We start from the raw sequence: 62,883 nt of genomic DNA, 5'->3' as shown, positions 1-62,883 counted from the left end.
GGAATGCACTCAGCTGAAGGAAAATATAGAGGACCTTATCAGAAGGGGTCATCTGGCTCAATATCGAGCTCAGGCAGGGCCAAGCCGGCAGCAAGCCCCGCAACCCAGACAGAGCGAATACCGAAGACAGGGTGAGTCGTCCGTGCAAGACGACACCTACCGGCGAAACAACAACGGAGAATACCGGCAAGGGAACAATGCGCCAGGACACAAGATCACCATAGAGGTTATTACCGGTGGTCCGGTTCATGGGGGATCAGTTAGCGGGGCGAAAAAGAGTTTGTCTGAACACCGACATACCGTAAATGCACTAGGTATAGATGAACGACCAAGGCCCGCGTCCATGCCGGCGGTGTCCTTTTCAGAGGCAGATGCCAAGGGTTTGGTTTTTCCTCACGATGATCCGTTGGTTCTAATTCTGACGGTCAATGGAGCCAACATCAAGCGCGTGTTGGTCGACGGAGGAAGCTCTGCTAACATCCTGTTCACGGAAGCGTTTGATGCAATGAGAATAGGCCGGAAGTACCTTACTCCGGTATCATACCCAGTTATCGGTTTCAACGGCTCTACGGTCAGGCCAGAAGGAAGTATAGCACTGCAAGTCAGAATCGGCGAAGGCGGGGCGGCCAGGGATGTTATGACGGAATTCCTAGTAATTGATGTGCCATCAGCATACAACGCCATTGTCGGTAGACCCTTGATCCATGATGTGCAGGGGGTAGTTTCTACATATCATTTAACAATGGTATATGTTTCAAATTTGGGGAAGACGGAGCGCGTTAGGGGAGGACAGACAATGGCCAGAGAGTGCTATGCAACAGCTCTGAAGCAGCCTAACCGACAGCCCCACATCAACCAGGAAACGCAGAAAAGGGGACGAGCTGTATCTACACATGATTTGGCGATGGAGAATTTTGATACTCGCCCGGCAGCAGTTCCCCGTCCTTCGCCGGGAGGGGAGACGGTAGAAATTGAGTTGCAGCCCGGGGTATCGGGAAGAACTGTGCGAGTAGGGTCAGACATGGATGTGGATACCCGTTGCCATCTGGTGGAACTTTTGCGGGAAAACGCTGACGTATTTGCTTTCTCGGCAGATGAAATGCCAGGGATTCACCCAGACGTCATAGTACACAAGCTGAATGTGGATAGAAATGCCAGGCCGGTTATGCAGAAAAAACAAAACTTCTCGACAGAAAAGATAGAAGCAATACAAGCGGAGGTAAACAAACTGCTAGCGGCGGGGTTTATCGAGCCTTGCACATACCCTGAATGGTTAGCAAATGTGGTCATGGTGAGAAAACCGTCAGAAAAATGGAGAATGTGTGTGGACTTTACTGACCTGAATAAAGCTCGCCCAAAGGATTGCTATCCACTGCCTCGAATAGATAGGTTGGTAGATTCCACTTCCGGCCACGCCCTGCTCAGCTTCATGGATGCATTCTCGGGATATCATCAGGTTAGCTTATATGCACCAGATAGAACGAAAGCGGCGTTTATCACTGATGCCGGAGTATTTTGTTACAAGGCAATGCCGTTTGGGTTACGAAACGCCGGGGCAACATATCAAAAACTGGTAGACAAAGTCTTTGCAAATCAGAAAGGAAGAAACGTGGAAGTATATGTTGATGACTCCATTGTAAAAAGCCGATTAGCCACTGATCAAGTCGCGGATTTGAGAGAGACATTTGAAACTTTACGCCAGTACCGGATGAAGCTCAATCCGGAAAAATGTGTCTTTGGAGTCCGCTCAGGCAAGTTTTTAGGGTTTATGGTTAGCGAAAGAGGGATAGATGCAAATCCCGACAAAGTGGAAGCTATACTCAACCTACCGCAACCTAAGTCAATAAAAGACATACAGAAGCTTACGGGGCGCATGGCAGCGCTAACAAGGTTTATTAGCAAATCAGCTGATAAAGCCTTACCGTTCTTTGTAGTGCTTCGACAAAATAAAACGTTCACTTGGGGAGAAGAGCAAGCAAAGGCGTTAGAGGTGGTCAAAAACCATCTAAGGTCTCTCCCGACCATAGCACGGCCGGAACAGGGAGAAAGCCTGCAGTTGTATGTGTCGGCATCTCCGAAAACGGTTGCAGCAGTGCTGATAGTAGACCGAAAAAGGGTGCAATTGCCAATTTATTTTGTGAGCCACGTCTTGAACGCGGCCGAGAGAAGGTATCCTCTTATAGAAAAGATTGCATATGCAGTGGTAATAGCAGAAAGGAAACTTAGACCATATTTCGATGCGCATACCATTGATGTGTTAACAAACCAGCCGTTAGAGAAGTCCCTACAGAAGATGGAGACGTCAGGAAGGTTGCTTAAATGGGCGGTGGAGTTGTCGGAATATGCTATAATTTACAAGCCACGAGTATCGATAAAGGCTCAGTCTTTGTCTGATTTCATTGTGGAAGCATCCTACATAGAAGAAGAAGAAACCAGCGGAGTGTGGAAGGTTTCCGTTGACGGCTCCTCAGCATCAACAGGCTCTGGAGCCGGTATAGTCATGACATCACCGCAAGGTGACATATTCGAATATGCCATCAAATTCAAGTTCAAAGCCTCTAACAATGAAGCTGAATACGAGGCAGCGCTTGCGGGGGTGCAATTATGTGTGGCGGCTGAAGCAAGGCGGGTAGAGCACACGACCGACTCACAATTGGTGGCAAGTCAATTTGACGGTACCTATGAAGCCAAGGAACAAACAATGATGGCTTACCTGGCAAAATTTAAAGCAATAACGGCTGATTTGGAGTCATTCGAGATACATTTGGTGCCGAGAGCGCAAAACACACAGGCAGACGCCTTGGCGAAACTGGCAAGTTCAAGTTTCAATGATCTAGAGCGTACTGTGATGGTGGAACTCCTAGAGCGTAAAAGCATTGACCCCGACAACAAACAAAAAGAAGTGAATTGCGTGGTTAACGACAAAGAATGGTATGATGATATATTGGCCTACAAGGTGCATGATGTCCTACCAGCAGACAAAATAGAAGCCTAGAAAATAAAGAAGCATAGTATCTGGTTTGTCATGTTCAAAGGAATGTTGTACAATAGGGGGTTCTCGTTGCCACTGCGAAGATGTATATCGGCCTATGAGTCAGCTAGGCTGATAGAAGAAATCCATGAAGGAGATTGCGGGAATCATGCTGGAGGCCAGTCAATGTCCTTAGAAGCTATGAAAAGGGGATACTATTGGCCAACAATGAATGCCGATACCTCAGCATACGCAAAAAGGTGCGACAAATGCCAAAAATTTGGCCCGGCAATAAATCAGCCGCCAAACGATCTGACACCAATTCTCAATCCAATACCATTTGCACAATGGGGAATGGACATTATCGGACCTTTTACGTCAGCAACGGGGAACAGGAAATTCCTGATAGTGGGGATTGACTACTTCACTAAGTGGATAGAAGCAGAACCGGTAGCAAAGATAACAGCCGGTGAAGTTAGGAAGTTCATATGGAAGAATATATTCACCCGATTCGGGCTACCGGTCGCCATGGTATTTGATCATGGCTCCCAATTTGATTGCAATCCGGTTAAGAATTTCCTTAGCATATACAAGGTAAAATTTGCATACGCGGCTGTCTGCCATCCTCAGTCAAATGGTCAAGCGGAAGCCGCAAATAAGCAGATATTAACGGCGTTGAAAAAGAAAGTAGAAGATTCCAAAGGCTTGTGGGCAGATCTGGTCCCGGAAATATTATGGGCAAATAGAACGACAACACGGGAAACCACCGGAGAATCGCCGTTCAACCTTGCTTTCGGCTCCGAAGCCGTCGTTCCGGCTGAAGTAGGACTCCCCACGTTTCGTATCCAGCATTTCTGTGAGGATCAAAACGACTTGCTCCTACGACAGCAATTAGACTTCTTACCTGAGATTCAGCTTACGGCTGCAATCAAGTCAGCGGCTTATAAGAGTCGTATGAGTCAAGCGTACAACAAGAGAGTCAACTACCGGCCCCTGGAAGAGGGTGACTTGGTCCTTCGTCGAACGGCAGCAACGGGTAGGGGGAATTCCGATGGCAAGCTCACTGCGAACTGGGAAGGACCCTATCAAGTGTACGAGAAAGTTCGCCAAGGATCGTATCGGCTTATGACTCTAGAAGGCGTACCGTTAAAAAATGTCTGGAATACGGGTGTCCTCAAAAAATACTATGTCTAGAATGTACTTTAGTCCATGTTTGTTAGCGGCATGACATGTAGTCATGGTTTGGCTTGTTCTGTGTTCGTTTTGTATTTTTAGGCAAGTTTCACGACTGTATTTTCTTTACGTACGATTGGCTAAGGCCATTAATAAGAAAAGTATGTATTATAACACATGGACCATCCCCTACTTTCGATATGATCTGATAAACAGCCTAGCTAGCTGTCTCTTTCATTCAAGTAAAGAGGAAGGTTAGATAACTATTGCGCCTCAAGGCAAGTTGAAATTGACGGTCTGATATACTGTCAAATACTTGGTCTGATAAAGGTTGCAGATACACAAAAGTACCGGCAATAACAAATATGATAAGGAATTCCAAAATCAATTTCTAAGGAAATTGATTACGGAATTCGGGGGCATGTGCCTAAGAGTCTAAACATAATAAAAACGGCATTATAAGGGTTTTTGTGTTTAACAGGTATTAACGGTATTAAAACGAATACAGTAAAGAAACATGCATGTGTCTTTGAAAACAAATTTAGCGGTAAAACTCATCCAATAGGGAAATAAACAAAGTACGTCAGTTTTCTACGATAAACTCGTTAAATAAAAACCGATAATAAAGAGAAGAAAGAAATTGTTATCAGGACTACAGACAAAGGAAACAGAAATTGTTACAGCTTATACATTCAACATCGACAGCCATCACCCAAAAAAGACAAGGGTCAAATCGGCTAAAACGCAAGTTTTAAAAAAAAAAAAAAAAAAAAAACACAGAATAAATTGTTGTTTTCTTCAAACAGACACAAACACAAGCTGCTCAACAATAAGCCTTAAAAATTACAGACAGCGAGGACCCACAAGACTCCGGTGATGACTGCCCGCCCCATTAATCTTTCTTTGTTCCAGAATCCTTCTCGGGGGCAGGTTCAGAGGTGCCGGCAGCAACATTCTTGTTGACAGGGCTAGCAATGAGAGCATCGGCAAACTCCTCTTCCGGCAAATCACGTGGGTCCAGATTCTTCAGCACTTCGATTGGAGGGGGGTTGTCAAAATAATCCCCTTCATAGCTGGTAGGAGAGAGATGCATGTCTTCACTATAGGCATTTTCAGCTGCCTGCCATTTTTCTGCATCCCAGTTTTCGGCTTTGCAGACGCAGCGGTGAGCGGCCACCCACCCACCAGTGTACCGGTCCACCAGCAAGTTCCGGTAGTTGTCGGACTGCAGAAACCGGTTGACTGCTCGGCGCCTGATGCCGGGCTTCTCCTCTTCAGCTTTTTTCAAAGCTCCCTCCAACCTAGCCTTAGCCTCTTTCTCGGCTTTCAGCTCCAGCTCCAGGCTGATAATCCTTCTCTGCATAGACTCCTGATTGGTCAGCTTTGTGTTTAGGACAACCATTTGGTTCTCCATGGTTTTGACGGCAATCTTGAGTTTCTCCTGCTCATTAACAGCAGCTTGTCGGGCGTCGTCGCATTTTTTGAATTTCGCTTCCGCTTGATCATGACAACGCTGGTAGTAGCGGTACATATGTACCACCTCGACAGCTGAGTTAACCGTCTGAAAAAAAAAATTAAAAAAAAAAAAAACGGTAATAAATAAAATTTATGATAAACAAAATAATGATATATAAATAAAAACGTAAGTAATAAAAGAGGTTCGTAACGGCAGTTTTGCCTTACCCTGAGCATATCATTCATCATCTGGCCGCAAGGGGCTATCAGCTTGTCCACCGGCCTGTCTGCCGGGGTGGCCAGATCCTTCAACACCCTCCAGCCCATGCTCCCATCGGTATTGGGGTCGTCGCAAATGACAGACTCCCCCCTGTTCACGTTGATTCGGGGATGCCACGGCTCACCAGCATTGCCGCTAGGGACCAAGAATTCCTCAGCAACCTCGGTAGGGACCTTGACATGCGGAACCTCGATGTAGTCCCCAGCCGTCACGGGAATGAAGGCGTTCTTGCTGCTAGTAGACCTGGCCGACAATCTGGTTTGTCTTAGAGAAGACTCCTCGGCCGCTACCGACTTTTCAGCCGTTATCACTTTCTCAGGCGTAGTAACAGTCGCCTCGGTAGGCCTGCGCAAGGTGATATTAAGTCTCCTGACGCCGATAGGAGCGTCGTCCTCTAAATTCACAATATTCAGATCCTTGAAGGGATCTGTCGGCTTTTGCTGAGCGGTAGCGGCCTCTTCTTGTTTCCGTTTCTTGTTCTGGTCACGGTCAGAGAGGTCGCTAGACCTTTTTTGAGTATTTGCCCCGCCGCGTCTGACCGGAAGGGTTCGAGGGACTCTGGTTTTACGCTGCTCGTTGGAAGTCATGTCTTGCGGCCTTCTCTTCTTCCCTTTGTGAGCGCGTGTGCATTAAACGGGCAAGGTATCATAACTGTGCCTTGGATTTGGAGGGCACTGATATTTTACCCTGCCGTAAGGATGTAAACCCAAGGTGGCAAAGTCTAACTTGTTAATACCTGCACCACAACAAGCACACGAAGAATGAATACAAATACGAGATATGAAGCTCAGATACACTAAAATTCAAGATACCGACAGGGCAGTCAGTTATTTTGAAATAACTGGTTTTAGGCATCAAGGTACTCCAATAAAAGCGTATAAGTGAAATATGACGACAATGAATACTAAAATAATAAATAATAAAAACTTATAACAATAAATAAAGCAAAACTGTTAATATGAGAAGAGCCATACCAAATGCGTCAGTCCAGCAGAGACCGACATGAGACAAAGGGGCGTTACCCAAGATATAATTACAGTTGGGTAGCCACACCCCCGGTACAGCTTTATTCTTACTACCGGCCCTTACATATGTACAGTCAAAAAATTTACAAGCATACTTCTCTATCTCACCTAATCCCCTACGCCTAATAGTATCGAACATGCTATGAGCAGGGTAGAAACGCCTGCGAACTCTGTATTCTTCAGGAACACTTAAAAAATAGAAATTCTCCATCCAGCCTTTACAACTGGTCAGTTTCGGCCAGACTGTGCATTTGCCCGGGGCCGTGAACAATGACCAAAACCCTGGTGATTGACTATCTCTCTTTAGCCAGTTAAGGGTGCGAAATAAATTCAAAGTAAGAGGGAAGTCCATAAATATCATTACCCATACCAATGCGATCAGATTACGGATAGCAATGGGTGTCAGCTGTGCCACGCATACATTCCAAGCCCTGAAAATTTTCTCGATAAAAGGATGCAGCGGGAACCGTAAGCCATACTCAAGGTGTTTTGCATATACGACTATATGACCGTCAGGACAGTCAAGAGCAGTTTGACCCTCTTTGGGTAATTTCAAATCATAGCCGTCAGGGAGATTGAAGAAATGAGCACCGATACGACAATATTCTTTCTCGGTAGCCTTTGCAAGCCAGTCTGGGTCATCTTTCGTTGACGCGACCTTATACTCAGCCTTTATCTCAAGAGGTTGTCGGTATTTTGGATCGTCATTCTCAGAATCATACCCCTCATCTACACTCTCTTCTTTCATGACGGCATCGCTTCTTTCAGCGGCCTCACCCTCCCTCACTCTCACTCTTTGCTCACTCTCACCCTCGGTATCCTGGCTGCCATCCCCACTACTGGATTCTTCATCTCCACTCTCACCTACACCTTCATCTCCACTGTTACCCACACTCTCCTCACCCATCTCCTCTAAAGATCTCTCTACAGACTGTATGTGTTCATCACCGATATCAGAACCTTCCTCAACCACGGGTTCTTTACCTTCACGGTGCTCAGAGGTTTCACCTTCCTCAGGCTCATAACTAGTTCTTTTGGTTCTCGGCATTGCTGTTGTCTTACGACCTATCTTGCCTAAGTTTGACCCGTATTGAATTATCTCGAAAGTAGAGTGCAATTGAGGGCAAATACTTATCGGGGAGACTAAGATGATCTCAACGTCTTCTAAAATATTAGACCAGGTAGGCTGACAAGAATTTTCAACTTCGTTCACTGGAGGTGAGGACAAGGGTGCAAACGGGTCAGCCTCGCCGGCCTTACCCGAAGTCGAGTTTTGAACAAATTCAGGCATAAACTTAACAAATATAACCGCAGACGCAACACTAAGGTAAAACAGGCAATTGACGCTCTAAATTACCAAATTAAATGAAGGGTTAGGGCTTTTTACCTCGTAGAGTCAGATGAACTTCGCAGGAAAGAACTGACAAAAACACCAAGGTCGGAAAGTTGAGAAACTTGGATCTTTGAGCAAGCAACTGGAATTTTTCCCCTTTTGTTGATGCAAATCGATCGACGAAACCCTAAGTGTGTTCGCAGAAAATGCTTTGGAGAAAATTTTTGGAAATAAAGTGTAAATGAGGAAAATTTCTGATTTTCGAGGTTTAAATACCCCCATGAACAGTGGCAGTTGAAGTGACAGTTTGTGCATGCGATCCAACGGCTGGGGAAAAACGCCTTTTCGCAATCTAGAACGCAGGATGAATGACACGTGCCCCACTAACTTTAAAGTTATCCCGCCCACAAGATTTTGAAATTTTTAAATTTTTAAATTTCCCATTACTATGATAATGCCTACTACCGGTACATTGCTCACTAAGGGGAGGAATCGAAGATTTTACTAAATCTACATCAGTTTTAGAGTGACTAAAGTACTATCGGTATTTTGGTCACTTCAGGGGCAATTTAGAGATTTTTTGTAAAATCTCGCTAAGTTTTTTAGTGACCAAAGTACTATCGGTATTTTGATTACTTTAGGGGCAATTTAGAGATTTTTTGTAAAATCGCCCATCGTATTGTCGGTACTTTACTCAGTTAAGGGGCGAAACTTACATTTCAAATTCCAAAGAACTCTCGATACCTCAATCGGATTTAATACTTATCACAGTTACAAGTGAGCCTGCCGGTTCCACCGACGCCCTCACTTGGGGGGCTAGTTGTACGGGATAATACCGGTAATAATACCTAATTAGCCGATAAGAGACAATCATAACACAGGAACAACTGATTAATAAGATTAATAAGAAAGTTCAAGTACCCATAACGGCCTTCCTAAACGGCCACGTGGAGAGCTACTTGAGGCCACGTAGGCACCTGTTGCTTATGAGGTCGGTTTGCCACCTATCGTTATATATAGGTGGCACCAGCTTGGTTATTCTTCTATATATACCCAAGCAAATATTCACCCAAAGGTACAATCTTTTTCTCTCTCTCTCTACATACTTAAACACTTTCTCTCTCTTCATTCTTTCTTCTTACCGGATTGCTGACTTTAGCATCGGAGAGGTTATTCCCGGATAACCCCCGGGTTAGCTTATCTGTGTTGACTGTGCAGGTGCGCAATTGGACGGTAAACCTTTACCAACCCACGAAGATTATCTGTGCCGGAGCTACCCGGAACAGTCTCTATATAGATAATATACTACAAGTCTACAAGATGGTTCTATATGGGATTCACAAGTAACTGTTTAACAAACGATAATAAATACTTCCTCCGTTTCTTATTAGTTGACACGTTTCTTTAGTCACGTTTGCCAATGCACAAATTCAACCATTAATAACTTTAATTACCGATTTCCAAAAATTAAAAAGTTGATATTATGAAAATATACATCGTGACGAATCTAACAAGACCTCACATGACTATATTTTTCATTACTAATAAATCACAAAATACAGTCAAAGGAAGGTGTGTGAATAGTGGTAAAGTCAAAACGTGTCAGCTAAAAAAGAACGGAGGTAGTAAATGACAATAATTAATTTATACGTATGTAATACAAGTATATAGTTAGCTGAGAAAAACATTGTACATAAGCATTATTTTTACATCATCACTTGACCCTTGAATAATATCAGTAAACCCTACATCTCTATTATTGACCACTTTAATAACAGCATATCCATTAGCATCTTTAAACTTACCAGTACCACCAATCACAGCAACATGACACTCTAAAACATCTCTCAAATGCACCCCAAAAAACTTCAAACTATCTATCTCACTACTCTTATCATCATCATCTCCATTTTCAACTAAAAAACTCACTGTCATAGCCATCATGTGATTATCTGATGATGAGCTCATGGACACATACACCCCCTTAGCCTTCCCCACCACCGTCGGTCCAAACACCGTGTTTTCGACGTATATATTCTCTTCAATGTTAGTCACTGACCCGAATTCCAACTCCTCTTGGATAGTGCTAGCTGCCGGGAACACGATCCCGAATCTAGGCATATCTGTAGCTGTTTGTGTAAAAGTGTTTCGATCATTATTAGGGTTAGTTTGGTAGGGTAAGGGATTTCCCCCATATGTAAGAGGAAAAGTTCCTAAGGGCTTCGAGAAAGGAAGTGGTGGTTGTTGTTGTTGAGGGGTTATTGTGTTTTTTGTTGAAGGTTGTATGTCTTGCATTATGAATGTAATTGAAGGTTGAGTTGGATGTTGGAATGCTTGAGGTGGGTCGGCGACGTCGAGGAGGATTCTAGCTGAGTAAGAGGGAGTTAGGATTGTGTAGAGGAAGAGGAGAAAGAATGTACATGAGAAAGACATGATTTAATAGGAAAGCTTGTTATGTGAAGGTATTGGAAGATGGCTCACATCATGTTATTTTAGTTTTGCATTTAGGAAATTTTGTTATTTATTAAGTATATACAAGAATGATGGAGTTGTTATAGTTTCATAACTACAACTAATCCATGTATCTATAATTTGCTATAATATTTGTTGGAGTAGTTTTGGTTTCGTAACTAGCTACTAACTAACTAAACTATTAACAAAAAAAAAAAAAAAAAAAAAAAAAAAAAACTAACTAATTAACTAGAATTAACTCATCCATGTAATCTTAACGGCAATGTATATATGCATATGGTATTCAAGTGCTTCTCTTATAACAAAACTAGATAGCTAAAGTAGCTTAATTTTTGCCAACCAATCTTATGCTAGATGACAAAAGTTATTTATGGAAAATGGTATGGTCTAGTATTAGACCCTGTTCTTTTCAACTTAAAAAAAAAATATTAAGTTAAATAATTTTAGTTCAGTAAAAATAAGTTCAGTTCAGCAAAATTAATTTCAGTTCAGTAAAAATAATTTCAGTTCAGTATAAATAAGTTCAGTTCAGTAAAATTTAGTTTTCTTAAAGAAGAATTATAATAGAAAATCAGTAAAAATAATTTCAGTTCAGTAAAAATAATTTAATTTCAGTAAAAATAATTTCAGTTCAGTAAAATTAAGTTCAGTTCAGTAAAAATAAGTTCAGTTTAGTAAAAATAATTTCAGTTCAGCAAAATTAAGGCGAATCAAACAGGGCCTTAGTCCATTAAAAAAAACTTTTAGTTATCGTGACATTTCATATTATTGCCAAATAACTAAATAAGTAATAGGTGACCAACTATTTTATCTTACAATCAAGTGATCTAAAAATACTTATACAGCCTAGTATTATTTTATATTGTAAATTTTTTAAATTAAAAATCCAAAAAAATTATCTAGATGACTTTATACAAAATACTAACAAAAACTTATAGCAAACTTATATTGTTTATGGCCAGAAAAATAAAAGTAACAAACATATAGAACAACTCCAATGGCAAGCTAATTGTAAAATTCGCTTGTCATGCTAAATAAGCTAATTATCTTTCTAGCTAGTTTGAGCCCCAATATAATGGTTAGCTATCAGCTTAATATTTAAGTTATTTGTTTTCATCTTAATTACAAATTTACTTTTAGCATTTTCTTTTTGGCAAGTTTTTTTATAAAGCTTTGCTTGGTCAAGCTAACAGTTACAGAGATTATTTAAAAATTGCAAGCAAGTCCCAAGCTAGCTACAACCATTGGAGTTGTGATACACTAAGCTAATTAATTAATATATGTTACAATGTCAGCTTATTACGCCACATAAGATTAAAAGTTAATCTCTTTTGTACTAGTTTGTATCCCAATGGTTAGTTACTAACTTGTGATTTAATTGAGTCTTAATTTCTAAATTAGCTTTATAGATTTTTTATATTTTTTTTATTAAAATATCAACCCTCTTTTTAGCGAGTGTTTTCTCAAGCAAATTAGCTTGGCCATTTTTAGCTCCAATACTCAAGCAAGTTAATTAGAGCAACTCCCACGGCAATCTAATTTAACAATCAATGGCTAGCTATTAGCTTAAAATTTAAATGAATTTCACCCCCTTAAGTAACTTTTTATATTTCATTTTATTAATTTCCCTTTTTTTTCTTTCTTTTTTTTTTTTTTTTTAATTGTAGCTACTTCGAAGTTCAATGGCTAGTTATTTTCCAAGCAAATATTAGTTTGACAAAGCTAATTTGCTTAGCCAAGCTAATTGCATTTTCTAGTCCAATAGTCAAACTAATGGCTAGGAATTATTTAACATTGCAAGCAAGTCCATAGCTATAACCATTGGAGTTGCTCTTAGTAGTTATACAATTTTCTAAATTGCAAGCAAGTCCCTAACTACAAGTCTACAACTAATGAAGATGGTCACTATGCTATAATAATAAGTTTAGCATAACCTTTAAAGAAAGTTTCATTAATCATTTACCAAAAAAAAAATGTTTCATTAATCATTAGTTCATACGAATATCTACAAAAGTAGTATTCAAGTGCGTGCTACTCTTGACAATTAGGAAAAATAGGCAGCGAATACATAGGGAAAAAACCGTAAGTGTCTTGTTTTGATCGTCAAAAAACAAATATATCGATTTATGTGCTACTATTCATAGTGTAACACGTAAATTAAAGTAAAACGAGACACTTATTTTTTTGCCAATTTTGAGCTCAATTGAAGCCTTTTAAATTGAATTTACCACTAAAATGTTAACGGAACATTTTTCGACTCGCAAATCAAGAACAAAAACTTAATGAATGATCACTAAAGAAATGTTAATGTTTACAATTATAGTAGTAGCAAAATCTTCTTTTTTTTTTTTTTTTTTTAATTTGTTTTTGGTGGTGATACTTAATAGTGGTTAATCAATAAAACGGAAATTTTGACTTTTACCACAAACCAAAATTACGAAATTTTGTTTTTCACCACCTATCGGTTGTCGGCAAGAAACCATTAAATCTAACGAAATTTAAAAAATCATTCTTTTTTGTGCTAAAGACATGTTCTTTCATGGTTTTGGGGGTTATTTGGTCCTTTGAGTCCGATTTAAAGTCAAAATTGACAATCCCTCCGTCCCCAAAAATTCGACCATTTTGGCCTAATTTTAGTCCCAAAATGATCGACTCATTTGCATTAAAATACCCACCAATTTACAACAATATTTGGGCAAAATTAGCTTCCATGTGTAAAATTTTGTTTTTTCATGTTTCTTTAATACTTTATCTCTATACTTTTTTTTTTTGGGTTTTTCTACACAGTAACCCTGTTTTTTTTCACTTTTCTACGTTGTGCCCCAACATATATGACTTTCTACACGGTAACCCCAATATACTTTTTGTTTCCATACGCTAACCTTGCCGTTATCCTGCCGTTAAAATTCCGTTAGTGGGGCCCACTCTTCATTTATTAATATTATTTTTTATCGAATTGGTATTCCGTCAAAGGTTTCGGGGTCTATTTTGGTCCTTAGGGATCCAAATTGAGCTCAGATTTGGTAAAAAAATAACGTAGATGCCTCGTTTTGCTTATTAAGAAATGTCTCGATTTACGTGTTGACATTGTAACACACAAAACGAGACATTTACGTTATTTTTTTTTTGTCAAATCTGAGCTCAAGGGCCAAAATAGCCCCCGAAACCTTTGACGGAATACCAATTCGATAAAAAATAATATTAATAAATGGAGAGTGGGCCCCACTAACGGAATTTTTTAACGGCAAGGTTACGGTATGGAAACAAAAGGTACATTGGGGTTACCATGTAGAAAGTCATATATGTTGGGGCACAACGTAGAAAAGTGAAAAAAAAACTGGGTTACTATGTAGAAAAACCCTTCTTTGTTTTTTTACTAACCCCATGTAAATTTCTATTTCCAATATGTTTTTATTTTTTTTATTTAAGTTTCTTAATAACGCGAAATTAACCCAAAAGGGTCTATGTTTTGGGGACGGAGGGAGTAAAAAATATCATAAACGACTCATTATGAATGCTGCGCTTATAAATACCTTGTTTTGCGTTAAACATACAAAACAAAGCATTTATGCTAATTTTTTGTTAGACCCTCTCCAATGGTGAGACTCAAGTGAGTATTTTTAAGAGAGAGAGATTATTTTTTGCAATGTATACCAATAAGTTGGTACCTAAATTTAGGCATTTAGCAACTCTCTTTGAGTCTCATTTGACAAAAAATGTGGACCCCTTGTCAATTTTCTAATATATTTTGTAATTTATATAAGTTTTACCTTTTTTTAATCTTGCAATATTTCCCGTCAAAAAAATCTTGCAATATTTGATATTAAAAAGAAATGGATTTGGTGAGCCATAAATTAAAAGTGACATTTGTATATTTTAGATAATCTCACTATTGGAAAATTAGTCTTCACATGAGTTGCTAAATTGAGAAGTGAATATGGTATCACCATTGGAGGTAATAAACAACTCATTTTGTATTTCAATACTCAAATTTGAGTCTCACCATTGGAGATGGTCTTAATTATGACCTTAAATCGGATGTAAAAGGGCAAAATGACCCACCAAACCTCTAAAGAAATGTTTTCGGCACAAAAATCAAAGATTTTTTTTTTTTCAAACTGTTAGATTTAACGGTTTTCGTGATGCCAGGTGATGAAAAACAATTTTTAGAAATTTTTTGTAGTAAAATATAAATTTTGAAATTTTGGTGATAAAAATTTATTTCGTGGGTTTTTTTTTTTATTTTTTTTTGTAAAAATTAAAAATTTCCAATAAAAACTCAAAAATTCCTTATAAAAATATTCCAATTCGGAAAAAAAAAAAATTAAAATGTCGAGGTGTCGAATCTCATTTTTTCGATCCAAAAATTTCAGAATTCACACCGCCTTCTTCCCTCTTCTTCTCAGTACACTCTGCTACTTCTCTAAACTCTAAAACCCTACTTTCTCTCTCCTCATTTTTCCCCAATCTCAGATGAATTAGGGTTTATCAATTCATCTTCTTCTTCCTCACCTCCATTTCCTCTTTCTCTTTCTCTCTCATTTTCTCTAAAACCCTAGGATTAGGGTTTCCGACACCATGTATCTCTACAGTTTAACCCTTCAAAAACCCACTGGCATTGTTTGCGCCATTAATGGGAACTTCTCCGGTGGTAAGGTTCAAGAAATTGTTGTAGCAAGAGGCAAAGTTCTTGATCTTCTTCGTCCTGATGACAGTGGTAAGATTCAAACCCTACTTTCTGTTGATATTTTTGGTGCTATTCGTTCTTTAGCTCAATTTAGGCTTACTGGTTCGCACAAAGATTATATTGTTGTCGGGTCCGATTCGGGTCGAATTGTGATATTAGAATATAATAAAGAGAAGAATGTGTTTGATAAGGTTCACCAGGAGACGTTTGGGAAATCGGGTTGTCGTCGGATTGTTCCGGGTCAGTACTTGGCGATTGACCCGAAAGGGAGGGCTGTTATGATTGGGGCTTGTGAAAAGCAGAAGCTTGTTTATGTTTTGAATAGGGATACTGCTGCTAGGTTGACGATTTCGTCTCCTTTAGAGGCTCATAAGTCGCATACGATAACGTATTCGATTTGTGGGGTTGATTGTGGGTTTGATAACCCTATATTCGCGGCTGTTGAGATGGATTATTCGGAGGCTGATCAGGATTCTACCGGCCAAGCTGCGGCCGAGGCTCAAAAACATCTTACTTTTTATGAGCTTGATTTGGGTCTTAACCATGTTTCTAGGAAGTGGTCAGAACCTGTTGATAATGGTGCTAACATGCTTGTTACAGTGCCTGGTGGTGGGGATGGGCCTAGTGGTGTTCTAGTTTGTGCTGAGAATTTTGTGATTTATAAAAATCAAGGGCATCCGGATGTTCGGGCTTTGATTCCTAGGAGATTGGATTTGCCTGCTGAACGTGGCGTGTTGATTGTGTCTGCTGCAACTCACAAGCAGAAATCAATGTTCTTCTTTTTGCTACAGACGGAGTATGGTGATATTTTTAAGGTCACTTTGGAGTATGGCAATGAGGGTGTATCCGAATTGAAGATAAAGTATTTTGATACAATCCCTGTAACATCTTCATTGTGCGTGTTAAAGTCTGGTTTCTTATTTGCTGCATCCGAATTTGGTAATCATGCTCTTTATCAGTTTCAAGCTATTGGAGATGAACCGGATGTAGAGTCTTCTTCTGCTAGGATGATGGAATTGGAAACCGATGAAGGTTTCCAGCCAGTGTTCTTCCAACCTAGGAGGCTTAAGAACCTTCTTAGGGTCGACCAGGTTCAGAGTTTGATGCCGGTAATGGACATGAAAGTGTTTAATCTTTTTGAGGAAGAGACTCCCCAAATTTTTACTCTCTGTGGACAAGGTTCGCGTTCCTCTTTAAGGGTCTTAAGGCCTGGTTTGGGAATTACTGAGATGGCTACCTCTCCACTTCCTGGTGTCCCAAATGCGGTATGGACAGTGAAAAAGAATGTTAATGATGAATTTGATGCTTATATTGTGGTTTCATTTGCTAGTGTTACTCTTGTACTCTCAATTGGTGAGACAGTTGAAGAAGTTAGTGACAGTGGATTTCTGGATACAACCCCTTCTCTTGCTGTATCTTTGATTGGTGATGATTCTCTCATGCAAGTCCACCCTAGTGGTATTAGGCACATTAGGGAAGATGGTCGTATCAATGAGTGGAGAACCCCTGGAAAGAGGACCATAGTTAAGGTTGGGTACAACAGGCTTCAAGTTGTTATTGCTCTCAGCGGAGGAGAGCTTATCTACTTTGAGGTGGATATGACTGGTCAGTTGATGGAAGTGGAGAAACATGAAATGCCTGGAGATGTGGCTTGTTTGGACATTGCTCCAGTCCCGGAAGGGAGACAGAGATCTCGGTTTCTTGCAGTTGGTTCCTATGATAATACTATTCGTATCTTGTCTCTGGATCCAGATGATTGTATGCAAGTGTTGAGTTTGCAGAGTGTTTTTTCGCCCCCTGAATCCTTACTGTTTCTCGAGATTCAGGCATCAACTGGAGGTGAGGACGGTGCTGATCATCCTGCCAGTCTTTTCCTCAATGCTGGTTTGCAGAATGGTGTATTGTTTAGGACAGTTGTAGACATGGTCACAGGTCAACTCTCTGATTCTCGTTCTCGGTTTTTGGGGCTCAGAGCCCCAAAACTTTTTTCAATCATAGTGCGAGGTCGGCGTGCTATGCTTTGCTTGTCAAGCCGTCCTTGGCTTGGGTACATATATCAGGGACACTTCCTTTTGACACCCCTGACATGTGGCACACTTGAATTTGCGGCCTCATTTTCATCTGATCAGTGTGCAGAAGGTGTAGTTGCCGTTGCTGCTGAGGCTTTAAAGGTGTTTACTATTGAGAGGCTTGGTGAGACATTTAATGAAACTGCAATCCCTTTAAGGTACACTCCACGAAAGTTTGTGCTTCAGCCTAAGCGTAAGTTGCTGGTCACGATTGAGAGCGATCAGCGAGCATTAACTGCTGAAGAACGTGAGGCTGCACAGAAAGAATGCTTTGGTGCTGGGTTGGATGAGAATGGTAACATTGAAATGGAAAATGGTGATGAAGATGAAGATAATCAGCTCTCTGATGAGCAGTATGGTTATCCAAAAGCAGAGAAAGAGAAATGGGTTTCTTGCATCAGGGTTCTTGATCCGAGAACAGAGGAAACTACTTGCTGCCTAGAGCTTCAGGATAATGAGGCTGCATTTAGTATATGCACGGTAAATTTCCATGACAAGGAGTATGGTACCTTATTAGCTGTTGGTACTGCAAAGTCATTACAGTTTTTCCCTAAAAGATCGTTTGAGGCTGCATATATTCATATTTATCGATTTGTTGATGGTGGAAAGCTTGAACTTTTGCACAAAACCCAAGTAGAAGGTGTTCCATTGGCTTTATCCCAATTTCAGGGAAGATTACTTGCAGGAATAGGACCTGTGCTCAGGCTGTATGACTTGGGCAAGAAGAAACTACTAAGAAAATGTGAGAATAAGCTGTTTCCCAACACAATTATTACTATACACACTTACCGTGATCGTATTTATGTGGGTGATATCCAAGAGGTATGCACTTCTGATTTCTTATCATGTCATTTTCTGGGTTTTCATTTGTTTTTACTTCAAATAATCATCTATCAGTGTTCAAAAATCTTGATGATTGTTATTTTTCTTGTTTGATGTTTATATGAAAAAAAATTCTAGTATGAAAAGTTGGACTCTTTGCTGCCCTTTACTCACATCCTCTTCATGAGTCACGACTTAGGCACTCCCTCTATTTTATTGTGATTGTTTGAATAACTTACAAGTAAAGTCACTTCTACATGTTTAGCAAAAATATGTCATTTTGTCTTATTACTAAACTACCCTAAGATCCTTGTCAAGAATTGTTACATCCTATCTATAACACAACAACATCATCAACATCAAGCCAACGGCTTTAATAAGGCCATTGCTAGTGGCTTGATGAGTGTCTGGCATAGGGATTTTTCTATTTCCAGTTGGCAGTTAGTGGTGAGTCAGTGACATTAATTTGCTCTCTTTTGTTTTACATCATTAATTTTAAGACTAGGGAATCTGTAGTAAACTGACCTAAGGAGGGGCATTGTGGGTAGTCTAGTATTATTACGTTAGTAGTCTTTATATTTATTATAAATAGAGAGAGCGGCAACCTGTGCACGTGAGATAAAAGCTAGTCTAGAATCATCATAGGGATTGAAACTGTGAATATAAATAGAGAGAGATGAGGAAGGAGGAGGCATGAAGACTGTGAGACAAAAGCTAGTCACTAACTTCGAGATTTGTAGCTTCAAGCTTATAAGTTCGAAAGAATGGCTTAGCATTATCAATTAATGTTTATGTCTTTCTCTTTTTGCTTATTTGCTCAAATATAAGTCAATTTAGAATTGTTGATTATTTGGCTCCATTTGAAAAGGACACTACTACCAGTCACATGACATGTTTTTTGGATAATTGAGACCTTGTCAAATACTTCCTCCGTTTTAATTTCACCATTTGCTTTGGGCACAAGATTTAACAAAGGGAGTAAAAGGGGGGGGGGGGGGTTTGAGAACGCCCATGTGAGTACAAAGCAGAGGGATAAGGTGGGGTTTATATGGATTATTATCAAATGTCTACTAAGGTATAATGGATTTTTGGTGTGTGAACACATGCTCAAGGTTTATGAAAGTATACCATAAAAGGAATTGATGCAATTAATATGCAACCTCCCATAAAGGAAAATGATGCACTATAAAAAACGAAGGAAGTATATATATTTATATTCCCAACATATTCATTCTTGTACCTTTAGTGTAGGCATCGAGATTGACAGTCCTACTGTGGACATAGTTATGATTTAGATTGATTGGCATACGTAACAAAGAGGGGCTAGATTCCTCTTATTTAGATAGCTAACATGATTTTAAATTACCACAATCCTTAAGAAACTAGTTAATTGCTTTAGTAAGGGGAATAATTTGTTAGCCATTTTAATTTTTTTTTTTTTTGGGTATGCAACTTCTTTTTATATGAAGGAATGGAAGGGTTGGTGCAAAAATGGAAGTCATGGCATCAAGCCATGCATGATCCAGTATAAAAATTGATAGTGGACCGTGTATTGTTGTTTTGGATTGGCTCGAATATGGAAAAAGCATGGGAAAAGGTGGGCTGTGCCCCAAATGTGCTTTGATCATGGGTTTGGTTCTTGGTTGTAATGTCTCAAACAAAAATCTATTCATGCTATATCATACTAAGTCTAGCATATACCTATTCAATCTTTGGTTGGGGTCAAGTTCTTTATTTCATTGACATTTCTATTGTTAGTCAACTTCTGCTTCAATTGATTTTGTTTGAACATATGTAGGGCCATCACAACACAGGTTTTTGTGACATTGTGAATCCAATCTTTTATGAGAAGAGTGAATCAATGTAGTGATCAACAATTTGTGCTTTGGATTTTCAGACATGGTTTTGGATACGAATATTAGACATAAAAAATGAAGGACTTGATGACACATTTTAAATGAACTTGAAACATAACTAGGCTTAGGAGCACATCAATTAATAGAATTAATTTATGCATATAATCCTCTCCGTAGACTAAGGGAATAAGGGTACATTCTTTTCACCTTATATAAACATATTTTAACTTACTCGAACTTATTTGACCTTATATGAAGTTATGAACTTGCTTTTGTTATAAGTTAAACCTGTGTAGCACTTATTAGCCCATGTTTGAACTTTTATTTATCCCCCCTAAACTAATTTTATCCGGACTTATTAATACTTATTTGATTCTATAACTTAATTTTTCTTGAAATTAGTAGATAAGGTGAACAACACCTGCCCAAAGATGAACACTTTCAATTATTTTGGCAAGGCTGGTCCAGATTTCTAGTATTCATACCTCTGACCCACCATATCCTGTTTTATACTACATTGTACACGTAACTAATGATGGCTGAAATGTAAAACCCTTATTTTTGGAGTTCTAAGGTTATAAAAACTAAAAGGGAGAAAGGAATGTTTAGTGGCTGTCTGGTGGGTTTCACTTTCCAACACCTATTCGGCTACCCCTTATTCGTACATTAATAAAAAGAAGGGAAAATTGGGTACTGGAATATCATTGCAATTGTGAAAATATTGAAGAAAGCCAAGCCTTTTCGCCAGAGAAGACTACTCATACCTGTGGACCTGGTCTACACATCATTCTTTCATGCTCAAAAGCTTCAATGTCCTGCCTCTTGTTTTAGTTGTTTTAGTAAGTGTAGGGGTACTGATCTGTGATCTCTACCAACTCCAATACCCATTTTTTGTGATGGGTTGGGTTGGGTTGGGTTGGGTTGTGTTGACACTAGTGTGACAGGTTAGTCTATTCATTGATGTGTGTTAGCATTACTATACTGCCATACTTTGATATCAGGTGAATTAGTACCCTAAGATTTTAATTAACAATACCTTGCTAGAGTTACTACAACTCATTTCTTAAGGAGACTTTTTTTTTTAAACGCGGGGGTTGGGCAGGGTAGTATATAAATGGTCTGCTGGAAAATAAATAAAAATATACTTCCATTTTATCACCTATATACTTCTAATTATATTAAAAGTATTTTAAATAGTTTAATTTCTTGCAAAAACCATTCCTCAGTTTGTAAGTGCAAATTTTAGACTTTCATTATTGCCAATGCAAATCTTTGGTCATTAGTATCTTTAATACTGTCTACTATATAAAGTTTATATTTCAAAACAAATATAACTAGCAGAACATAACTATTGCCTTTCTTAAAATAACAAATGTTTGTCAACATCAAATTGTTGCACTTGTAAAAAAAATGGCAGAAGTATAAAAATATGCTTTTATTATGTTCCATGCCCTCGAGTCTATTTTCAAAATCTAGATGTTTCTTTATTGTGTCCTGCGGGTGTCCTCGAATTTCTAAGTCCAAATATCATAGTCTGACACTATCGAACATAATAAAGACTACTTTTAATTTTTTAAAAGTTTTGTATTATATTTTTGATTCCTTTTGGTCCACTCCCATTGGTGTCTTGTGCATTGTGAGTCCTGGGATTTTTTTTTTTTTTTTTTTTTGGTAATTGTGCAATTTCATCTTGTTTGGAAATGTTTCTTTATGTTTTTTTTAGCCTTTTCGTCTCAGTTTTTTTAGTTGTTTGGTGTGTTTGTTTCTGTTGACTTTTGACAAAAAAAATATCTTTTGCTGTTTGCAGTCATTCCATTATTGCAAGTATAGACGGGATGAGAACCAGCTCTACATATTTGCTGATGATGTTTACCCTAGATGGCTCACTGCGTCACACCATGTTGATTTTGACACAATGGCTGGTGCAGACAAATTTGGGAATGTATATTTTGTTCGGCTACCTCAGGATGTCTCTGACGAAATTGAAGAGGACCCTACTGGTGGGAAAATAAAATGGGAACAGGGTAGATTAAATGGAGCACCTAACAAGGTGGAGGAGATAGTTCAGTTTCATGTTGGTGATGTTGTATCTAGTCTGCAGAAGGCATCACTCATACCTGGCGGTGGAGAATGCATTATTTATGGCACTGTAATGGGGAGCTTGGGAGCATTTCTTCCTTTCACGTCCCGTGATGATGTTGACTTCTTTTCGCACTTGGAAATGCATTTGAGGCAGGAGCACCCACCTCTGTGTGGCAGAGATCATATGGCATATAGATCTGCATATTTTCCTGTTAAGGTATGCTTGTTGTCTCCTAAATTCCTCTTGTTTGCCCTCTTTGAATATTTTTAATTGAATTCATTTTAATATTGAGCCTTAGGGTGGCCTTGGAGTGATGAAGTTAATGGATAAACGGCCAATCTGAATTCTGAATTGAATAAAAGGATGGTTGTTATTAGTATATGGTCGATTGGGCGGAAGAATACAAGTTAGTAGATTATCTGTCTGTAGTAATTAACTTCCGCTTCAGGATAATGGACTGCCTCCAATTGACTGTAATAGTTTCCTCACCACTACATCCCTCCCCTTTATCTATCATTTACTTATTTTCAGACCTTATATAACCGCTTGAGCCTTGGCTGAATTAGCTTATAGATGGGTAAGATACTAAGATTGCATGGCCTTCTCAGTGTCAGGCTCTCTTCAAGCATTTTTATTTTCCAATGATCGCTGAAATTTTTGCTTGATTTTGTAGGATGTGATTGATGGAGATCTGTGCGAACAGTTTCCAACTTTACCTATGGATATGCAGAGGAAGATTGCAGATGAATTGGACAGAACTCCTGCAGAGATTTTAAAGAAACTGGAAGAGATTCGAAATAAGATTATTTGAGGCAGATGTTTTGGAAGGTATATTACACTATGCTTTATGTATTTATTCTATGTATAAGTGCCACTTCGTCTTGAAAGAGGGATATTCTTATCATCTCCTAGTTGGATGTTGTACCGGCTTGCGATTATTTTTTTGGCAGTTGTATATTTTATAAATTAGTTCAGATTTGATTTGTTAGTTTGAATTACCATCATCTCTTATATTGACAGCTGTACTAGCTGCAAGAACCCCTGCCCCTTTCCTGAGATTTTTATCTGCATTGATTTTAAAACTCTTGGAATTTGTCAAGTATGTTTGCTTTGATTCATATTATGGTGATTGCAATGAATACTGTCTCCAAAGAATACTCAACAGCTGTTTTCTATTCAACTATAACAAGGACTGGAGACAATTTAAAATCCCATCTTAGTTTAGTCTGCTATTTTGTTTATATATAAATGAAAGTGCAAATTGGAAATTATATATTTAATCCTGGATTATAGTTATTCTCCTTTTAGTTTTAACTTTTAGATCTAGGGAGAACATAGGAAACCCAATTGGTCTTTAAAGATTTATTTAGTCTAATTGAGCAGAGTTTATAAATTTATTATGTGTTTTGTAGAGCTATGATAGTACTATCTATTAGAATCAGCTGAGTGATTGTGGCCAGTTTCTTGGAAAGAAAGAAAAAAAGTATGGAGAAGATAGAGTGTATCTATATAATGTGCCTTTTTCTGGAATTTGCTCAAAATTCTTCAAATATTATTCAACTCTGGGTTGTATAAGCAAGTCACAAGATCAATTCACAATCACAATGTACAATCTATGAGATTTTTGTACCTATCCATTGAGGCAGGGAAGTGGAAATGGGGAACTGCTGTAATTTCTGTGTTTGAATTTTAATATTATTGTCACCTGATCATTTAAATGTGAAACTCCTGTAAAACTAACTTAAAATCTTGTCTAGTTTTTGGGGTACTTGATTTTAGAATTGATTTTAATTTAATTGCTCAATTTTTCTTGATATTAATGGTATGGAATTATAGATCAATTTGTGTACAAGAAATTACATGTATAGTTACTTGGACTTGCTTTGTATGACCTGTTGGCTGCTGCAACCATGTGTATACATGGGAAGATTTGCTCTGTATGGTGGTGGAATGTCACTTCTAATCAAGGCGGACCATCCCCTGTCTGCTCATGCTTTCCTCTATTACAAACTGTACCATATAATTTGCAAATTAAAATTAGGCATTGCTGCTGAGAAATTCCATTTCCCTTGAGCCCCCATAAGCCTGATACCTCAATCATGCTTAAATGACTATCTGACCAGATTAGATTTTTTCTTGGCACCAAATTATCTTTTTTATAACTAGTCAGCGACTCAGAACTCTGCAGGATGTCTAATTTGTATGCAATCATCTGATCAGATCAGAAGCCTTGAGCCATTTAGAGTGTAGATTTTTCAGTGAAATTAGATATTGTAAATTTTTTTTTGTGGGGAGCCAAGGGTGTATTACAAATTAATTTATTAACGCTGTAATAATAGTTGCCTCATTAAGTTGTCTGTGAAATCAGGTAAGAACCAGGACTAGTCATAGCAACCTTTCATGATTTGGGATGTGTGTTGTCTCTTGTAATTTTCAATGTAGCGGGATGAATTGAGGGATTTTGGTTTTCTTATGTCTACTTTTGCTTGTTGCTCCTCACGATTCAAACATTTGAGCCTCTTGGTAAATACAAGTAAACTTTTTGTACTTTATTTATTTTTTTTTGCTGTAATTATATTAGTCGAAAAAGCATGAAAAAGGTTGCAGCACTGTTTCCTGTTGATTCTTGTTAATTAATTCTTGCTCATCTTGACCTCTGTCCAGGAGCAGCAAATTGTTTAATTGATTTTTATGTGGAAAATGTTGTTAAGTCCTAGGATGGACAATTAAAGGAATTTAGTGAAGGAGAAAGAAAAGACAGTGATTTATGTTCTTATTATGACATTACTGTGCTGTGCTAAGTTAGATGCTATTGAGTTTTGATGCTGATTTTTCTATCCGCAGGCAACTTTGCTATTTCTCCAGGCCATGATAATGATGTTGCACCATGTGCCTTGGAAGAGTAATGGTTGCAGCAGAACTTGCTCCATAATTGTGAAGTTTCACCACGAACCTTGTGAGAGGAATGTTTGCAGCAAAACTCCGAAGATGACTGTTATCCTAATTGAGATGCTAGGAATACATGTATCGTGTTTAGATCTAGACATAGGTAGTGGTAGTGAAGACTGTTTTTTCAAATTTCTTCTGTGCTGACTCAAGTTTTAAGCTGTATTCTTATGAGTGTATATTATAAATGACATGAATTTTTGTAACTTGCATCGTTAGCCCAGTCCTTAACTCCCTACACAATTTATTTATCGACCATAGAACTCATTACACAATGCCATCATTTTTCTTGTTCGTTAGAAGCAATGCGTATGTGTTTATTACTCTTCTGTGACCATATCATGTATCAAGGGTTGGAATGATACAAGAAAAGTATACATGGATTGCCAAATTTCCTTATGCATTTAACACTTGTCCTTTCTATGATTCAATGTGAAGTAAACGCTAGCTCTGTGTTATTTGGCTACCCTTTGTTCTTTGTGTTATTTTTCTGGTTGTTGTCAATTGCATTTTTTTTTTGTCCTATGTATTCACTATTTTGCAGTGGCACACTCCTGCTAGTATATATATGTTCACATATATTGTACAAAATTCAACACGAAGAAAAAATAAATGATGTTTAATAACACAAATAAATTAAAGTTTGCAAGATGGAAGAGTTAGTCTATTACAGATAAGTACAGATTTAAATAATGTGTCAAATCCTTAATTCGAAAAATAAAGACATCAGCCAACTAATGCTTTGGCTAACAAGCATATTGAAGTGAAAAATTTATGTAAAGAGTATTCGAACTTGTAAAACAAGGAGTTGAATCAACTTTCTTATTTCCTTCTCTCTCCTTTTCTCTTTGAAGACGCTCTGTCTCTAGTTCAAGGCGTTGTCTCTCCCCCATTCAGCCCTTTGCCTTTCAAATTCGACTCTTTGCCTTTCAAATTCAACCAATTGTTTAGACATGTGTTGTTGAGATTGCTCTAAATAAATGAAAGCTAAGAAACAAGGGAAGGTTTGTAAACACTAGAAGTAGAAGTTGAATTTTATGGTCCTAATTTCTGAAGTCGAATACTACTTGCTCCCTTATCTTTAGTGTCATCATTTGTTGAAGTAAATGCATGTCCCTGAAACAAGAAATTCATTATCATGTTGAGCTCAACTATTAGTTTTTAACATCAAACATTATATTGTAAAATTTATGACTCAGTATTGCTCGATTTTTACCTCTTCAAGCAGTCGGATTTGATCTTGGTCATCTTGGTTTTCTGTGGGATTTGCATAATTTCTTCTCGCAAATGAAACTGAAATTTGAGATGGTTCACTAGTACCTTCGCCTTTTTGATTGACTTCATTCTCCATAGTAAATAACTTTCTCTGAATTGGATACATTTTATAAGGCAAGGTTACTTTACATACGAAAGTAAATAACTTTGATATTTTATAATTATTTTTTATTTTCACTTTTAATCGTGATATTATTCCACTTAATTCCCTACTTGTACCCTTGGCTGTTTTTGATTGACTTCATTCCCCAAAGTAAATAACTTTCTTTGAATTGAATATATTTTAAAAGGCCAGGTTACTTTACACACAATAGTTCCCTCTAGGTTTTCCTTGGGAGTGTTTTTCTAGGGTTTCTTCTAGGTTCTCCTTCTCTCGAAGGTTTGTTCTCGATCTTGAATCAAGGTTCCGATTGTGACTATTTATGGCATCAAAACACACTAAATAGAGTTGCAAAAGAAAAGTAGGACAAGCAATAAAATATTGAGGGTTTGTTTAAAATTTTTATCAGCTCGATAATCTTATCACAAATTCTGGACTAGGGTGGAGTTGCATTAAGTTATTATAAGACTGGTTAATGTTTTACACATATATACTTAGAAAGTTATTATCTACATGACATAAATATTTTACCCTTAAAACACAGTTATAATTTATTAGATTAATCATATTAGTTTTCATATATAGCATGATTTCATTATAAATTACACATTAAAATAAAATCAAACTAAACATTTAATGATTTATTTTTCATTTTTATTTATTGATTATCATACTTTTTTTTTGTGCACATTTATCCTTTTCATTTCAAGAAACTACTCCTTGAATGACAACCATATACATACATTACAAAAATATAAGCGTTTTCTTTACGAAATATAGATACATATATCGGACACTTTGAGAGTGAGGGGGGAAGGGTAGAGAATCACCACTCTCAAAGTGTCTCTAGTGGAAATTGAACCCCAACCTCAAGGTTGGAAGGTACAATCTTTCTTATTGGATCAAGCTTAGGTTAATTGGTATATAAATATTTTAGCACAAAGTATTGGGTGCGGCTATGTTTCGTTAGTCGAGACTCAAGAAAGTATCAGATTATCATCATCTTCAACTTGCGATAAAGAACAAGTTTCCACCCGATGACAAGTTGGTGGTGGTTACGGCGAAGGAGAGCAGCGAGGTCATCCATGGCGGAAGAGATAGAAAGCTTGAGATTTTCGGATTTATTGAAAAATGCCCAAATTAAAAGTCGAATTGGGGCTTTCTTATAAGATGTATAATTGTTGAAATTAATTGTCCCATATGATTTTATGTTGAATTGTGAGCATTTTAATAACATATGCATGTATTTTGATTGAGAAATGAGCAATTTATGTTATACCCATGACCTTAGTATGAGCACTTCAATGGAGATTCTACCATTGTTATACATATTATCAAACAAATTATACATATCTTCAAACATGTTATACATATCCTCCATTAGTTGGATGATATTCTCTATTGGCTATATGATATCATAGTTGGATGATATGCTCTATTAGCTATATGATATTGTTTATAATTGCGTCTATGATATCCTTTATTGGCTGGATGATATTCTCTATTGACTATATGATATCATCAAACCGATAGATGAGGATATCATCTAGCTAGTAGAAATATCATCGAGCCAATAAAAGGATACCATATAGCCTATAAAGGTTATCATCTAATCAATAGAGGATATCATCTAGCCAGTAGAAATATCATTCACCCAATAAAGGATATCATATAGCCAATAAAGGATATCATCCAGTTAGTATAGGATATCATCCGGCCAATAGAGGATATTATCTAGTCAATAGAAATATCATCCAGCCAATAAAGGATATCATGTAGCCAATAAAGGATATCATCCAATTAGTAAAGGATACCATCCGGCCAATAGAGGATACCATGGAGCCAATAGATAGAGGATATCATCCCGCCAATTGAAAATATCAAAAATCCGCATTTTGTCAACCCGGACAGACGAAAACATTTCGTCAGTCCGGACTGACACAATACCTTTATGTGCATGAAAAAATTAATCGAATGTGCATAAAATTTTAGTTGGATGTGCATGATTATAAAGCTGAATGTGAATATAATTGAACTGAAAGAAATCATTATGGAGTAGATGAATTTCACATTGCAATTCTTGCGAGCAAAACTTGTAAGTTGTGATTGCAAGACAATAGGACACAAAATTATTAAGGATCTGTTCAGCATTAGCTTTTACGGTAGCTGTTAGCTTTTAGACCTAGTCAAAACACTACCTTAAAATAATATTAGTGTTTGGTGAATTAGTATTTTAAGTATCTGTTAGAGGTAGAGGTAGAGGTAGCTTTTAGATAGCTGTTGTTGAAAGCTAAAAAAGATAGCTTTTGAAATTGTAAAGTAGCATTCAACCTTATTTTATTTTATTTATTTATTTATTTTTTTTTTTTTTTTGTGACTCAGTATTATTTGTTTCGGTCAACCATAATATCAAAATTTTCTATCCATATCCTTTTTTTTTCTTTCATTATGAGGAGTATTTTTTTTTCTATCTTATTTTTTAAATTGATTATTTATTAGCAATATATGTTATATACTAAAAGAAATATATGTTATATACTATATAATATTTGAAATTATCAAACATATGATAAATAACACGTCACACTAACAATAACAATAATAATAATAATAATAATAATAATAATAATAATAATAATAATAATAATAATAATAATAATAATAATAATAACTGTATTTATAGCTTCAATTGCTACTTTTAACGAACACTCATAGTATGAACCGCTACCTTGACAGCTAACCTCTAACATCAGTACTACTTGACAGCTCACAACTACCTTTATAGGTCACAATTACTCAAAAACTAATAGCCAACAACTACAGCTAGTTTTGCCAAACAGATCCTAAATAACAAAGTAATCAATACTATAATGTATACATACGAAGTACTTCAGATTATTTTTTGGCAGTAATAGCTCACCTATTTTTTGGCAGTAAACTTGAGAAAACCCAATGTTGTACCAATGCAATTTGCAATAAAAAAATGAGAAGTACTTGTTGATGATTATTATTTTGTAATTATACGAAGTATGATGTTATAGAAATAATTGGTTTAATTATTACCTCCTCATCAAGCAATGGATTTTGATCTCCCAGGTCTTGATTTGTTGCACTGATTAAGTTTCCCTCCTTTGTCGACGAGGTTGAATTTTTAGAAGGAATTGGTTTTTCCTGAAACATAAATTCCAAATTCTTATATGCTAAGATTAATTCTCGAACAAGATACCTCATATAAATAAAAGTACACGTTTGGAACTACTCTATACACAACATGTGTCTGAGATCACAAGGATTCTAGCTACATCATTAAACTTTGAAGAAATTATAATCCTTTGTCAAAAGATAAACTCAACAACAAAGAACTTATAGTCATGGTTAGAACCCCAAATTAAATTTTATTTTATATTCTATCACGTTTCCTGACATGAGAGTACTCACACAATACAACAAAGAGTAATTAATGTTTGTAAAAATACAAGACGAGCAACGATCTTACCTTTTCAAGGCTCTTCTCTAAGTTTTTATTTGCTGCAGGGAGTAGCTTCACTAGTATGTAATGCAAAATGGTCCTATTTGCCAAAATAACAATGAAAGAGCACATGACGATGATTATAATGACTGCCCATAAGGAGTCATGCGCTATCATGGTGTAGATACCGGTCATAAATGCCACCATTGTGCCATATAGGCCTTGCATAAGTATCAATACACTTCGATCTACCAATATAAAAGAAAATTTTCTTTCGGAAACCATAGACCATATCAAGAAAAACAGGACCAACATGGACATGCACATGGCATACGCGTCTGCTAGTAAAAACACTAAAAATGCTGCATTCTTTGCCAAAATGGCATTCCCAGATTTATCATCAAGGCCACCAGGAAGTGTAAATCCAGCCGCAAATGTGATTGTTGCTAAAAGAGCTGCGACAACAGATAGCGTGTTTCGCATTTGATCCAAATTTGTCTCTGGATTGACATATGTTGTATTCAAGTGAGGAACTATATTCATCTCTTTGCACATCATATCCTGCACGCCATTAGATATGTCAATTCAGCTCCATCATACTTCGGGCCTGTTCTCATACGTTGAAATTTAGTTCAGTTCAATTCAGCTCCTAATTTCCTTCTCTTATAAAATATTCAGTTCAGTTCAGTTCAACTGAGTTCAGTCAATGAGAACAGACCCTTCCTCTATTTTTTTATAAGTACCCCAGTTGTTGGTACAATTCATTTGTGCAACTTAAATCAATGTTTGTAATTTATACGTAAGAAAAAATATAGCTTTATAGGTATTTGTTAAAATCGTATAAATAAATTATTGATCAAAATTTTACATTAACATGTGTATCATGTCACTATAGGGCACTTTAAAAAACAGAGGAAATATTGATTATGCTCGTGAGCCAAATAGATTAGCAGAATGGCCAATGCATTGAAGTTAAATACAAATATTGATATTTATGCAGCTAGCTTAGTAGACATAGTAGTCCCTCCATTTCTTGCGAGAGGATTAAGTTTATTGAATTTAAATTCAAATAAAGTTATTGAAGGCCTGTTTACATTTACTTAATTTTAGTTTAATTCAGTACAGTTCATTTCAGTTCAATTCAATTCAGTTCAGCTCCAATCAGTCCAGTTCAATTCAATTTAGCCATGTTCAGTAATTTGAACAAACCTTTACTCTTTTATATTTACAAAAATATTTACCTATTTCCATACAAATAAACCTATTTTCAAAGTTACTTTAATATCTAATTACTTGATATATATGACATGTAATAATTGTTTTTTGAAAAATAAGTGAGGAAGGTCCTTTTATGTAGATTGTTTGTGTGAAAGGTCCTTTTATGAAAAAGGTCACACAAAAGGTCCTTATATCGTGTTGGGTTGTGGGGAGGGTTTTTAACCACTTTTCGGCGTTGACTTTTTTTTTTAAATTTTTTTTCCGGCCAAAAATAATTACCTGTTAAGCACGTGACCACTTAAGTTTCCTTTATTATTTTTATTTTTTTCCCTCTTTTCCCCTTTTATCCCTTATTAAATCTTAATTTCTGAATACAATTACCCCTAAGTGATTTATGTGTAAACCCTTATTTCAGAATTTAGGGTTAATACGGGGAAAACGAGGGGAAAAAAGGGAACTTAAGTGGTCACGTGCTTTGGACGTGAGTTTTTTTGGCCGGGAAAAAAAGTCAACACTGAAAAATGGTTAAAGGACCCTTCCCACAACCCTATAACACGATATAAAGACCTTTGTGCCACCTTTTTTGTATATAAAAGGACTTTCCTCAAAAAAAAGGTCTAAATAAAAGGACCTTTCTCACAAATTTTATTTGTTTTTCACTATCTTATTTTCAAATAAACCTATTTTCAAAGTTACTTTAGAGGTGAGTCAACGGCTCAACGCCCAAAAGTTTGGTCAACAGAAGAAATCCGGCTATAGGTAGAATTTTACAACATTTTACCTTTTTTTAGATGATTTCTTACAACATTTTTTTTATTAGGTAGTTTCTCACTAAATTTTGGTTTTATTATGTAGTTTCTCACAAAAAGGTAAAAAAAAAAAACAATTTGGAAGAGCATACCCATTCGTTGTTTTCCTCGCAAAGCTCAGCAAGCACATCCATTGCAGTTTTACCATGACGATCCCGTATGTTATGTTCAACACCATCATCGAGTAGGGCCTTTACAAAATGCATGTCCTTCCTCTCTAGGGCACGATGCAAAGGTGTTGCGCCCTCATAATCAGCTGTAATCTTTAGCTCTGCAATGGATGGCTTCTTTAACAAATTTAAGTACTCTTCATAAGAATGCAATTTGATGTGGTGCAGAGGAGTATCCTTCAGCTCACGACAAATCTGACGAAGGTCTTTGCAATAATCAATGAAGTCAAGTACAAAGTGTGTCTCATCTTCCTCACATTTGGTAATCCAATCGAAGGATTTTCTTTGTTGTATCAAAGAAGGTTTCTTCAGCAAATTTGTAAGCCATGATATATTTGATTCCCTAGCCTCATCAAGGGCGGTTCTTCCATCTTCGTTGGCGAAGTCGATCATCCACCAATATTTCTCAAGCAACTTTTTGCATAAATCCTCTTTATTCTCAATCATAAAAACATAATATCAGTTTACAACAGAGAGTTTTGTAGCTTAAATCAAATTTTTGTACTCCCTTCGTTCAACATATTTTATAGCTAGCATAAGGCTGAACACATAATTTTAGAAAAAATATATGTATACTTTAATATAACTTGATGATTTTAAATTAGGAAAATTTGATTATAATAATCCAACCTTTGCATAGTCTTATTTTATTAATCAAACCTTTAGATTATTCCACAATAATCCACAATAATCCAAGCTTTGGGGACATTCTATTCTATTAGGTCAAACAGGTCACTTAACCTATAACAATAAGTCACCCGCCACGTGTCGCATTATCATTTGTCCAAAAAAAAGAATTTTCTTTTAAAAAACATTAATTTTAATTTTTTTTCTTTTTTTTTTCCCTTCTCTTCACCTTCCTCCCTATCCTTTTTCCACACCTCCATGAATGCTCCCATTTCCAGCCAGACCTCCGCCCACCACACCCCACTTCCGGCAACAAGGAACCCCACCCCACCAGCCACCAACCGCCTGCAACAACAACAACTCTCGCAACTCATCACAAACCCATAGACGACCCCACTACAGTGCTACAACAGCCTAACATCGCAACAACCCATTCGCACCTAGTGCACCAGCCACCACAATAACCCATCCACAGCTAGTGCACCAGCTACCGTAACAACCCAGCCGCACCTAGTGCACCAGCCTAACACTACAACTCCTAGCGCATCGCTAGCTTCACCCACCAACATCACCATAAATTACTCTAATTTAGAGCCTGCAAACATCAATTCGCCACCAATTGCAACAATTTGGGCCTTTAATTATAGTAATTTGGCAAGGAGAATCTTTAATCTTTGACCAATTGAAGACCCAAAATGTAACACCCCGACCCCAAACAAATTAGGGAGGGGCCTATTGTCACGAAATGCGCATCGAGGGCCAACAACTGTCCCCACAAACCAACACGAGTCCTTCCGGCGCATTTTGTCCCCACTCATGCACACCCCAGGAAAACTTCCCAGGAGGTCACCCATCCCAAGACTACTCCCAGCCAAGCACGCTTAACTATGGAGTATTCTTAATATATGAGCTCCCTAAAAGGAAGATGCATCTAGCTGATATGAGTAGTATACCAAACTCTTTTAAAGCAATCATGAGGGGTATTACACAAAAAGTGCGCTCATGAAAAACGGTGGCAAAACACTTAGAATGAGAGGGGAAGAGAGATTGGTTGGTCAGAAAAGGGACGTCGGGGGGAGGGGGAGGGAGTGGCCGAAAATGGGAGGGGTTGCCGGATGGGGATTCAAGGTGCCGGAATCAATGGGGGATATTTAGTTTTTTTTTTTTTTTTTTTTTTTTTTTTTTTTTTTTGTTAAAAAACTAAAAAATGTATTTAAAAATTTACTTGAAGAATAGGTAGCAGGTCACCTTGACCTAATAGAATAGAACACCCCTAAAGCTTGGATTATTCTAGAATAATCAAAAGGTTGGATTAATAGAATAGGACCGGGGAAAGGTTAGATTATTAGAATCAAATTTTCCATTAAATTATACTCCGTAATATATAAAGTATAGTCGGTGGTATTATATATTCTCTCGTCAGTTTCACTACTAGTTGTTGGCTAATTTTTAGGATAAACTTTTTCGCTTAAGTGTTAAATATGGTAATATAATCTCTTTTGATGATGTAGATTATTTATACATACGATATTATACTGATATTTATACAATTAAACTTTTTATAATTTTGTTTGTAAATATATATTTAATTTATCATTAATTTAAATTTTTTTTATCGAACTTAAATTATTTTTACTGAATTGAAAGTATTTTACCAAACTAAAATTATATTTTTCATCAAAAATTATTTTTCTAATCTTCTATTATTTATTTACATAAATTAAATATATTATAAATGGATCTCATTTTAAAGAACTTTTAAAAAAATAATTTTATGATGGAAATAAAACTGATAGTTTTTTAATATTTACTAAAAGTTATGATTATTTTTGTGCATATGAAAAATTAGAATTCTATTGATTATAAAACTGTATACAACATTTTTATCTTAAAAGATCTATTAAAGATTTGCTTACTTAGCATCTTATGTGTCATTATAATACTTATTTGTCGCGTACGTGGCTCGACACTTGGCGAAAAACTGAAATGCTAAGTGTCGCTGTCTCGTGACCTGATTGTGAGACTGACTTTAATTTATTTACTAGTATTGCGCCCCGGACATCGTCAGGGTTATTTACTAATAAGATAAACATTTTATCTGTGTATTTATATATATGCCAATTTCGATATAGATAGTGTTATGTAAAAGGTATATATCCCTTTTGATTAAGGATATTTTACGTCGAATACCATTAAGAAATAAAACTCTAAGTAACTTTTTTATCTAAAAAATCTATCTCATATTCAACTTTTAATCCTTAAAATCTATCTTAAATTCGCTAATCTAACGTCAGAGGTATCGTATTAAATCTTATATGTCGCTTATGTAGCACGACACTTGGCAAAAAGTTGAGACACCAAGTGTTGTTGTTTCGTGGCCAGGCTAAAAGTTTAGCTATATATATTAGTTATATGATTATTAGTGATATGATTTGATATAATATGATAGGATAGGAATCATAGGATAGTTAATATATAGGATAATTAATAAATAATACAAGATCACCAACTTTCATATGTGGCGGGCCATGTAAAGGATTTGATCAAATCATATTTATTGATATTGTTTATAATTAGCAATCCCTTGATTTACTATATAACTTTGATAGTTCTCCACCAAAAAAAAAACTATATAACTTTGATAGTCAAAGTATATCCCTTATAATTAGCTAATGTACCTAGTCATATATATTGTATCTAGTCATAGTTTGGTATGTTCAATGCTTTAATCTTGTACTATATATACTCTTGATTATTCATCAAAATAATTCAAGCTTTCCATCATTCTCTTTTCTCATAACTCTATCATGATATCATGAGCTTTTGATCCATCATTTCTTGCTTCCGCTACAACCATGGCTACACTATCAAAACCCTTTGCCGATGCCGACAAATGATAGTGACCATACTTGTGCTCCCTTCCCTCTCGGAAAGCTTCAAACCCAAATCAAACTTAAGCTCAACTCTTTTACCACCCCGTATTTTATATACCAAGAGATGCTAACTATTTTTTTTTCTCCACATAATACCTTTTAGGTCCTGCCTGGATTCTTTGAAATAATTAAGGGATTAAAATCTAATGGGGAAAAAATTAGTAGAGGATCAATTATAGGGTAAAACTTCATTTTCCAAAAGTTTGGCATTAATACTAGAGTAAAGATTTCCTCCATTGCCTGCACTAACCTGAACAGACCATGGTAAGCTCATAAATATTGGAGTATGATAATTTTTTGTAGGACTTGGCTATGGTGGAATAAAGATGGTGGGAGTTGGAAGGTAGAAGGCAGTTGGTAAAGAGGAGAGAGAGAAAAATGGAAATCAAGCGGAGATGTTGAGGGGGAAAACATTTCACTAGGGGGCCCCTGGGTAACTTTTACCCCCTTTTTTAGCTAGGTGAATATATATTTTTTTTTTTTGACAAGATTTAGGTGAATATATTACTCCTTTGCATTTTTACTTTCGATCCAGATAAGTAAAAGTTCCAGAATTTTTTACTCCTTTAATCTTAATTTCCTCCTTCTTTACTGCCAATCCAGGCAGGGCCTTATGGAGAAACAATCCCTTTTCGACACCCCATAGTTTATCCACCAAGTGTTGTCGAACATAAACTCAATTCTCCAACCCCCCTTATGGAGAAACAATCCCCCTTTGGCCTACATAGTGTATCTACCAAGTGTTAAATTCACTTCTCCAAACTTTTATGGAGATCCTCGAACTCTTTTCGTTCAATGATACTAAATGAAATTCTTCTCCTATAACAAAATGATCAAATTTTCATCCTTCCTCTATATCTCAATTCCCTTCCCTCTCCAAACACTCCTACCCTGCTCCAAGCATGCAATTCCTCTTTAAAAAAGAAAAAAAAAAAATCACTTTTAACTCCCAATTTGGTACGTACAACTCTCAATTGAAGAACCACCATATCAACATCTTGAAGTGGCAATCAACGATCAAGAACATTTCATTTTACAAGATTGTACTTTCCCTTTGGCCGTCCATCTTGCGGGGCGCGTGTAAAGGATTTGATCAAATCATAGTTATTGATATTGTTTATAATTAGCAATCCCTTGAATTACTCTTTAGGTTGATAGTCAAAGTATATCCCTTATAATTAGCTAACGTACCTAGTCATATATATTGTACTGACCGTAGTTTGGTATGTTCAATGCTTTAATCTTGTACTATATATATACTCTTGATTATTCATCAATATAATTGAAGCTTTCCATCATTCTCTTTTCTCGTAACTTTATCAGGCCACACGGTGTCCAGCCACAATTTTTTTTTTAATTTTTTATTTTCCCACTTGTACTGTATTTCCCCTTCCTTTTGCTCACTTTCTCTCTCCTACCTTACAGAAATGGCAGCAAAATACCTCCACTCTTCTTCCCTAATCATCATTTTCAGCGAAATTCTTTAAGATAGAATGGAATCGTAAATGGCCTTTTCTAGTCGGTTTTGCCGTCAATCGGCACCATCATCACCAAATTATCATCATCACCAAATTATTTCTTGGTCTTATTGGTATTTTTATTTTCTCTCTCCTATCATCATCTCAATCTTCCCTAATTCGCCAATTTGATTGCATTGATGATCGGTTTTGATTTTATCATGATCTCGTTGATTTTAGTTTGATGTTTTTGTAGAGGATTTTGATTTTATCATTATCTCATTGATTTTAATTTGTTGTTTTTGCGGAGGAGTAAGCGAAGAACTCGCCATTTGTTCAGAGGCACAAAAAGTAGGCAATCATCAAATCCTAGATCTATAATTTCTACATTAGTAGACATCATATGCTTCATGCACCAAATTGATTTATAGTTACCCAGATTTGATCGTCATTGTTGATTTGAAACTCAGAAACTTGTTTCGATCCTTTTCTTTTTAATTATTTGGTTATTAATTATTAAGTTAGTTTCTTCTGGTAATTTTGCTTGGAATTGGTGGTTTCGTGGCGGCTTTAGCGGTGGAATTGATGGTTAAGTTAGGGTTTATTAGATTCGGTTAGGGGTTACTTCGGGGGTTACTAGACAGAGGTTACTTCGGGGGTTACTAGAGGGGTTACTTGAGGGGTTACTTCAGGGTTTACTAGACATAAGTTACTTCAAGGGTTACTAGAGGGGTTATTTCAAGGGATACTTTAGGGGTTACTAGACATAGGTTACTTCAAGGGTTACTAGAGGGGTTATTTCAAGGGATACTTTAGGGGTTACTTCGGGGGTCACTAGACAAGCGTTACTTCTGGGGTTACTAGAGGGGTTACTTCAAGGGTTACTTCAAGGGTTAATTCAGGGATTACTGAATAGGGGTTACTTCGAGGGAAACTAGAGAGGTTACTTCAGTGGCACCTTGCCACACCGTGCGGCTGGCCACACCAGAAACGCACTGATAAAAGATTATTAAAGACATAATTTTTTTTTTTTCTAATTTACCAAAATAAAATAAAACGTTGAATGGTATCAAAAAAAAAAAAAATTCTATATATAAAACGTTGAATCATTACCTGGGATATTTGGTAGGAAATGCAGCACCGTAGATCCATGAAAATCGAGCAGCATGCTGAAATTAACATGGTGGTTACTCAAAATTTCTTCAACAAATTCTCCACATCCATTTTGTACCGCAGTAAGCAGAGGACTCTCGTCTTTATTGTTAAATATTTGATATATTGTTGGGTCGAGTGATAATATATACAACGCAAGTTGTTCATTTCTGTAGGATAAAGCCTGTTGCAGAGGCGTATTTCCAATTCTATTCTTTGTTTTCCAAGGAGGATTAGGAACATATAAATCCCCTGCTGCTTTAATTTCTGTTTGATAACCATTAATAATCGCTTTTCCAATCTCTTCAATTTCATTTTCGGCCGCTACATGTAATGGATTATTTCCATCGTCCCTCTTCAATCGGTGGATGAAATCTGTAAATACTTTGGTCCTCAAAGCAGGAAACTCCCTTAAAAGAAAATCAAGCGGCCAAACTTCCTTCATCTGTTTAGCCCATTGGTGAAGAACAGTGTATCCGCGGATATCCACTACGTCTGCTAGTTGTGGATGCTTCTCTAGTAGCAATCTTAAAACATTTTCTGCAGTTAGACACCAAAATGACAAAGTATTTATACACATGCAAATGTATATCATGCGGTGTTTTGATGATTTTTGCTGAATATGGGCATTTCGGAGTTTAAAAATTATATAACAAATAATACGAGTATGTATCTTAAGTTATGTAAAGAGTAGTTATAAGTTTATACCAAAATAAATAATATGACTATCATATTATTTTAATGATAAATAATAAAATATATTGGTTCATTTTTTCACATCATAAAGTGGACATAATTAGTCTCCTAATACCTACAATGAAATATAATTTTTAAAAAATGTAATCCAATATAAAATAAATATTTATTGAGAAATATAAAATATTAATAAAAATTACATAAATAAAAAATATTGATAATACTATTTTACACCAAAAATAAAATAATAGAAATTATTATTTAGAGAAAATATATATTATTACACATATATAAAAACACAATTTTGGGTTAGTTATCTCACAATGAATATCTCAAAGTTGCAACTAATAATGAGGTTTTGAGTAGTAGCAAATACATTATTAGACTGTCCCAAACAATCATAGGTAGTCCCAAAATTAAAAAAAAAAAAAAAAGTTAAGATTAAATTGCCTTTAAGCAACACAATTTAAAGAATAATCTTTGAAATTAAATATATTCGCGTGACCTAATATTTTTTGTCGTTCTAATGTTTAAAAAGAATAATATTCCTTACGTAAATCAACACTCATAGAGTATACTACCTCCGTTACATATTAGTTGCAACTTTCGGCAATATTTGTAAGAGATAAAATATTCCAAAGTTGCAACTAATATGTAACGGAGGTAGTATTATAGATTATTTTTTTTAGGTACCTTCAATTTCTATTTAGGAATACTTAAACACAAATATTATTATATATTTAAGACTTATATGGATATATATTTCCATGTTGATTAAGATAATATTGCTAATTTTGAATATTGACTTGTTTATTGGTTTTGCGGGAAACAAACCAAGGTCTTATCAGATAATTGCTTGGCCAAAACATATACATTAAATGTAGCAAAAAATATAATTAGACAGTCTTAAACAATTAAAAAGTTGTAATTTATTTGCCTTATATCAGCACAAATCAGAGGATAAACCTCATTTCATAACCTAGTTATTTCCTTTACTATTTGACAAATAAATGTTATGTATCTCTTGCATAACTCGTATTGCAAAAATTATATCCTTATTTATACATCCCTTATTTTAGGAATACCCAAAATGAACATGTCTTTTTTTTTTTTCTAAAAAATAATTATATATTACTAAGATTATTTCAATTAATCACTATCGATTTTAATGTAGAAAACTCAAGGTCTAGTACACATATAATTAAGCAGCCTCAATTCATTACTAAGTAGTCCCAAAATAATAAGCTAACATTAATTTGACTTAATCAACACAATTTAGGGCATGTTCTCTTACGTTGAAATTCAGTTCAATTCAGTTCAGCTGAGTTCAGTTCAGTTCAGTTCAGTTCATCTCCTAATTTTCTTCTCTTATAAAATATTCATTTCAGTTCAGTTCAGTTCAGTTCAACTGAGTTCAGTTCAGCTGAGTTCAGTTCAGCTGAGTTCAGTTCAGTTTAGTTCAGCTGAGTTCAGTCAATGAGAACAGGCCCTTAGAGGATAACTTCATTCACGAAGCTAAAAAAATTATGTCACTCTTGACGTTTGACAAAAAAAATCCCTTACATAGAACTCAACTCATTTTGCATATGTCATAAATTATGTTAAGATGTTTATGGCATAAATATATATTGGAAAGATACATCAAATCTTTTCTAATCCTTTTTTTTTTTTTTTGGAAAAATTGCTCCCATTAATCTCAACTTTGCCTTATCCGCCGAAAATAATCCCAACTTTCGTTTATTATTTATTGCACCCAACTTTAGGTGGTATTAATTTAATTTAATTAATTTAGAAAATTTTATTTAAAGAAGTTATTTAAAAGAAAAGCTTTTTTTTGTCAACCAAATACACAAACAATAATAGTTACCTTTCTTATGTTATTACCCAATTAAGCACGGATTAATAAGGAAATAAATAATCTTTCTACAAATTTATTAACTTTTTATTTTTGGAAAAATTGCTCCCATAAATCCCAACTTTGCCTCGTCCGCCCAAATTAATCCCTACTTTTGATTATTATCTATTGCACCCAACTTTAGGGGGTATTAATTTTCGTTGCACTCAACAGGTCATCTAACCTGATGTAGCAGGTCACCTAGCCACGTGTCAGCGTATGATTGGCTTAAATTTTTTTTTTAAAAAAAAAATAATAAAACAAAAAAAAATAATAAAAATAAAAACCCCACAAACCACCCCATACAAGCAGCCGACCACCACACACCACACCCCCACACCCCCACCCCCACCACGCTGCCGAAAACCGCCGCCCTGCTGCCGGAAACCCCTCCCCTGCTACCGGAAACCGCCGCCCAACCTTCCCCCTACCACGAAACCCACCGAAAACCATTCCCCCACCCCCGAAAACCCCTCCCTCACTCCCTGAAACCGCCGCTCAACCCTCCCCCTTCCCTCAAAACTCCCCCTTTCCCTTTCCCCACCCCCGAAAACCCCTCCCCCACCCCTATTTCCTCCGTCACTCCCCTCTCCCCCGCCGTTTTTCGACCCCAATCCCCTTCCCCTTCCCCTTCGTTTTCGCCGTTTTCCCCTCCCTGTCGTTTCCGCCCCCTTCTCCTTCATTTCCGACCCGAATCCGGCCTCCCTTCCCCGTCGTTTCCGCCCCCTTCCCCCATTGCCATTAGCGGTGGCTGCCATTAAGGGGTGGCTGCCGTTAAGGGGTGGTTGGGTTTTCTTTTTTAAAAAAAAAAATTGTTTTTTTTTTTTAATTTTATTTTTTTTTTAAATTTTTTTTTTTAAAATTTTTTTAATTTGACCCTTCATGTAGTGACACATGTCCAAAAACAATGTAACACACAAATGTTGACCGGATTAACCGGTTGCAGGTAATTTGGGTGCAACGAAAATTAATACCCCCCAAAGTTCGGTGCAATAGATAATAAACGAAAGTTGGGATTATTTTCGGCGGACGAGGCAAAGTTGGGATTTATGGGAGCAATTTTTCCTTTATTTTGTATGCCATAAAGGCGTAAAATAATTTATATAAAAAAAATATGGAGTAATTAAAATAATTGTGCACGGCACGGGACCTAACCTATTTTTTTTTTTTTTATAATTTTTCTCTTAAACCAACCACGCCTACACTACTCTTTTATTGTTATTAATATTGTTATTGTTATTGTTGTTGTTATTATTATTATTGTTATTACTGTTCCTATTCTTATTGTTCTTATTGTTCTTCTTATTATTATTATTGTTATTATTATTGTTATTTATTATTATTATTATTATTATTTTTTTTTTTATTATTATTATTATATCTCAAAAACAAAAGTCATACAACCTACAATAAATTAGTGAGAAGCCGAGATACAATCTGGGCCCCCACTCCTCTAGCAATAGCAAAGCCTACCCGGCCTAGTGAATATATGAGCTGCAGTACAAGCCCTTATGTCTTGCGTCATCGAGAATCTCTGAATCCGCTTCAGCAACGCAACAACCTCCTTCTCTAATTCCCTAAGCGAAGAAAAGGAGAAGGGAATGAAATCATATCTAATCGTCAGACAACGAGCTTCATACTTAGACCATTTTCGATGAGCCGCATCAGCCACCACCTGTCCCGGAACAAAGTCAGAAAGCCCTGTTTGTGTCAATGGAGAAGACCCTGTCAAGTCAACATAGACATCGCGAACACGATCCCATGAATAAAGTAACACATCGGCAGGTCTGAGGGCCCCGTCATTCCCTCTAGACAACCCTATGTCAACCTCATTTCTTGCTGAAATCCCTAATCGATAGCAAATGTCAACAAGTGTATCCCGAACAACATTATGCCGATGTTTAATACCCACAATACCAGCACAAGACACCGCATGATCACCGAAAATATCCCCTGAAAAATCCCTCGAACAAGCAGAGCACGGTGTCGAGACAGAGAACATTGGAACACCCATCCAATAACACAACACACATCGGTATGTCTTAACGTTCATCGTCTGACCCAATTCATAAATAGGGACTGCCCAAAGCCAAGCACAAATGTGATCACCCTAGTGCGACTTCCACAATATCGACTGCCGAGGAGAAAAGAAAAGGTGGAGTCTGCAGAAGCGGTAACCTTTGTGAAATATATATATGCCAATTTCTTCATGAGTTTAGGGGCAGCGACCTCACTAGAATTACTCACTAGGATTATTGTTATTGTTATTGTTGTTGTTATTGTTCTTATTATTATTGTTCTTATTTTTGTTATTATTACTATTCTTGTTATTGTTATTGTTATTGCTATTATTATTAATTAGAAATTTTGACTTTTACCACCTCTATAAAACGACTTATTTGCTTTTACCACCTACATAATTTAATAATTTATTTTACCACCTCATAAAAAAATAAAATTGTCTTTTTCCACCAAAACCCAACTCCGGTGTCTACAAAATAATGTGGGGCCCAAAGTTTTTCTATATCCCTCCAAATTAAATGCTCCTAAACACAATTTCCTCTCTCTCTCTTCATACCCTCACTTTCCTCCCATTAAATTTTTCTAAAATTTTCATCTTTCTTCTTATATTTTTCATCTCTCTGTGAAAATTAAACCCTAAATTTCTCACCTTTCTTCGAGTTCAAGAAGTAAGCCTTGCCATTAGAACTCCACATTGACATCTTTTCTCTTTTGAAGGTGATAAATTTAAAGAAGACATTTGCTTCTACAATTCACAGCCAACAACATCAATGCTTGTTCTAATTGAACACAATTATCATTCCTTAACCCTAATTATTTTAACCAATTACAATTTCAAAAACCCAAAATTAATATTTATAAACATGAACCCTAATTTTTAACTCTGAATTTGGGGCCCAATTCATAGGTGATATTAACAATTTTAATTTGGGTCTCAATTCATAAGTGATATTAACAATTTCAATGATACAAAACAATTGGATGGTAATTAATACACCTAGTAATTCATGATTTTTGTGAATTAAGTGTAATGCATACCTTGTTCCAATTTCTCTAACAGCTGACCATTTAAAACGAGCACAAATCTGGAAATTTGGATGCTAGGATTGTTAGGTAGAGCAAATTTGAGGATTTGGGGAGAAATTTGCCAAATTCAAGCTCAATTCTACGTTCTCTTTTTGAGAAATGAAGAAGATAGATTTAAATAAAGAAGGAAACCATGATAGATTGGGGAAAAATTCAAAAATAGCCGTTATTATGGGTTTCACATTACTTTTCCGTCACCGGAGTTGGGTATTGGTGGGAAAAGCAAACTTTATTTTTTACGAGGCGGTAAAATAAAACTTTAAACTATATAGGTGGTAAAAACAAATAAGTCGTTTTATAGAGGTGGTAAAAGTCAAAATTCCCTTATTAATAATAAATGGAGTAATTTTCTATTAACTAAGCTTTAAATCATTAATTTCCCTGGTGAGATCTCCATCCTATATTTTTTCTAAAACTATAAAGAAAATTGTGAAAAAAGTTCTTTTTAAGTGGTCGATTTTTTGAAAAAGGATCTTTTAAGTGAAACTTGTGAAAAAGGACCTTTTAAGTTGTATTTTGTTTGTATGGAGTATTAGGTTGAACTTGCATGGTGGTCAACGCCGGAGCTTCGGGGGTTGACTGTCATGTATTAGTCACGTGTCTTTTTTTAGAAATCCCTCATTTCTCGACCTAATTAACCCTTTCATATAGTATATATTCTCACGTAGGTCGGGAAAGGGGGGAAATTTGAGGAATTTTTTTTAAAAATAAGTCACGTGACTAACATGTGATAGTTAACACCGGAGCTCCGGCGTTAACCACCTCACAAGCTCACCCAAGTACCTGTACAAACAAATACAACTTAAAAGATCCTTTTTCACAAGTTTTCACTTAAAATGTCATTTTTCAAAAAGTCAACCATTTAAAAGATCCTTTTTCACAATTTTTCAAAACTTTATTCCCTCCCTACCATATTGTGATTATTACTAACGGAAGAAGTAATTTTTACAATAATAATAATAATAATAATAATAATAATAATAATAATAATAATAATCAGGCCCGGCTAAGGACCTGTGCAAACAGGCCCTTAGCACAGGGCCCCCAAATTGGGAGGGCCCAAAATTTTGGACTTTAAGTTTTTTTTTAAAAAAAAAAAAAAGAAAAAAAGAAAAAGTCAGCAACTCATACTCCTCACGTGAATACAGCTGTTCCTCACTTCCTCCATTTACTCCCCACTTCTCTAGATTCTTCATCTCCTTCCTTGGTAATTAGCTCCATCAAAATAGCCCCAACTTCCCAAAATTTTTGAAAATTTCTTTAATTTCCTTTCTTTGATTCTTTGAATACTTCCTAATTTGTCATTTAATTTTATTGTTTTACCCCCAAATTTTTAATTTTCCAAATTTGACATTTTGGTTTCAAAAAAATTACAACGGGTATGAAGAATTTTTCCTCAAGTCTCGAATTGCTTTCAATGGAGATATTAATTTCATGTATTCCACAATTAAACCCCTTAATTTTCGTTTATCAAACGGTAAAATTTTTTACCCCTTATAAATTCCATTTCAATCTTCAATCTTTTTCAATTACTTGTGTTCTTCGTACTCAAATTACATTTAACAAATAAAAAAACAATTAAGAAATTGGTTAACAAGAAGATCAGAGATTCAAAGCCAAGGGGGTTGCGGCAAATCGTGAATCTGATATTGATGGAAATGAACTCTATATGGAGTTTAAGCTATTAAGAGATATTTTTCCATCAATGCCAACAAAAAAGATGGGAGCTATTGATATATTATCTTTTTTGAATGATGTAGAGTGTTTTCCGAATGCTAGTATTGTTTATAGGATCTTATTGACTATTCCTGTGACAGTTGCTTCTGCAGAAAGAAGTTTTTCAAAATTGAAGTTGTTGAAATCTTATTTGCGGTCTACCATGTTACAAGAAAGGTTTAATGGATTGGCGTTGTTAGCAATTGAAAATGATCTTTTGGAGAAGGTGGAATATGAAGATGTGGTTGATGAATTTGCTTCAAGAAATGCTAGAAGAATAGCTCTGTTTAAATAGTTTGATCTTTTAATAATTAAGATTGTATTTTGATATTAATCATATTATTTACAATTTAAATAAAGTACTTTGTGTTTTTTGGCTTCTTTTTAATATGTTGTTATATGATAATTTCGTTAAAAAAAAATTTTAGGGCCCAATTTCTAAGTTTAGAACAGGGCCCCCAAAATGATTAAGACGGCCCTGATAATAATAATAATAATAATAATAATAATAAAAGTGTATCATCCAACAAAAAAAACAAAAAACATAGATCAATAATACAAAGTATAATATTCTGCGAACAAACCTGAAGAATTAGGTGCAAAATGAAGTGGAGTTGAACCATCTTTCCCACTAAGACTGTAAGAGAAGGATGACATCAATATCTTCTCAGCAACCTTATTGCACCCTTTTTCGACTGCAAGGAAAAGTGGGCTGTTTCCTTCATCGTCTAGCATGTTACATAGCAACTCCATATCCATTGACATTATCTCCATTGCACTTTCCTTGTTACAGAATTTCAAGGCCAAGTTCAACGGTGTACATTTACCAGGCTCAGCATATTTACGTTTAGTAATTGCTAACCAGGGTTTTTGAATAGGTGGATCTGAATGTGATTTGTAGACATCTAAGATTAACTTCACCATTTCATCAAACACCTTAGTTGCGGCCATATGAAGAGGAGTCCAGTTAATTTCATCCCCTTGAGAGAGGAGAAATTGTTTTTGTTGGATAGTAATCGGTAATATTTCCAAGGCTACTCTCACAAACTCCACTTTTTTATTCCTAACTGCAAGATGGAATATATTTCGTTGGCAATAATTTTGAGTGAGGAAGTAATCTGGTGGACGTGAGGAAGTGGACGTGGTGGTTGTGAGGAAGTAATCTGGTGGTTGTGAGGCAACAGCTTTTCTCAGGAACTCTACGTCTCCTGACTTTGCTGCTGCTTCTAGCTTTGGATCCATGGATTAATTGTTTACACCTTACTATAAAAATTGAAATATTTAAGTATTGCAAACTTTCTCTCGCGTTGTGCCTTACAACATATTAATCTTTAGCCTTGATCTTATTCATGGATTATTTTTACTTTTATGATACATTTTAAAATATATTTGTAAGTTGGTAGTAAGTGTGGTCTTTATTTAAGGAGTTTTTTTTTTTTTTTTTTTTTTTTTTTTGGAGGGAATTTAAGGAGTTTAGTATACAAACCTCATTGCATGCATTCTTTATTAATCCGGACATGAAATAAAGATTATGAATGTGACACATCAACATTTTAATAAATATAAAGTACATAAATAATAATAATAATAATAATAATAATAATAATAATAATAATAATAATAATAATAATAATAATAATTATAATAATAATACTTTCTCCGTTCTTTTTTACTTGATCCACTTTGACTTTTACATTATTCACCACCCCTCCTTTAACCGTCTTTTGTAAATAATATGTAAGGAAAAATATATTAATGTACGATCTTTTTGGATTCGTCTTAATAAATACTATCATAATATATAACTTAAATAAATTTTACTTATGGAAAATTTAAGTTGTTGAACATTAAAGTTTTGCATTGACAAGCGTAATAAAAGAAACAGGTTAAGTAAAAAAGAACAGAGGAAGTAAGTGTTATCCCCAAAAAAAAATATAGATATTTGTTTTACAAGGTAAAGTAACGATTGATTTCAAAAAAAAAAAAAAAAAAAAAAAAAAAAAAAAAAAAAAAAAAAAAAAAAAAAAAGGTAAAGTAGCGATAAGGTACGAGTGGATGAGTTTTGTCAAAAAAAAGGTACAAGTGAATAAAGTTTTGTAAGTATTAATAATTGATCCCTTTGGATTGGATGGTACATGTATATAATTAATGGATGGAAGACTCTTTCCGTCTTTCCCTATCAATCTTTGAACTGTGGCCGTGCAGGTCTTGTAAATTTGAAAGTGTGAAAATTGAGTTTTACTGTAGAATTTTCAGCATCAATGATGGAAGATTCACGTGGATGACAGAATTTGGAAAACGTATGTATGTAGATGACGTACTGTGTATATTAATTGAATGTACTACTTAAATGAGTAGTTGACTGGATGGTGAAATGCTGTCTACTGTGTAAATTACTCCCTCCATTTCCGAAAAAATGACCCATTTGACTTAATTTTAGTCCCCAAAAATAATGATCCATTTGCATTAAAACACCCACTAAGGACCTATTCTCATTGACTGAACTCAGCTAAACTGAACTGAACTGAAATGAATATTTTATAAGAGAAGGAAATTAGGAGCTGAACTGAACTGAACTGAGCTGAGCTGAACTGAACTGAACTGAATTTCAACGTAAAAGAACAGACCCTAATTTGCAACAATATTTGTGCAAAATTACCTTCCCCATATAAAAATTTGATTTTCCATGTAATTTATTACTTTCTCTCTCTATTTTTTTTTACAAACTCCATGTAAATTTATTTTTCAATATCCTTTTACTTCTTTCTATTTAACTTTCATAATACTCACGTAATCAACCCAAATAGGTCGTTCTTTCGGGGACGGAGGTAGTAATTGAATGTAATGCATATTAAATGCTAGTTGACTGGTTGGTGGTTTATAGACCCTAGATAAGAGTCTCTCATCATTTATGGGTAAAACTAATCAATCAATCTATCTATCTATCTATATTCTATACTATATAGTACTCGTACTAAAGTAATCACTGATTCACTGGAGAGACACTTGTTATGATTTTGTGAAACAATTTCCCTCCAAAATATTTATGAAATCTATTGTAATAAATTTATTGTAACAAATTTTTTTAAAAGGATAGACACTAATAAATTTAAATTTTTTTTAAAAAGTGTAACGAAAGTCATTTATTTTCAATTAACTATTATTTTTAGTAAATCATAATTTATAGATCCATGCATTGAACGAGGACAAAACTAGTAATAATAATCTATACTATTATATACTAATGTTATCATTATTATAATAATAATAATAATAATAATAATAATAATAATAATAATAATAATTCGGGATGGTTGGAGACATGAAAAATTATTGCGGGTCCAAATCAAATAAGAAATTTTTTAAATTGTAATAAAAAAATTCCTAAAAAGAAAATGTTGAGATTATTACTAATCGGAAAGGGTATAGTTTAATATCGGTTATATGTTGTATTGACTACTTAATCCATTTATTTTACGGTCACATTACATTGGAATTAAAAATAAGTACCTTGACATCTTTCGGAGGGGTGGCAGAAATATAGAGAGAAAAATGATTTGGGTATTTTTACCCCGCCTTATGGACCAACCAGAGTGTGACACATGTCTCTCTAGAGAGAGCCCAAAGTGGACTTACCTAGGGTCGACACATGGCAGGCAGATACCCCTAAAAGGAATTGGCGGCCTTCAAGGTCCAACTCCCGAAATAGAGTCGCAATAGTCCTAGGTCGAAACGACCTTAAGGGCACAAATCCCAATAACCCTATAAATAGGGAGATTCCCCCCATTTTGGGGGCACTTTCAATCATTATATCATTTACTACTTTTACAATAGAGAAAACACCTGGTCTCGAAATCTGAAAAGATCAACTATAACTTTTTGTACTTTTTACCTCTCCAAACACTTTCTAACTTGATCGTCGGAGGCTGAACTCTAATCACCCGGAGCTTCCGTTATTTTGCAAGTACAGTCGGCCAGGAACCAAACTTAATGACGTAACTCTTCCAAGGGACACAAAAAACCCCAAACAGAAATATAAAGCATTTCTAATATATATGTTTTCTTATTGTTTGCTGTGTAATTGATCTCTAGTCAGTAAAAACTCGGTATTAACTCGACTCAAACTTGAGACCGACTCGAATTGTTAATGAGTCGAGTCGATAATCTAAATTATATTTTGTTTGGGGTATTTTTACCCTTGACACCTGGTCCGGTGAGGGAACGCCACGTGTCAGAGGCTGGCAGGTCATCCTAGACCAATCCCCAGCTAACACTGGCATTCCCAGATATTCTCTTTGAATTGCGGCCTTCAAAGGCCTAATTCCCCAAAACCCGCACTTTTGCGGCCCAGCCCACCTGTCCTAGGTCAGAATGACCTAGGGGAGGGCACTTTTCCCAATGACCCTATAAATAGGGAGATATTCCCCCAATTTGGGGACATCGAAAATCCTTTTTTACACCCTTATTCTCTTACATCAGAGAATTTCTAAGCTTGGAATCCAAGCAGATCCCCACCTAAATTTACGCACTTTTTACTCCTCTTCAAGGTACTAACTTGATCGTCGTCGTCGTCGGAGCTCCATCACCCGGAGTCTTCGTTGTTTTTGCACGTACAGCTCCAGCCGGACCAGTCTTTGTGACGTAACTCTCCCGAGGGACAAAAACACCCAAAACATTTGGCGCCGCCTGTGGGGAGAGTACTCCAAAGATGGTTCAAGAGTCTGTACCACTTCCTGATCCTAATAATCTGCAACCGGTTATCCAACCGGATAACCAAGATAACCCTCAACCGGTTAATCAATCGAGTAGTTTTGGTATTCCTCAGCCGTTTCCTCAGCCTCAGCCGGAGGTCGTTACCGAGGAAGAAGATGAAGCTGATGATGATGTGGAGACATATGTAGCCAAGGATGGCTCCTTATTCTCCAAGTACAAACGCTCCAAAGATCAGTTGGAGCGTATTGTAGACCAGGCAGGTCTAAGCAAGCGGCCCCCTGGGAGGCCAAAAGGGGAAACCTTGAAGGCCAAAGGAGAAGCTCCAGTCACCCGAAACGAGCTCATGAAATTCATGAATTCCTTCAAGGGTAAAATCAAGGAGATGATCAACAAGAACAAGGCTGGCTCTAGCAAGAGTCAGCCGGCTAAAAACACTCCCCCATCTGGAAAAAGAAGCCAGTCAAGGACAGGCGGCCAACTCCCCATTTAAAGGAGAAGGAGAAAGAGAAGGCAGCCTCAAGACTTGACTGGACCAAAATTCTACTGCCCACTAGTCAGAGGCAGCCCCGGATTCTAGCAATAAATCAGTGTCCGACGTTCGGCACATCATTGAGCGGAGGAGACACTAGCAGCTGTCCGAGTCAGCCTTTATTATTTCTAATATCATGTTAGTGTCATGTTAGGCTTAAAGCTTTGATCTTTATTGTTTAGTGACATGCTAGGATTTGTTATTAGTCTTGTTAGTATCATGCCTAGGATCTTGCTATTATATTTAAGCTTTATTATTAACATGATTTTTTTTATTGTAATTATCATTATATTATGATTGTTATTATTATTATTATGATTAATATTATGTTGCTTGAGATTATTATATTATTGTTATTGCTTGATCACGCCTTTTATGCTTCTTAAAGGGAATTTGTACTTGAAATCACGCTTAATAAGATAATTAATAATTTTGGTTTAGGCTAATATGATTTTAATTCAAGTGATCACCAATAATAGTTTTATTTGTGCATTAATATTCAACTAACATAGATTAAACAGGTTTAGGGCTAAATCTAATGATTGCATGTTAGTCGAAAAGCGCACATGAATACGAGCAGAACAAAGTAGAGGCCTATTTTATAGGGCGGGTCCTTTCTTTTGTAGATTGGATTCGTACCCTCATCCCCGAACCCTATTTGGTTCAAGACCTTATGGAGTTGACGATCTCCTGGATCGTTTTGGGTTTACAAGTTCCTAAAACTTGTTGGCGACTCTTTTGCTTTCTTTTCTTTCCCTTTGGACGCCACCATACTTTAGTCTATGATCATAGTGGGGTTCAAGCTTGGGGTTATAGTGCTTGAAATATTCCCTACAACATCTTACCTTGGGCCTAGGGCTTTTTTGTCTCTTTACCAGTCGCTGCAGCACCACCTGGAGCCTTGAGTGGCTCGCCACTCTTCGATGCCTCAGAGGCATCCGGCTCTTTCTTCCCACTTAAATTTGAGTTTTCACTTAGAGTCCTCAGAGCAGAGGGGGACTTTCCTCCGGTTGTGAGACGCTCCTTAGCAGAGGAGGTAGAGACGGATGGGTTCATTTTTGCGACTTTGGCAGCCGGAGTTTTTATTTGCTCGTCTCCAGGCCTCTTGATGACCTTGCTTATGGAGCGAGGAAGGACCTTGGCAGAAGCCTGCAAAGAAAAGGATAAAGTAAGTCACCCGTCGGTGAGAAAACTTAGAGAAAAATTGAAAGAAGATAATGCAAGGCAGACGGTCTTACCCCGCCTTTCTTGGCCTCCTTAGCCTCAACGGCTGCTTTCTTGGCCAAAATTTGCTCCTTGCGGAGTTAGGCGGTGGACTTAGCCGGCGTTTTCTCGACGTCAACCATCCTTCTTAATTCGTCTACAAAAGGCAAAAAGAAAGTTAGAATGAAATAGTTTAAATAATTGAAGTACATACACACAGTCAGTAAATGTCGGATTAATGTGTATTTCTACTCTTGGGAAACATGGTGCTTAACCCACAGGCGGACAAAAAGGCTTCGTCCTTAAAGAAGTCCGGATGGGGGATCCAGTTCTTTGGCACAGTTATGTAAGACCCATCCCCCAAGGGTTCAATTGTGGGTTTGAAAAACTCCGACTCTATTATTTGCTCCCTAGCCTTGGTAGACAGTGCGGAAGGGCGCATTTCCTGCCCAAAAGTGCCGGCTCCTTGTTGTACCGGCGGAGTGTTCGGTTATGCCTCAAAGTGGGGGAGGAGATCAAGTAAAACTTCTCCTTCCACCCACCCAACTTGGACACCTTGTCTAAGCACATCAAATATCCCGGGAGCGTGGATAGAGTGTACCACGCCCCATACCCGCCTAGGGCCTTGCTCAGGTAATACATGTGAGCAAAGGCGGTGAAGCTAGGCTCAATATACAGAAACTCGCAGACGTCGATGTAGCTCAAGATGTTGACCCAAGAGTTTCGGGTCAGTTGCCAAACCCCCAAATCATACCCGTTCAGTATTTTTCTTACTCCTCGGTGAAGGGGGAACCGGAGGCCGGCTTCTATTACCGCCTTATAGCAGACAAAGTAATTGTCTGCGTTCTCAATTGTATCATCCCAAGCCATCACTGCGTTAGCAGGCGGGACGACTATATCCCATCCCCTTCCAAAGGGATGTTGTTCCTTGAAGGCATCAAAGCCACTCTCCAGCATTGAGATATCTCCCGGAAGCATCCCGGTCTTTTTAGGATCGGGGAGAGCGGCAGCTTTGGCCAGCTGCTTGTAATTAGCAGCGAGGTCCTCTTGGTCAGAGTTGGATGCCTCGGCTTATGTCCTCTCAGCGGCTTCTCCGCCAGACTCATTTTCCTGCTCAGAAGAGGAGGCGTTATCCTCACCGTCTGCCTCTTCCGTATTATTGCTATTTGAAGTGGATGGAGCATCCTCGTGAGAACTGTCCTGCTCATCCGGACCCTCATAGTCCTCATCCCTTATAACCTCATCTGCGGCCACTTCCCTAGCGCGCCGCCGTGTGTGTCGTACAACCGTTTGTTTAAATCTTGCCATTGTGTCCTGCACATACAGAGAGAGGGAATAATTCGGGGATGAGAAAAGCAGTTCCGACTGTCTAGAAAAGGCACCCCCGATTCTAGACTCAGTCGTACCAAGAGACCAGCGGAATGTCCTAGGCAGTGCCGTGTGTGTGGATGGAGAGTCCATTTTTATTTTTGAAAGAAAATGTATACAGACGAAAAAGAATGTATACTGAATAAAATGAAGAAAAAGCTGAAAGAAGGGTACATGCGGTTACCTTACTTAAAGCTCTGAAAAAGTTTGAAAACCGCAACAATCGGTGACCGAGTGACGTCGAAAGACGTACACGGAAGTCTTGAGAAGAAAAATACGCAACCAGAATAAGAGAATCTCTCTCTAAAATCTCTCTTTCTCTCTCTGAAGTTAAGGCAATGAAAAATAAGTGAGAGAAAGGGGAGGGGGGGTAAAACCCTATTTATAGAAGGGTGAAACGGGGGAATCCCCGTCACCCCTGCGTTAATTACTAGCCGTTTTTACTATTCACCCCTCCTGGGGGGACACGTGTCACAAGCGCCACGTGGATTGCCACGTGACCCATGTGAGGCGCAAATGTTTGGGGTATTTTTACCCTTGACACCTGGTCCAGTAAGGGAAAGCCACGTGTTAGAGGCTGGCAGGGCATCCTAGACCAATCTCTAGCTGACACGTGGCATTCCCCCCCATATATTCTCTCTGAATTGCGGCCTTCAAAGGCCCAATTCCCCAAAATTAAACCCGCACTTTTGCGGCGCAGCCCACCTGTCCTAGGTCAAAATGACCTAGGGAAGGGAACTTTTCCAACGGCCTTATAAATAGGGAGATATTCCCCCATTTTGGGGACATCAAAAATCATTTATTACACCCTTATTCTCCTACATCAGAGAATATCTGAGCTTGGAATCTAAGCAGATCCCCACCTAAATTTCCGCACTTTTTACTCCTTTTCAAGGTACTAACTTGATCGTCGGAGGCGGAGCTCCATCACCCGGAGTCTCCGTTGTTTTTGCAGGTACAGCTCCAGCCGGACCAGTTTTTGTGACGTAACTCTCCCGAGGGACAAAAACACCCAAAACATAATTGACTCGAAAATTCGGGATAATCTTGAATTAATTTATAAAATGTTATACTCCGATCCTTTTATTACTTAATGATTGCATCAGTAATAATGTTGACACAAGAATTTAAGAAAATCATATGATGGGGACCAAAAAGAGTATTTATTAATATAAGTATAGTTAGTGAAATAGTGAACGTGTCTTAGGGTCGGGTTTTGTTTCCGCGAATATTGACTTTCTCCTTATCTTGTTAATTATGCTTATTAGTTATATTAATTGTGAGCGGGTCTTGGGGTTTGGTTTTGTTTCCGCGAAAAGTCAGACTTTCCGAAACCCAACAGTTTCAGCTCAAATTGATACGTTTTTTAGTCGATTCAACCGACCCTAAACTCGAACTAGTCTCAGATAAACTCGTAATTATTGGATATAAGAGTCAGATTGTATGTACTTGACAGATAATATGAAGCAAAAAACACCATAAAACAGGTTAAACTGAAACAAAACTTAAATATAGTGTTTTTAACTTTCATATAATTCAATTAGTGTTTAGGGTAAAAATACCCTAGGTACGTGGCCCTATGAGAGTGAGACACGTGTCAACCTGTCAGGGTGACACATGTCAGCCATCTCTAAATACCCTAATACAACATTAGAAAGAGAAAAAGGCCCTGATTACCTCAGGCCCAAATCTTGAGAAACCCTTGAAAGCCGTAAAACGGCGCCCCCCCATGACACGTGGCGACCTCTAATTGCGCAGCCAATCATGTCATGAGATTCTAGGGCATAAACCCTAGAGGGGCACATGTTCCCACCCGTATAAATACCCCAATCATTTATGATGGGAGGGGTGGATTTTGACGTAACATAAATATAGAGCACTAAAAGCTCCAACTTCTCTCTACTTTCTCTCTCTAGCCTTTTCCGGTTTCCGATCACTAACTTGATCGTCGGAGGCGAATATTTCGATCACCGGAATATTCGTTATTTTGCAGGTGTCCGAGTCTCATTGTCAACAGAGCGCGACCAGTATCCGAGGGAATCACAAAAAACCCCGAAACATTTGGCGCCGTCTGTGGGGATACTCGTCCGTTATGGCAATAGATGGTCAGACACCTAATTCTGGTCCTCGTCCAGGCGAGGACGGATATGTAGAAGACATACGTACTACCATACATTCAAGCAATCCTTTGATTGCCTCATTTGAAGAGGCCGAACAACCTCCTGTCACCCCAGCTACTCTAATGGCCGAGCTGACTAAGCTCCGCAAGGAGTTGGCCGCTACTCAGCAAAAATGGGGAGGAGGCACCTTCAAGAAAGCCAACACAAGACCAACGCAACTGATGCTGGTAACACCCCATTCCGCCGTCCGCATAGAAGGTCTCCCCGAGTCCCACGGACCAACTTCTCTAGCCTGCTGGCGAAAACACAGTCGGCTGGGGGGAGGGGCAGACAGCCGAAAAGAGTTGAGACTGAGCCGTCACAGCGTTTCAAGGACGCAAGAGATTACATTCGGCACAATGATAGCCGAACGGCCAATTAAATTGATTTGGTGCTTCACCTAGTCCAAGGGCAATCATTACTATGATTTGATTAACTTGCTAGTTGTCATACCCTTTAAGGCATAAAAACTACTAAGTTAATCAAACCACTTAGAGAATGGACTAGGCGAACACCGAATTAAGGGCATACCCCTAGGAACGAACGAAAAGGCATAATATTTAGACGTACGAAAAGCATTCAAAAAGCACGAAATAGCAAAAATTCTAAGTATGCAAAAATTGCTAAGTATGAAACAGAGTTGAAAAACCGCTCAAAAGGCGGACAAAATTCTCATTGATTAGACCGCCCAAAAGGCGGCCGCAAATGTTTACAATACCGCTCTAACAGGCGGCTTCAAAATACAAAGCAGAAAAGAAAAGAAGTACAGAAAAAGCTAAGTGCAAAGAAAGCTGAAAAAAGAAAGAAAGCTGGAAAGCTAAGCAGACGGCTGCTGGAGGACCTGAGCTCTACTTAGCCGTATTGTCTTTGGCAGGCTCCTCAGCACTTTTGGCGTCCGCGACCGGAGCAGCCCCGTCGTCCGCCTCCTCCTCCTCATCCCCGTCCTCCCCAGACTCGGGGGAAGTAACTACTAGCTCAAGAGGAGGCATGCCGGCCTTCTTTGCCTCTACTCTGAGGCAGACGAACTGCAGCCGCTTCTTGAAGCGTTCCTCATAATAGGCGGCTTCACCTTCGTCCACCATCAAGTCGAAGGCATCGAATAAGTATGCCTTAAGTCTGTCTTCAGCATTTTGCTCTATGCGGACGATTTCTTCCGCGCTGGGTGGCCGAGGAGTTTTAAGTTGCTCCTCATAGTCCGCAATGGACTTCTTCAAGGTCTCAACCTCGACCTTCTGCGCGTCCGCTTCATCTAGAGCAGACTTAAGGTTGGCTTGGGCCAACTTCAGCTCACTCTTCAAGGCCTCAGACGCCTCGAAGCCCAGCCTTCACTTTTCCTTCTCTAGGACGGCCTCGTCCCTTTCAACCCTCAAGGCCTCCCTGGCCAAGGACTCTTGTTCGAGTGCCTTGCCCAGTTTGACCAGGTCCTCTGTTTGCCGCGCCGCTTTGTCGGACAGCGCGGTTATCTGGGTCTCAAAATGCACCCTTTGGACGGCGGCCGTCCCAGTCACAGCGTCCTCGACCTTTCTAATTTCTAGCCAAGCTTGCTTCAGCCGCTCGTTCTCTTTGTCCTTCCGGTCAAGGAAGACGTTCAGGCAGAGGAAGAGCAGCGGACAAAAGAGGGAAACTTAGGCAAATATAAGAAAATTTTGCTAAGTGTTGGAAAGAAAAAGTATAATGCAAATGAAGCGTACCTCGGCACTACAATTGAGCATGGGGTCGAGGAAGCCCTCATTGATCCCCCGCAGCTTGTCACGCTGCGCTTGGGGGACCGCACGAACCATGGCCTCGCGCATGGCTTTCCTGTCTGCACCAGTCAGTGACTGGCCGGGCATCCTCAGTTGCATCTCCTCTGATATATCTGCGGACGACCGTGCAAGAAGAGTTAGCTAAAATTTACAAGTACAAATAAAGATGTACAAGAATAAAGGAAGAAAGAAGGCTAACCAGTGGAGAAGCTTGGAGGAGAGAGATTGGTGGGAGGAGGCGGCAAAGAGGCCTCCCCCTCGTTTCCTGGATGACTAGCATCAGCATCACTGGCCGACTGACTGGCATGTAGCCAGTCAGATTTTTTGACTATCTCGACTCCCGGAATTGTGAAGGAGCCGGTCATTTTTTCAAGGGTTGACTTATCCCCATCGTCCGAAGGGACGGACTCATCGTGGACCTGATCAGCAACAGGTTCCACGGGCTTGGAGACCCCGCTTTGTGTCAGCCGGGGCTGTTCTCCTTGAGACTGCGTTGTAGCAGTCTGCGACTTCGCCTTGGCCGCGGATGTTGAAGAAGTCTTGGAAGCAACCGTCTTCCTCCTTTTAGATGCGTTCGCATCAGGAGTGGACGTGGCCGGCTGCTTTCTCCTCGCCTTCGGCGTAGAGGAGGACTGCAAGAAACACAATCAAAGTTAGAAAAATTTTACAAGACAAAGAATATGCTGGCGTCCGTGTGATGAATTGGGGAAGGAGCTCCTTTCCAGCATGCCTGAACGGACGTAAAGCGTCCGTGCAAACTCAGGAAGCAGGTTCCTCCCAATATAGCAGAACGGACACAATGAGGAAGGAGAAACTCAAAAAATAAACTAAGTGTTTACCTCCTTGAGTTGCTCGTACATCTTAAAACGAGCTTTGTATCTAGCCAGGTCCACCTCGGACATCTCCACCTCCCCCTTCTGGGCCGAGTCAAGCATAGCGTACGCTTCCGCTGCAAAGAGAAAAAAGCAAAAGTGTTAGAATATTTTTCTAAAAAACTCTGCGTGCGTAAAAAAAGTTTATATATCTAAGTGTCCACCTTGGGGCATGTTCTGGTACAGGCCGTACGCAGACATGAAGATAGGGTCCCTAAGCCAATTGGCAAGAGGAACCCAATGGCTAGGGACACGTTCTGTTTTGTTACCCCGCTTGACTCGGTTGACCTTGAAATATTCCAGCTGGTGCTCATGGCTAGGATGGATGGGCGGCTTGTAAGGTCTATGGTCTCCGCGTCCGAGCTGAATAGGTTCCGGACGGCACTTGTTCATGCGGAGGTTGAACTCCGCATCTTGAGTTTTGACGCGGTAAAAGCGGTGCTTCCAGTCCCTCCACTTGCTGACATGGTCGACCACGACCATGTAATCCCTGGTCGCACTCAAGATGAGCCAGCCATCCACATCCTTCTCCAGCCGAGTGAGTGAGTGCATCTCACAAAAGACTGCAAAGTATGGCGTGAAACCCTTGCAGATGCACGTCACTAAGTACCGAAAAATATTCATCCAACTGTTTGGCGTCAGTTGGAAGAGGCCAATGTCGTATTCGTCCAGAACTGTCCGGACGAATGGATGAAGAGGGAAGCGAAGGCCCACATCCAAGGCGGCCCTGTAAACGCAAAACGCCTGTTTGCGCGGCCTCTCCTCATCCCAGGTAGTCACATCAATGGCTTTCCTTGGTACTTGTATTTCGAATCCCTCCCCCAAATGGAGGGACTCCTTGTACTTCTCAAAATCTTTCTTCAAAAACTTCAGGGCCGTCTCCCCAACCGTACAGGCGTACGGGTCCCTGAAGTTGTCAATATTTGCGACGTTTTCCTCGGCCACCGCCTCACCTTCGGCCGTCTCACCCATGGCCTCTTTCTCAACTTCTTCTTCTTCCATTTGGTGAGAAGGAGCACTCCCAAACTCTGAAGACAGCACCCTGTCCAGGTCTACTGCCTCGGCCGAGCTTCGGCCTCTTGAGCTATGTACGCCCATGGAAGAAGGAACGCCCTCCTCAACTAATGGACGCTTGCCTTTGTCCTTGGCAGCGTCCTCCTGATTTCCCGAAGGAGGGGCGTTGCGAATAGGCAGGTCGAACGGTTCCGTGATTGAGATTCCCGTCAAGGGTCTGTCCGCCCCGCCCAGTTGAAGCAGAGGTTGAGAAGAAGAGGGGACGGACGAACCAGCAGCGTCCGCCCCAGGATCGGAAGAATGGTCTTTGCAGACTACCAGTTCGGCCCCATCCATGACTGAATTGGCAAATTGGGGGAACCTAAGTTCCGGAGTAGGAGTGGATGAGGCGCCTTCAGCTTGTAGGCGTTCCTCGAAGGAAGAAGTGACCTCCACGGCCAAGTGATGAGAGCTAGTGGAGGCGGTCGTAGTTTGGGTGGTGGAGTTAGTCTCCACCATTGTACTTGGGTTACTAGGGTCATAGGGGACCCTAGGGTGAACCAGACTGCCGTCTGGGTTCCTGGCCGCATGAATCTCTGATGAGTGACATTTATGGCACTCATTTGGTTCCTTTTTGGATGATTTCTATTTCATTTTATCTCTCTTTTCTTTAGTTTTCCTTAGTTTTATTCTTGTTTTCTTCATTTTATGCTTTTTGTAGCTAGTTTCTCTATTTCATGCTTTTTCTAGTTTACTTGTTATTTTTTCTCTTTTACTTGCTTTTTATCATTTATTTGTAGGTGGTAATTGATTGTCCAAGAATTCCCGAGCTTCCTTTCTATGAGCTTTCATTATTTTCATGCCTGGAGATGGTGCAAGAAGCTTCAAGTCAAGGGTGGATCCAAGAGGCAAGTTTCAAGGCTTTGTATATGCCTTCTTCATGGCTTATACTTTTCAAGAAATTCAAGAAAGTTTCTGCCTACTTTGTCCTCCATCATCATCATGTAGGACGTGTGCACCGTTTGAGCTAGGACGAAGAGAAGAAGGGGGAAAGACCCAGTTTTGTGCGGGCGCACCAAGGTGGTGTGCGGCCGCACACCAGGTGCATGCGGGCGCACCTGTCTGGGTGTGTTCCCGTGCGCACCATTCTCTCTCCTTCGAGCGCCCGCACCGACGTGGGTCTATTTTTGGGCGTCATTACCGACCTCCTCTTTGTATATATAGTTATTTCTACCTATTTTTAGTAAGAAGTTTTTTTTAGATTGAATTGGATAGTTAGTTTTTGGGAGAATTTTAGAGAGAGAAACTCAAGAACTTTAGAGAGAGAAACTCATGATTTTTGGTGATTGCTCAAGAATTCCTCATTGTATTTGATCTTTAGATCAAAGTTTTGTAAGGATCTTCTTCTTGATTTCAATACAAGTTTGATTCTAGTTGATTTCATTTGTTTTCCATGTTATTGATGATTGATTTGGTTATTGATTGAATTTTGATTGATTTTGATTGATTGTTGGTTTAATCTTTGATTTCAATTATGTTGATGATGAAATTGATGATTGTTGTAGTTTTGATCTTGATTCCTATGGCTAGTGAGTAGTTTTCTAGCTAGGGAAATGGTGAAGCATGTTTGAATAATGGATTAGAGTAATTTGGGGATAATTGATGGAGTTGATGATATGATTAAATTTGGTTGATAATTCATGTGCATGTGTGTGATTAATTGAGGTTTGGCCATCTTTGATTATTGCACTAGATTGCATTGTGAGCTTGGTATGATACGGACCATTGATTAGTAACTTGCAATTTCACGATTGAGGTGCTTTTTGACGTTCCCTAGGTAGTGTTTAGCGTAGTTGACGCTAGTTAGACCTCTAGGTGAACCATCTTGGTATGCTCTTTTGGATACATGATGATCTTCCTTCATATCACTTGACTTAGTCAGTTTGACCTCCCAAATTACCATTTTCCATTACAATTACATGTGGATCCATTGCCCTAGTGTCTTTAGATTGATTTCATAAAAGTTCTTGCATCATTTAGCTCTAGCTCTAGTTTCCTTCATAAACCCCTTTTACTTGACTTCGAAATAGCTTGACTTAGGCATTGTGCATTCGACCTCCATTCCTGTGGGTTCGACCTTGACTTACCACTACACTAAATAGGGGTTTGTTAAGTTACAAATTTTGTTTGATTGGGTGGGGTGGTAGCCCAACGACCTACCGTTCTCCTTCCCATCAATCTCGCGCGTACGCATTGTTCTTGCCATTGCCTGTTGGGACAGAGAAGAATAAGTGGGGGTGAGTATGTACATATCAGACATAGACTCACTCCAAGGAGGAGACAACTCTTCTCCGTCCACTCTAGACTCCTCAGTCCCAGGCGAACGGCCGGCCTCATGAGGAGAGTCGGACGAAGCCGAGTATGGATCCCGAATTGAAGTAAAAGAAAAAGAAAACAAGTAAAAGTAAAAGAGAAAATGTAGACGGCCTACCTTTGTACGTTCGGAAAACTTTGAAGGTGGTGGCGAAGTTCTTGAAGGTTGACCGGAAAACTCAAAAAATGCCCGGAAAACTCAAACTCACGGCGGCGCTCTTGAAGATTAAGGGAAAAATAACTTTCTCTCACTAGAATGCTCTGACTTCTCTCTAGAATTCACAATTGGGTAAAGTGTGAAAATGAGAATTCACTTCCCATATTTATAGAATGAACTCATGGGGGCAAAATGGTAAAATCATTTTTCCCGCCTAAACATTCAAACAGTAATTTCTTGAGAAATTACTCGAAGAAATGGACAGAACGACGTTAGGGTTCTGTTAACTTGTGGAAAAATCAGACGGACAATTGACGGCACGTCAAAGTGGGTTGAGATGAGTTAAGTGACAAATTCAAGAGTCTTACACCTTCAACACTTAGTCTCAAAAACTCGAGAATATCTAAGAGGAAAAAGCGTCCGCCCAGTTCTCAGACGTTTGGTCCAAAAGAACAAATCCAGACGTACGCAGCATGATTAAAGAGCCAGAGAGTACGTCTGAAATCATGGAAGCCCAGTTTATCTCAAAAAATATGTGGACGCTCTGGGTAGTTAGGAGATAAGCTCCTCCCAGAGTATCAGAGCGTCCAGCCTCATTTCTGTGGCCGCTCTGGGTAGTTAGGAGATAAGCTCCTCCCAGAGTATCAGAACGTCCAGCCTCATTGATGTGGCCGCTCTGGGTAGGTAGGAGATAAGCTCCTCCCAGAGTATCAGAACGTCCAGCCTCATTGTTGTGGCCGCTCTGGGTAGGTAGGAGATAAGCCCCTCCCAGAGTATCAGAACGTCCAGCCCCATTGTTGTGGCCGCTCTGGGTAGTTAGGAGATAAGCTCCTCCCAGAATATCAGGACGTCCAGCCCAAAGTAAGTGGACGTCCAAATGAACCCAGAGGTTAAGCCTCTCTCATAGTACGAGAACGTCCAGTACAAAGTTTGGAAGTCCAAATGAGCAAGAAGACAAGCTCACTCCAGACTACG

The 62,883-nt window shown here is 38.0% G+C and overlaps 3 protein-coding genes across 3 annotated transcripts; 1 reads left to right on the top strand and 2 right to left on the bottom strand.

The window, feature by feature from the left end:
- Positions 1 to 9,908: 9,908 nt before the first annotated feature.
- On the bottom strand, positions 9,909 to 10,358 carry LOC145594088 (dirigent protein 9-like). The gene has a single exon (XM_081650426.1). The coding sequence runs from the start codon at positions 10,356 to 10,358 to the stop codon at positions 9,909 to 9,911; it is 450 nt and encodes a 149-aa protein (XP_081506552.1).
- Positions 10,359 to 15,078: 4,720 nt separating this feature from the next.
- Positions 15,079 to 25,378, top strand: LOC145596188 (spliceosome-associated protein 130 A-like). The gene is made up of 4 exons (XM_081652615.1): positions 15,079 to 18,287; positions 21,951 to 22,442; positions 22,900 to 23,054; positions 25,071 to 25,378. The coding sequence occupies exons 1-3, from the start codon at positions 15,288 to 15,290 to the stop codon at positions 23,035 to 23,037; spliced, it is 3,630 nt and encodes a 1,209-aa protein (XP_081508741.1). The 5' UTR covers positions 15,079 to 15,287; the 3' UTR covers positions 23,038 to 23,054; positions 25,071 to 25,378.
- A 407-nt stretch (positions 25,379 to 25,785) lies between these two features.
- Positions 25,786 to 47,220, bottom strand: LOC145596189 (uncharacterized). Its single transcript, XM_081652616.1, has 7 exons — positions 46,381 to 47,220; positions 38,344 to 38,922; positions 32,136 to 32,644; positions 30,044 to 30,577; positions 29,611 to 29,718; positions 26,389 to 26,538; positions 25,786 to 26,288 (listed from the first exon to the last, which is right to left on the bottom strand). Exons 1-7 carry the CDS (start codon positions 47,036 to 47,038, stop codon positions 26,208 to 26,210), a joined length of 2,619 nt encoding a protein of 872 aa, XP_081508742.1. The 5' UTR covers positions 47,039 to 47,220; the 3' UTR covers positions 25,786 to 26,207.
- Between the last annotated feature and the right edge of the window lie 15,663 nt (positions 47,221 to 62,883).

This window comes from Chenopodium album, chromosome 19 (assembly GCF_948465745.1).
Source record: "Chenopodium album chromosome 19, dcCheAlbu1.1, whole genome shotgun sequence".
NCBI lineage: Eukaryota > Viridiplantae > Streptophyta > Magnoliopsida > Caryophyllales > Amaranthaceae > Chenopodium > Chenopodium album.
This window is presented reverse-complemented; position numbering and strand designations above follow the sequence as displayed.

Bases quoted from the DNA above. Each gene is read 5' to 3' on its own strand.
- LOC145594088 (XM_081650426.1), bottom strand. From the start codon at position 10,358: ATGCCTAGATTCGGGATCGTGTTCCCGGCAGCTAGCACTATCCAAGAG.
- LOC145596188 (XM_081652615.1), top strand. From the start codon at position 15,288: ATGTATCTCTACAGTTTAACCCTTCAAAAACCCACTGGCATTGTTTGC. The intron at 18,288-21,950 runs GTATGCACTTCT...TGCTGTTTGCAG, and splicing joins ATGTGGGTGATATCCAAGAG to TCATTCCATTATTGCAAGTA. The intron at 22,443-22,899 runs GTATGCTTGTTG...TTGATTTTGTAG, and splicing joins CTGCATATTTTCCTGTTAAG to GATGTGATTGATGGAGATCT.
- LOC145596189 (XM_081652616.1), bottom strand. From the start codon at position 47,038: ATGGATCCAAAGCTAGAAGCAGCAGCAAAGTCAGGAGACGTAGAGTTC. The intron at 29,719-30,043 runs GTAAGATCGTTG...TTTATGTTTCAG, and splicing joins TAGAGAAGAGCCTTGAAAAG to GAAAAACCAATTCCTTCTAA. The intron at 26,289-26,388 runs GTAAAAATCGAG...TTCTTGTTTCAG, and splicing joins AAATCCGACTGCTTGAAGAG to GGACATGCATTTACTTCAAC.